Source organism: Misgurnus anguillicaudatus, chromosome 2, assembly GCF_027580225.2.
Source record: "Misgurnus anguillicaudatus chromosome 2, ASM2758022v2, whole genome shotgun sequence".
Classification (NCBI taxonomy): Eukaryota; Metazoa; Chordata; class Actinopteri; order Cypriniformes; family Cobitidae; genus Misgurnus; species Misgurnus anguillicaudatus.
The window spans coordinates 5,740,387-5,812,475 of NC_073338.2; the positions used below are offsets into that span (position 1 = coordinate 5,740,387).

At 38.7% G+C, this 72,089-nt stretch overlaps 1 protein-coding gene and 1 long non-coding RNA gene across 4 annotated transcripts; both read right to left on the reverse strand.

The window, feature by feature from the left end:
• Positions 1-11,888: 11,888 nt before the first annotated feature.
• Positions 11,889-26,774, reverse strand: LOC129455596 (uncharacterized). Its single transcript, XM_073871699.1, has 2 exons — positions 26,702-26,774; positions 11,889-15,430 (listed from the first exon to the last, which is right to left on the reverse strand). Exons 1-2 carry the CDS (start codon positions 26,772-26,774, stop codon positions 11,889-11,891), a joined length of 3,615 nt encoding a protein of 1,204 aa, XP_073727800.1.
• Positions 26,775-51,400: 24,626 nt separating this feature from the next.
• LOC129441558 (uncharacterized) lies at positions 51,401-63,487 on the reverse strand. 3 transcript variants are annotated; one of them, XR_012371507.1, is made up of 5 exons: positions 62,477-63,487; positions 57,736-57,850; positions 57,363-57,454; positions 53,051-53,162; positions 51,401-52,138 (listed from the first exon to the last, which is right to left on the reverse strand). It is a non-coding gene; the product is annotated as an uncharacterized lncRNA (long non-coding RNA). The 3 variants fall into 3 exon arrangements; XR_012371509.1 differs by lacking the exon at positions 62,477-63,487 and adding an exon at positions 61,191-61,456; XR_012371506.1 differs by lacking the exon at positions 62,477-63,487 and having other exon boundaries at positions 57,736-58,376.
• Between the last annotated feature and the right edge of the window lie 8,602 nt (positions 63,488-72,089).

A 72,089-nucleotide genomic window follows, 5' to 3' on the forward strand; every position in this document is an offset into this window, starting at 1 on the left:
CCACCAAACTAACCACCGAATGCACTGTGCCATATTAGCAGCGGAAGTCGGTTGACAAAATGCGGAAGAGCGAAGAATTAAAAAGGGGCGTGGCGGAATAAGGTGAATATCATCAAATGCATTTTGACCTGATGTTAACACTAACACACATACAGCAGGGTCACACAATCTGACGGACAGTAACAACAGCCTACCGAAATCTGTGACCTCTCTCTGTTTCATTCAGAATTGCAATAATTATACACAAATTCACGCAGGTGAGTTATAATCTCATCTGTAATAAATCATCAAATGCATTTTGACCTGATGTTAACACTTACACACATACAGCAGGGTCACACAATCTGACAGACAGTAAAAACAGCTTACCAAAATCTGTGACCTGCCTCTGTTTCATTCAGAATTGCAATAATGTTACTCAAATTCAGTTTGGTGATGTCTAATCTCATCTGTAATATATCATCAAATGCATGTTGACCTGATGTTAACAGTAGCACACATACAGCAGGGTCACACAATCTGACGGACAGTAACAAAGGCCTACCGAAATCTGTGACCTCTCTCTGTTTCATTCAGAATTGCAATAATGTTACTCAAATTCAGTCAGGTGATGTCTAATCTCATCTGTAATATATCATCAAATGCATTTTGACCTGATGTTAACACTTATACACATACAGCAGGGTCACACAATCTGACAGACAGTAACAACAGCCTACCGAAATCTGTGACCTCTCTCTGTTTCATCCAGAATTGGAATAATGTTACACAAATTCAGTCAGGTGATGTCTAATCTTATCTGTAATATATCATCAAATTAGTCAGGGAGCCAATTCTGAAAAGGGCTTCCGTTAAGACTTTTGCGGACATGTTTTGGTGCAAGCTGTCACCCTATTTTTTTTGTTAGAAGACACCTATAGGTAAGAGATTAGGGTGGTTGTCAAGCTGAATTATTATTTTTTTTACTTGTGCAAGCGATTTCAGGACAATTTTTTTGGTTTCCAGCTCAACTTGACAATCCAACAATAAATGTTAAAATCTCCACAACCACAAGGCCCATATACATAAAAATGGTATCAAATGAAAGCAAACACTCATGGGATGTCTGCTGAAGTGTCAGAATGAACATTTATTGTACAATGTAAGAGAAAACAGAACTAGAACATGAAAAAAAAACAATCTCCGCCTAAAGAGAACCAGTTTTCAAAGTGAATATCAGCTTGGAAACATAACATAGTATCCCAAAAGTTCTATTTATCAGTACCCCTATCTATGGGAATGAGTCAAGCCAAGTTTAAAGCTTGTAGGGAGAGACTATAAAACTTTAATGTCAAGCTGAAATGTAGAACTGTAGATGATGGTCTATGGTGCTATTTGACTTCATTAATGAACCAGGTTGTAACACATACTATATTTAATTGACATATCACTATAGTTCATAATTCTATCCTAACATAACTGCTCTCTCACTTCTTTGGGGTTAGGGGTTAGTAACTAGTTAGTAGTAATACATGGTAATGAAGAGCAGCTCGAACATTAAAAAGTAAAGTTTGATTTAAGTTCAGATTTAAAGACTTTACCGCATGTCTGGATTTTAAACTTTATACATACACACGTGAGGAAGATCTTCATTTATGTCTGGACATTGAGGAAGCATTTATCTTTATCGTTACCTAAGAAGAACAATGGAGGACGCACTGGAGGAGGATATTGGAAGTAAGTAACAGTTAATTTATACTATTTATATTTGCTATCATGTAATATGCTCATGGCTTGTGCAGTTCAGCCTACGCACAGTAAGCATCAGCAGACGGCACGCTTCGGATTGAAAAAGTTTTGCATTGTTTACAAACGAGGACGCGATCTCACGTAATGGCGGATTTCACTGTTGTAAGCTGTACAATGTTAAACACAGTTATTCACTTATATCCTTCATGGCAACTTTCAGTAAGCCTGCACTGCTGTATCTTTTAAGTGTGTGCTGTAATATGATTCCATGTTTACATGCTTATTTACAAACGAGTGCGCGTGACCTCCCATAATGGCGGATATCTGTTACATGTTGTACAGTGTTAGACACAGTTATTCACTTTCGTATCCTTCATGGCAACTTTGAGTAATGCTGCACTGCGGGATTTGCTGTAAAATGATTCCATATTGTTTACATGCAAGGCAATTCCATACATTGCGCTTTACACGCGACACCGTTTTTATGAGTGCCCCGTTACACGGAGACACGAGCCCGCGCACATGGCCGCCATATGCAATGTGTTTTTAAAGTTCATACGGGCTTACAGAAACACGTTTAAAACAGAAGCTAGACGATAAGGGGATGGGCGTCTGAAAACAGTCATCTGAAAACTATATAACTAATCGCTGCAGATGTTTATCTGAGATGTTCTGAATTTAGTTTGTGTACATGATAGTTTATATGAATGTACTATCAGTGATATTTACCCATCAGTTATATATGTAAGGGTATTTCTGTGGACAATTTATGCTAACAGCTGTCCATAACTCTCTTAGAGGTCTGCATCCCTCTCATCAGTACAGAAACTATGAAGTGGAAAAACACTTTTTGGACATAAAGTTATATGGTAACATTAGCCACATGACCAGCTCTGTTGTTTATCAGTTTCTTATACAAGTTAAGTTTTTGAATTGAGTTTGTTTCTAAATAAACTGAAAATGTCCTACTGACCTTCATCTCTATTTTTATTATATTGTTAACTTCTTAATAAACCTCAAACAAACATGTATACATTTGTCCTCACATTCTTTACTGTAGTTCCCAACATTCCTGCCTCATTATGCAGCTCATTATGCGAGCCTTTGTTTGCTAGCTGTAAATCAATCCTTTCTCGCATAGGGCCCCTGTAAACAAAAACTGTCTTACAATATCTTAAATCAATATATTGGTTTATGTGAATGAGTAAGCAGAATGATTTTCACATCATTTTAATGAGAAAACTCTTGACGATTAGATTCTGTTTAGAAAAGTCTTGTTAAAACATGTTTAGTATGGGTTTTGTGGACTTATATCAGTGACTTAAAAATTTTGCTTTTTTAAAAACCATGCATAAACATTTTCCCCTCAAAAATACAAACATGTACATACATGTAGCTCATATAATATTTTAGCCCAGTTTGTGCTGAACGCAGTGGTATGAGACACTTGCCATTAATATGTTTAAAGCAACTGAAAAAAGACCAAATGTAAGAGCATGTCAGAACCTCTGACAGTGTCCCAAAATGGTCGGACCCCAGAGGGTTAATGTCCTAATGATCAGCATACTTATTTGTATGTCCCACAGCTGACATGGAACGTTATTAACCTGTTCGGGAACTTCATTTTTTTTTGCTCTAACCGGTTCAGGAACGTCAGTTTTAGGGTAGAACCAAAAACCGGAAACGTTAAAATACTGCTTCTGTTCGGAACGAACCAATTGGGAAAAAACCTGTTCAAAGCCCTGGTTTGCAGACAAACTGTTCTTCATGTGCAGCCCGTATATGGGCAACATTAATCATCAATCCCAGCTGCCGTTGCCACTTTTTATATCATCATCGGGCGGCAGTGGCCTAGTGGTTCATGTAGGTTGTCTACAAACCGGAAGGTTGGTGGTTCAATCCCCGGCTCCACTAGACCAAGTGTCGAGGTGTCCTTGAGCAAGACACCTAACTCCAGCTGCTCCTGATGAGCTGGCTGGTGCCTTGCATGGCTGACACCGCCGTCGGTGTATGAATGTGTGAGTGAATGGGTGAATGTGAGGCTAATTGTAAAGCGCTTTGGATGGCCATAGGTCTGTTAAAAGCGCTATATAAATGCAGTCCATTTACAATCATGATTAGAAAGTTTGGTTCAGACTGTTGACTCTGCTGTGATCATCTTCTCTGGATCTGCTGCCTCATGCCAAATCACAGCTAGGCTGACACAATGTGGTGTGGTACTCTTGTGGTATTTATTGATTATTATTTTTTAATGATCATGCTTGCACATAAATTGGATTATATTGTACATTTGCTCAAAATTACTGTAGGACATAGAAAATGGAAGCACTTTGGGGGGGATCCGCTTTTACCACTTTTAAGAATATAATGTTAAAATGGTCAAAAAAACATTTACTAAGCTGACAACCTGGCTAGAACACATGTTGAGGGGTTAAATATTAATACTGGATAGGTTGTATGCTTGTACCAAAAAGTGTCCGACAAAGTTTTAATATCAGTTTTGGCCTCCTGACTAAATGCATTTTGACCTGATGTTAACACTTATACACATACAGCAGGGTCACACAATCTGACGGACAGTAACAACAGCTTACCGAAATCTGTGACCTCTCTCTGTTTCATTCAGAATTGCAATAATGTTACCCAAATTCAGTCAGGTGATGTATAATCTCATCTGTATTATATCATCAAATGCATTTTGACCTGATGTTAACATTTACACACATACAGCAGGGTCACACAATCTGACGGACAGTAACAACAGCCTACCAAAATCTGTGACCTCTTTCTGTTTCATTCAGAATTGCAATAATGTTACTCAAATTCAGTTTGGTGATGTATAATCTCATCTTTTATTTATCATCAAATGCATTTTGACCTGATGTTAACACTTACACACATACAGCAGGGTCACACAATCTGACGGACAGTAACAACAGCCTACCAAAATCTGTGACCTCTCTCTGTTTCATTCAGAATTACAATCTTTTTTAATAATAAATTAAATTTTAATTTGGTTAACATTATTGTAATTCTGAATGAAACAGAGGAGAGGTCACAGATTTCGGTAAGATGTTGTAACTGTCCGTCAAATTGTGTGACCCTGCTGTATGTGTGTAAGTGTTAACATCAGGTCAAAATGCTTTATCACAAGAAGATTTACAGACAATGTAATATATTTACACAATAGTACGAAGAATCATTAAATAACTATATAATACTAATTCAGACTAGCACAACATTAAATTGTATACTATGTGCAAGACTAAGATGATGATAGATTAAAAGGGTAGAGGTAAAAGTTAACGCAAGTTTAAATGCATTCTGGGCAAAGGAAGGTATTCACATTTCCAACACAGTCCTGATGAAACCATCTGCCGCAGTTTTCACACAATCTGTAAAAAAAAAGTAAATAACTGAAAGCCACAACATTTATGTTATTCAATTTCTATTGATATCACATCCAGTTGTGTTCAAAATATTAGCTGTGTACTAATAAAAGTGAATAAAGTGCAAACAAATAGTTTTTTTTTGTGTATTTTAAATCAAAGCATTAACACAGTTTATAAGTCTGTCTTGTTATTTTAAAGGGAAGCAAAGAAAACGAATATTAAACTGTTAAAAAAATAGCAGTGTCAACATTTTTCTGTGTAGACAGTTAAAACTGAAGAAATCTTTTAATAATTGGGAATTGAGCTAGGGTTGTTGTCTTGGTGAAATACCCATTTTAGGGTCATTTCCTCTTCTGCAAAGGGCAACAAAGGCCTTGTACACACTGCAAACTTTCGGGAGTAACAACCGCATTTAAATGTGGGAGTGCAGGGTTTCCTGCTGAAAATTTGTTAGTTAAGGTGGTAGGTTTGGGCGGGTGGGCGGGGCCGAGGGGATGCAATCAAAGGGGCGGGGCGTATGCGTAATGATGAAAATTTTAATATTTTTATATAAAACACTAAAATAAAACTTAATTTTGAAGAAACTATGACAAAAAATGAACACATACTAGATTATTAATGAATTAAATGTGTAATGTGTGTACGTGCTATTCTCAGAGATGCACTTGACGGCCTTTTGTGCAGCGATTTTTTTTTGGACGACTTAGTTAAGGTGGTAGGGTTTCCAAGCTTAGGCAGGCCGCCTTAACTGAAATCTGCTGCGGGAAACCCTGGACTGAATCCCCTAAATGTTCGTTACATGTCTATATGGAACAAGACTCACTCCCGAAAATTGATTGACACAGAGATAGCAATGTTCTGCCGTCTCGCGTACAGGTTAATTTTAAGACATGTATAGTGTAAATAACAACAAAATTATATATTATAAAATATACTTGTTTTTATTTAGTTTGTGTTTTTTTTTATTGTAGATAGAGTCATTTTTTTAAAGTACCCATTTTTGTCTACAGAACTGGAAAAAGACAATGTGTATCAGTGGTGAAAATAGATATTTTGTTTAAACAATTTGTCTGAAAAAAGGAAACTATTTAGACCCAAATTGCAGTCTTACCCAGTTGATAGTGGAGTCATGTTTGTTTGTAGAACTTTTAGGTGGTAATTCATCTTGCAAGCCGCAGTAGTGACACATCTTTGACAGATCATCTAAAAGAAATGCAGATATTTATAATAAGCATCAGATGAGACAACATGCATCGTTTAGATACTCTTTCACTTATACATAACAGTTATTTTATATTTTAAACACTTTTTTAAGGTATGTGTATTGTATTTCCTTTATTGATTAAATATATTGATAACAACAAGTGAGGAAAATTAGAATTTATTAGCATTTTTAACCTTATTTAAGAATATTCGTAGAGAAAACCAAAGTATAATACCCGACTCTTCAAGAACTGTGCGAGCTATCTCCTTCCTGTACTTTTCAATGTCATCTTGACTTGAAGGGAATTCAATTCGGTCAACTGTCTCATCACAAAGGATCTTTTCAGCAAACTAATAAAAAAGTAAATATATTTATTAACACAAACAAACATATTGAAATCTGTGTTGTCTAGCCGTCCATCTTTATTTACCTGTCTATGAGTCTGTCTCTGTTTTAATGTGTATCTGTCTGTCTGTTTCTGTTTATCTATATGATTGATTGCCTGCCTACATATCTTTCTGTCTGTCAGTCATTCTATCTATCAGTGGCGGCCGGTGACTTCTTTTTCGAGGGCGCACAATGCAAAGTTCATCACAACATGTGTTCGGCACGTTGAGTGAACCTATGTGCATTACGTGTTTTGTCAAAATGAGTGCCTGCTGCAGACACGTCTATGGTTTATGATAAAAATTGATGCTCGCGTTTGCCAGATACTGGCATGATCTCATGCGTAATCAAAGTTTACTGTTAAGGGAGAATCTTGCATGTATTTTGTGAACGTGAGCGTCTCTTTTATCATAAACGGTTTTGACACGTAAGCATCAGGCACTTATTTTGACAAAACACATGATGAACATGGTTCACATGGCGCAACAAACCCATATTTTGAAAACACGAGCAACACACATGACACTCTGAACACACATTTTGAATCTGTGCCCCTCGGAAGAGCAATCACCAGCCGCCACTGGTATCTATAAACAGTAACACATACTTTCAGGGAAAACACTCCACATGAAGTTGAATCTCTTTGCAATGGATGAGGAAGTGTTTTACAGGTCCACTTTTCTGGTGGATAACCTCTGTCCTGTATGAATGTCCTAATTAAAAAAAAAACATAAAAGCAATGTAATGAACATAGCACATAGTTAACAACATTTACTGCTAACTTGAGTTTTCTTTATTCGTTGGTAGAATTTTTACAAATTTTCAACAGTACCTTGTGGATTTAACACATCTTCTCAGCTTTGAAGGGGATGCTCTGAAAGGATCCAGCAGAATCGTCCTCTGCTGTTGTGGGAAAAGTATCTGAAATTTTAAGCCACAATATACACCTTTCAGATTACAATATATGGTCTATCATCACCTTCATGCTAAAATGTGCTGATAATGACAAAAACTTCAAGTCTCACCATTAGAATCCAATGATGGTGTTCATTCACAATACCCAAAAGAAGGTTAAACCTCATGGGATCAATCTGAAACAAACTTTACATGTTCTAATGCACTCAAAATAATAAGAGCATTTTTAGTTGTTTATTACAGCTATATAGAGTGATGTACATTTGTTTTCCTACCTTCAATTTGGACTTTTCATTTTTCCAGATTCTAGACATTTCAAATGAATCTATGGAGACTGCCTGCTCCAGATGGTTACTATTATATCTTCTCACGAGAATCAATACATATGAATTCACAACCTTGAAAAAAAGAACATGCAATGCACAGATAACATATAATGTATATGCTGAATGTTAAAACTGTATGGTCAGGTAAACAAAATTATGTAGTACTAGTTACAGCTTTTCTCAGTTGCTTTGGAGCATTTCTAGTTTGTACATTTTCAAAATATTTTGTTCAACCTCCACAAGTCATAACTTGACAATAAGCTACACAAGTTAACAAAGCAACTCTCAGTTTAAAAATATTATTAAGCTGTGTCATTTAACCTCTACAGGTCTGTTCTTACCGAATCCTCTAATTCCATATTTGGGGCAGTTCTTGCTAAAAAAAATGTATACGGTCCTATTCTTGAGAGTAGCAGGTGAAAAGACTTCCCATTCCAAGCATCTCTTATGTCTGCAGACAATAATACATAAAGATATCTGTTCTAAATAGGTAAATATTCATATAGCTTATTTAAAATAAAGATATGTACAATAAAGGACTTTTGTACTCTGAGAAACTTACAATTTTCAACTGAATTGGAGGATCCGGTGCTGGCAGTAATGGTGGCAGCAGAGGCGGTGGTGGTATTAGTGGAGCTAGTGACGGGGGCAGCAGAGGCGGTGGTGGTATTAGTGGAGCCAGTGACGGGGGCAGCAGAGGCGGTGGTGGTATTAGTGGAGCTAGTGACGGGGGCAGCAGAGGCAGTGGTGGTATTAGTGGAGCCACTGACGGGGGCAGCAGAGGCGGTGGTGGTATTAGTGGAGCCAGTGACGGGGGCAGCAGAGGCGGTGGTGGTATTAGTGGAGCCAGTGACAGTGGCAGCAGAGGCGGTGGTGGTATTAGTGGAGCCAGTGACGGTGGCAGCAGAGGCGGTGGTGGTATAAGTGGAGCCAGTGACGGTGGCAGCAGAGGCGGTGGTGGTATTAGTGGAGCCAGTGACGGTGGCAGCAGAGGCGGTGGTGGTATTAGTGGAGCCAGTGACGGTGGCAGCAGAGGCGGTGGTGGTATTAGTGGAGCTAGTGACGGGGGCAGCAGAGGCGGTGGTGGTATTAGTGGAGCCAGTGACGGGGGCAGCAGAGGCGGTGGTGGTATTAGTGGAGCCAGTGACGGGGGCAGCAGAGGCGGTGGTGGTATTAGTGGAGCCAGTGACGGTGGCAGCAGAGGCGGTGGTGGTATTAGTGGAGCCAGTGACGGGGGCAGCAGAGGCGGTGGTGGTATTAGTGGAGCTAGTGACGGGGGCAGCAGAGGCGGTGGTGGTATTAGTGGAGCCAGTGACGGGGGCAGCAGAGGCGGTGGTGGTATTAGTGGAGCCAGTGACGGTGGCAGCAGAGGCGGTGGTGGTTTAAGTGGAGCCAGTGACGGTGGCAGCAGAGGCGGTGGTGGTATTAGTGGAGCCAGTGACGGTGGCAGCAGAGGCGGTGGTGGTATTAGTGGAGCCAGTGACGGTGGCAGCAGAGGCGGTGGTGGTATTAGTGGAGCTAGTAACGGGGGCAGCAGAGGCGGTGGTGGTATTAGTGGAGCTAGTGACGGGGGCAGCAGAGGCAGTGGTGGTATTAGTGGAGCCACTGACGGGGGCAGCAGAGGCGGTGGTGGTATTAGTGGAGCCAGTGACGGGGGCAGCAGAGGCGTTGGTGGTATTAGTGGAGCCAGTGACAGTGGCAGCAGAGGCGGTGGTGGTATTAGTGGAGCCAGTGACGGTGGCAGCAGAGGCGGTGGTGGTATAAGTGGAGCCAGTGACGGTGGCAGCAGAGGCGGTGGTGGTATTAGTGGAGCCAGTGACGGTGGCAGCAGAGGCGGTGGTGGTATTAGTGGAGCCAGTGACGGTGGCAGCAGAGGCGGTGGTGGTATTAGTGGAGCTAGTAACGGGGGCAGCAGAGGCGGTGGTGGTATTAGTGGAGCTAGTGACGGGGGCAGCAGAGGCAGTGGTGGTATTAGTGGAGCCACTGACGGGGGCAGCAGAGGCGGTGGTGGTATTAGTGGAGCCAGTGACGGGGGCAGCAGAGGCGGTGGTGGTATTAGTGGAGCCAGTGACAGTGGCAGCAGAGGCGGTGGTGGTATTAGTGGAGCCAGTGACGGGGGCAGCAGAGGCGGTGGTGGTATTAGTGGAGCCAGTGACGGGGGCAGCAGAGGCGGTGGTGGTATTAGTGGAGCCAGTGACGGTGGCAGCAGAGGCGGTGGTGGTATTAGTGGAGCCAGTGACGGTGGCAGCAGAGGCGGTGGTGGTATTAGTGGAGCCAGTGACGGTGGCAGCAGAGGCGGTGGTGGTATTAGTGGAGCCAGTGATGGTGGCAGCAGAGGCGGTGGTGGTATTAGTGGAGCCAGTGACGGTGGCAGCAGAGGCGGTGGTGGTATTAGTGGAGCCAGTGACAGTGGCAGCAGAGGCGGTGGTGGTATTAGTGGAGCCAGTGATGAAAGTGGCAGCAGAAGTAGTGGAGTCAGTGATGGTGGTGGTGGAGGCAGTGGTGGTGTCTTGACCATTTTTCTTTGCCTTAATCTTATGAGGGATTCTTGGCATCTCCTCTAAATATGGCTTCAGATGGTCCATGCTGACCTTTGGGAGCACCTTGCCACAGCTATCCACAAGGTCAACAGATTTTCCCTCAACTCTGGAAACTGTAAAAGGCCCAAGAAAGTCAGGATCAAGCTTTCCTCCTTTTCGTTGCTGTGATCTAACATTCTGTCGCCATACTAGATCACCAGTGTTAAACAGTGGACCCTGGTTTTTTTCTCTGCTTTCTTGATTTTTTCTCTCTACTGCATCCAGATTTTGTTTTCGTAAAACCTGGAATATTTTTTCTTGCTGGTGTATTCCAGAGAACACATCCTCTTTTGCAACCACTTCCTCCACTGCCCTGTCAACCTGCACATGATTACCAAAAGTTTAACAATTCAAATATTGGATTAGAAATCTTGACTCAGAAACTGGAAAGATAATGGTGCTCATTTTTTTTCTCAAACCTGGTAGTGCTCAGGAATTTCTGAGGGGTAGCGTGCCTCTCTCCCAAACATAAGGAAATAAGGAGAGTGTTTGGTAGTTATCTGTTTTTTTTCCTGATTCCGAACATCACTGCATCCAAATACAGGTCCCAGGTGTTAGGCTTGTCCTTCGCCAGTTTTCCCAGAGCCCTAGGTTTAGACATCACATTGCATGTGAAAACAGTTCAATTGAATTTAAAGGGACACACAACTTAACTTTTATTAAAAATAGGCTCATTTTCCAGCTGCCTTAGACTTAAACATTTGCTTTTTACCATTTTGGAATCCATTCTGCCGATCTCCAGGTCTGCGGTACCACTTTTAGCATAGCTTAGTATAATCCATTGAATCCAATTAGACCATTAGCATCAGGCTCAAAAATAACCAAAGAGTTTGGATACTTTTCCTATTTAAAACTTGACTCTTCTGTAGTTACATCGTGTACTAAAACCGACGACAAATTAGATTTTGCAATTTTCTAGGCCGATAAGGGAAGGAACTATACTCTCATTCTGGAATAATAATTAAGTGAAGTGTATGGCTTAGTTAATTTTGTTTCATGGACCCTTAATATAAAGCATCACCAATATTATTTATATAGCGCTAGTCCTAGACTAAAAAAACGTTTGAGGTGTCTTATCTGAAAATAACTTGCACAGCACTGATTGATCTTAAAGCAACACTATGTAGTTTTTTTACCTTTAAATAATGTCTCTAAAATTATTTCAGTGATAGAACAACTTTTAACTGGACTATTGAATACATCTATCCTGATGCGATCTAACTCTGCCACTGACTGCAGTAAGTGACTGTAGCTTTCAGCCAGGAGAAGATGTCGTCAGGTGGAGTCCAACTTTCACAGGGTGTTTCGACCCTGAACCACAACACCCTCCAGTTGGCGGGTCTGCAGTGGTGGCCGGTCACTGCCCATCTCCTCCTGGCCCCCAGCTCAGCTCCTCCCTCCTACTCCAAAGCCAGCACGATGCTCTTTCTGCTGCCTCACCCAACCTACGGACAGCTGCCTTCCTCTCCCTTCCTGCTATGCCCAGAGCTGTGAGCGTCTTCCACACAGACTGTGCCGGGAAACCCCTACACCCGACCTCAACCGGGAATAGCCAGGTCTGCCACCCTTTGGCCCTGCACTGCTCAACAAGGTCCTGATACTTGGTGGCTTTCCGCTCATAGGCCTCGTCGCACCCGTCTTCCCATGGGACCGTCAGTTCAATCATGATTAACTTCCTTGCCTCTTCAGACCATAAGACCATGTCCGGCCTCAGCGGTGTTTGCACAACCTGGGGGAAGACTAGTCTCCTTCCCAGGTCCACCCTCATCTCCCAGGATTGTGCTGCTTGCAAGAGGCTCTTTTTAGTCTTCTTGGGTGCTGATGGTTTCTCCCCTTCCCTGATGAACTGAATGGATCTCGCCGGCCTTGTACTGGGCTGGCGCTTTTTCTGCCTCTCCCGCTCCAAGATCTCAGCCAGTGCACTAAGAACCTTATCATGGCGCCACCTGTATCTTCCTTGGCTAAGAGCTGTCTTGCATCCTGCCAGTATGTGCGCCATTGTTCCCCTCCCTCTGCATAACCTACACAATGGGTCCTCCCTCATTCCCCATCTGTGGAGGTTTGTTGGTGATGGAAGAGTGTCGTACACTGAACGGAGCAGAAAAGAAATGCGAAAGGGCTCCAGTCTCCAGATCTCAGGCCACGTGACCTTTCGCTTTGGCAGGTCCCACTTTGTCCAGGCACCTTGCGCTCCAAGCTCGACGGCCCTAGACCTGTGTTTTTCTTCCTCCAGGTATCGGACCTCGGCTTGGATCATGTCCCTCCTCTGCCTTGGGTCTGCTTTTCCCCACTGCTGGAAGTGGGTGGATCCGAGACCTTGCCTCCCTATGCATGGGTTCCCGATGATGTCCTTCAGCTTCAATGCACTCTCAGCTTGCGCCACTGATGTGTCAGCTGCCCATTTCCGTCCCGATCTCGTAGTGACGCCTGCTCTTCTGACTTTTTCATCAGTGGAGTCTTGGTACATCATCACAACCCGACACTTTGCCACCTTGAACTCTTCAACCACTGATGATAGGGGTAGTTGTACCTGTCCAGACCTGGTGTATAGTCCTACTGACGTGAAGCTCGGTGGGACTCCGAGCCACTTGCGAAGGTGTTTGTTCACTCGCCTCTCGACTCCTTCCACTGCTGTCATGGGTACTTCATAAATTGTCAGTAGCCACATGAGTCGTGGTAACAGACCGTGCTGAAAAAGCCATGCCTTGAACTTTCCTGGTAGTCCTGACCCCTCGATCTTCCTCAGCCATGCATCTGCCTGTATCTCCGTCCTGGAAACGTTGCATCTGTCGGTCAGGGATGCGTCATACCATTTCCCTAGGCACTTAATTGGGTTTTCCTCAATTGATGGTATCGTCTCCCCCTGTACTCGCAACTGGAACTTGCTGGTCACTTTCCCACTTCTGATCACCATGCTTCTTGATTTCCTTGGCTTAAACTTCATCCTGGCCCATGTTGCCACGTCGTCAAGAACCTTCAGAATCCATCTTGCTTGTACATGGGTTGAAGTTGTTATAGTAAGGTCATCCATAAAGCCTCTTATTGGAGGTTGGCGGATGCCAGACTCCATTAGTGGCCCTCTGGATTCCTTTCCTGCAGCTGTTATGAGCAGGTTCAGTCCCCTGACAAACAGGATGGGGGAGATGGTGCAGCCTGTCACAATTCCCTTTTCAAGGTCCTGCCACTGGGTTGTGAAGTGGGCAGTTTTGAATCTTAGTTTGAATCCTCCGAAGTAGCTGGTAATCATACCCTTAGTGTGGTGGGGGATATGGTAATGTTCCATAGCTGCGTTAATGAGGCCATGTGGGATTGAACCGTATGCGTTAGCCAAGTCGAGCCAGACAACCGTTAGGTTTCCTTTGCTCTCCTTGGCCTCCCGGATCAGCTGGTTGAGGATACCTGTATGTTCCAAGCACCCGGAGAAACCTGGAATACCGCCCTTCTGGACTGAAGTGTCGACATATTTGTTCTTCACCATGTAAGTAGTCATCCTTTTTGCCAGGACAGAAAAGAATACCTTGCACTCGACACTTAGGAGAGAGATGGTTCGGAATTGGGTGATGTTGGAGGAGTCCATTTCCTTAGGTACAAAGCACCCCTCTGCTCTTTTCCAGGATGCTGGAATGATACCTTTTGTCCATATCCTTCGCAACAGTTTCCATAACCTGCGGAGGAGCATCGGACATCTCTTGTATACCTTATAAGGTATACCACTTGGTCCCGGGGCAGATGCTGAACGGGCTTTCTGTACAATGTCTTGGACTTCTCTCCATGTTGGTTCACTGGTATCAAGCTCTTCCTCAGGAGTTTCAGCAGTTCTGCTGATCTTGGGGTGTGCACTGCAGGCTTGGTACCTGAGGTCGTCATTGTGGCTCTCCTTAAGGAACTCCTCTACAACTTCCTTAGGGCTGGTCAATCTTCCAGATCTGGCTTCCCCCAGCAGGGTTTTAGTAAACCTGTATGGATCCTTAATGAACTGAGCCCGCTTGGCCTCCTTCTCTTTTCTCAGTTTCAGAGACCTTTCTGCCCTTCTTAGTCTGCAAAGTTGCCCTCGAAGTCCACTGGTTAGATCTTTTATACCCTTCCTTTCTTCAGCACTTGCTGTTCTGAACTGCTTGTTGAGGGTCTTGATCTCCTTCCTCAATTGCAAGATCTCTCTTGCTCTCCTGTTTGGCTGGATTACCTGAGCTTCGCTGCTGCCTTTTCTCTCTTCTGTGCCAAAGCGCTCCCTGGCTATGGTGAGGATGATTGTTGTCATGCTGTCGATTTTCTTCTCTGCTGTTCCTGCTAATGTGGCCTCTAGAATTCGGTCCAGGTCCCCGTCTAGTTGGTTCCATGCAGCGTTGTTGTTTGCTTGGGGCCATCTCACTTTCTCTGTCATAGGTTGGGTGCCTGAGGTAGTGTTAGGAGAGTCCCTCCTGTGGCTTTGGGATGGAGCAGGTGCTAAGAGGTCTCCTGTACTGTGGGGTGCTTCCTGACTGGAGTCCTCCTGCGTCTCACTTAGTGTCTCCACTATGCGCTGCGTCTGCTTCTTCCCTCCTCCACACTGGGTCTTAGATTGGTGTATTTTTAGTCCCCTTGCACTCTTGCAAAGCTTTCCGCAGTGGCACTTTACTTCTAACACTTCCCCTGTAAGTGTGGTTTGGGTGAGCCGTCTCGTTGTCCGTGTGATATCCGTAGCCATAACCATTGTGTCCGTCCCGTTGAGTCTCTCATCCTCCCCCCCTCTCGGAAGACTCTGGGGGTATTGCTCATTGTTCCGTTTTGTAGCTTTGGTTGGTGCCCTCTTGCGAGTGCTGTGATTGAGGTTGCTGGCCTCGCACACCCACGCCAGTCTTTCCTGGAGGTCAACTGTCTTTCCAGTGTCACCAATCTTCCTTGGTTGCCATCCAGCCTTTCCTGGAAGTCACTGGTGTACCAGAGAAAATACTATTGAATACATCTATCCTGATGCGATCTAACTCTGCCACTGACTGCAGTAAGTGACTGTAGCTTTCAGCCAGGAGAAGATGTCGTCAAATTGTGCTGTTGCTGCAACCTGAGCAGCCTCCTAGATGATACAAGCACACTCTGAAAGTGGCGGTGGAGGGTAGGAAACACAGTCCCGCCCCTACCCCTGCCTGTAGAAGAGTGTCTGATACCAGGCACTGTTGCGCTTTTCAACCACATGGGGGAGCTGTAAGTCATTTTTACATGGAAACTACATAGTGTTGCTTTAAAATATCCCAGTGTCGTCGGTGCCAATAGCCCCATGGTTAGTGCATCGACATATAGCGCCAGTGCGCTCACGCCGACCCGAGTTGATTCCTGTCTCTGCACTCTGCCAATCCCGCTCCCCTATCTCCACCCAACACTTTCCTGTCAACTCTCTACTACAATACTTTCCAAATACAGGCATAAAAGGCCCTAAAAATATAACTTTAAAATATTCCAGTGTCAATGATTTGTCTTAAGATAATACCAGTAATGTCTTTTTCTAAGGCATGTTTATAAAAGATGATTTATGATCAGTGGCAAAATGATATGTAGAAGATATGAAATGGTAAAGTGGTTACTATTACAATGCTAATAGAATATATCATGGCTATTAGCCATTTAGATTCGAGAACCAGAAAAAACTTGTTACGTGTTATGTGTAATATATTTTGTTTAAAATATTACAAGACATTTTTTTTCGCAGCCTTCTCTCCCCATAAAAACTTTAAATTTTATGGTTATTAAATATGATATCAATAATAAATACAGTTTATTGTCTCTATAATGTATGGTTCATGCTGCCCAGAATAAGGAAAAAAGCATTTTAGATGCAAGAGAGATCTAGGAAAAGAACTAATAACAATTACCTCTGTATTGTCCCATTCATTCTCTCCACCAATCCGTTGGTTTGAGGTCAGTAGTTGTAACGGGCCACCTTTCGTCAAACTTTTATGACCCCCTCCCCCACCCGCTGACAGGTGCTGTCTGACAGCTCGTGTTTGACAGGGGGGCGGGACCATCAATCAAAAGCTGTTCAAGCTGTCAACTTTAGACAGTGAATGTTTAATCGTTTTATGACATGTCATTTAGTGGTTTGTTTTCCTGCGTGTGTGTTTTATGTCAAGCCTATGCTGTCATGTTTATTGCTGTCAAAAATAAAGTTTATAGTTTTAGACTGTCCAGTTTCTGGCAGGTTTTATGACCGGAGTTTCTCCGTCCTGTGTGCTCTCCTCTCCCGGGCGCGCTTCTCGACCCCCACTGCGTGTCTCACAGCGGGGTCGGTGTTCAGCGGACCTGTGTGGTTCTTTAGACGAAAACCTGTTTATTATAAACTAAATAAAAATTTAACCTCATCACAAGGTCCGTGAGTCTTTTCATCACCCGCTCTCTATGTTCACGCGCATTAAAACTCGCTCACCGGTGCACGCGCCGGGTGTATGGTCATATCTGCAGTTTTAAAATAAACTTAATAAATGTAATGCTGGCCACTCTGACAAAAAGTAAAGGTTTATTTTAGATTTAGGGATTTCTTTAATCAAGGGCGCACTCACATTATCCAAACCAAACCATGCCCCAGCGCGATTGTCACCCCTCCCTACTCCCCCAGGTGCACGCACTCACACTGTACTTTTTATCGATCCGAGTCCGGGCGCGCTATCGTCATTAAAATGCGATTGTTTTGAAAAAAGCAGGAAGTAAAGCTCTCTCTTAACACTGGAACCCACCGTAATGATAAGTCTGTGTTTTTTATTCGTAGTCGTTTGGTACGCGATTACAGACAGCCTTCTCACATGTCATCATATTGCTTAGTTGATCTGTCATGTGCGCAGCTTGGACATTCACATAACCCCGCTGCGCGCATCAAAAGTTTTTTACCGCGGCAGATGAAAGTGAGTGGTCGCGCAGCTGACGTCTTCACCTTTTGAATCGCGCTCAGGCGCGAATGTGCTCACACCACAGCCTTCCGCGCCTGAGCCCAAGTGAACCGCGCTCCGGCCCACCTCTGCAACCCGGCCGTGGCGCGATTAACCAGTGTGAGTGCGCCCCAAGTCTGTGATTAAAACATGTGAATGCGCGCACCGACGGCGACCTTACGCTGACGCGCACTTATATCTGACCTTAATAAACTTTTAAATGTTTTAAGACGTTTTCATCCCATCTTCAGGGTTTTTTATTATTGACTTCTTAAAACCATGTATGTATATTATTATACAACGAATCTTATCATGTATGCTCTGACAAAAGTATGATTTTAGATTTTAGGTGGAGCTGACACACATTTATGCCAAATACTGTTGAATATAAACGTTTGTTTTGTCAAAAGTTTCTTTAAAGTCAATAAGGAATCAAACATTATAGATGTATCTGGTTAAACTTAAATCTGATATTTTCTATCGATCTATTTCTTTAGTTTTCTGATCAGTCAACGTTCACAAGCTGCTCTCATGACCGTGTGTGTGTGTGTCCGTGAGATAATTCACAGCAGGGGTGGATTGTAAAGTAGTTAGAGTCTTTTAAAACCATGGTGGTAATAATGTAATACTGTCCACTCTGACAAAAAGTAAAAGGTTTATTTTAGATTTTATAGCAAACAATGCAGGATCTAAAAGTTTGTAACATCACAAATTTATTTAATGAAATATTCAGTACATGTATAGCAATGAATTGTACCAAAACCACCAGAGGCCGACAATTCTTTAGACCAAAGTCTATTTATTTTAAACTAAATAAAAGTTTAATCTCTTCACGAGATCCGTGTATCTGTTCATGTACAGCATACTGTTCATGCATTAAAGATCGAGTCCCCGGTGGGTACAACAGAGAACACCCGTGGATGCGCGTTCATATCTACCGTTTTAAAATAAACTTAATAAATATAATTCTGTCCGCTCTGACAAAATAAGGTTTTATTTTAGATTTAGGGGTTTCTTTAAACAAGTCTCTGATTAAAACATGCGAATACGTACAACAACGTAGCCAGAGGACGTACGCTGATGCGCTCTTATATCTATCGCTAACAACCTTTTAAAAGTTTAAGACATTTCAGCCCCTCTTGTGGTTTGAATTCATTAATGTCACCTAACATCCGAGTGTGTACATGTGTATTTCCGATAAATGTAACACGATACGCATTGTCAAAATAAAAGGTTTCCTGAACATGGTATTCCAGTGCGTGTTTTTTGTCTCGCGAGTGCTCGTCATATTTATTGATGTGAAAAAAGTTTGATGTCTTAGACCAGGGGTGTCCACTCCTGCTCCTGGAGGGCCGGTGTCTCTGCAGAGTTTTATTCCAACCCTAATCAAACACACCTGATCCAGCTAATCAAGGTCTTATAGGCAGACTGGATACTTTGAGGCAGGTGTGTTGAGGAAAGTTTTAGCTAAACTCTGCAGGACACAGGCCCTCCAGGACCGACTTTGGACACCCCTGTCTTAGACGTTCAGTTTCTGGACGGATGGTTTTTACCATCGGTCTCTCATTCTCACCACCCGTTATCACCCACCCAGTAGCCCCCAGTGTGTCTGAACACCGGTGTTGTTCAGCGGCCCGTATTGTTCCTAAAACTCCGTGTTGGTAAAATAAGTGTAATAAGTGCATTGACAAAAAGTAAAAGGTTTATTTTAGATTTAAGGTGGTCCACCAGCGTCTTTATGGCAAACACTTCAGGTTCTAAAAGTTTGTAACACCAAGAATTTGTTTAATGAAATATACAGTACATGTATAAGCAATGCCCCCGAGTCCATAATCTCCGGACGGGTCGTCAATACTCTTTTCTTTAGACTAAAGCAGGGCCGGCCCTGGGCATACGCGGAATAGGCAAATGCTAAGGGCGCCGCCGACCCCTTGGGGCGTCCGTGCGCCCAAATTATTATTTTTTTAATATATGTATATAAACATTTAACTATAAATATTTATATATTTATAATATAAATATTTTGCACAAGAAAACAGCAGTTAATAATGAATTATTAGTAGCATAGTATCTCGGAAGATCGTGCTTGTTAAATAGCTCTGTGGCTATACTGCACTGAAGCGGCAGTTTAAAATATAAACCCAGAATTCAGCAAACGTCAAGAACAAGAAAACGGAAACAACAATCAGACAGAGAGGCGGAATTTACATAATGTTACATAGACCATGTTTAAATTTCAATGTTTCTGCACAGAAATACCAACTTGTTCACTTTGTTTGTTATTAATAAGCTGCGCATTGGAGTGCTGGCCGCGGTGCTGAAGACGCGCTTGGACGGAGTACTGGTGGCAGCACAGATATTTACGTGCAACCTATTGGAAACTATTATTCGTTATTATATAATTATTATTCGTTATTTTACTTTATTACTTCCACTTAAGAAGAGTTCTGCACTTTTTTTTCAATATTTCTCTTTATATAAATACTATTTTGTACTTAAATCTAGAATTTCATTATTTTACTAACCCAACTAACTCATCTGCGCTTTCCGATAGGTTGCACGTAGGGGAAAAGTATAGCTTTCTTCCCCTTGAGAATAGTTGTACACTTTTAAACTTTTTAAAAATATATCTCTTTACAAAAAAAAACTTTTTTCTTTTATTTAAAAGCTGTAATTTCGTTATTTTACTTACCCAACTAATGACTCCTCCGCTTTCCAATAGATTGCACGTAGATATCTGTGTATATGTGCCATCACGCGTCTTCAGCACCGCGGGGAGCAGCCAGCACTCCAATGTGCAGCTTATTAATACCAGACAAAGTTGGTATTTCTGTCCAGAAACATTGAAATTTATACATGGTCCGTGTAACGTAATTTAAATCCCGCGTCTTGGCCTTATTGTTTTTTTTCTTGTTCTTGACGTTCGCTGAATTCTGGGTTTATATTTGAAACTGCCGCTTCAGTGCAGTATAGCCACGAAGCCATTCAACAATGAGCACACTCTCCCTAGACACTACAACATGCTACCAACAATTCACCAGTAAGAGCTGTTTTCTTGTACACAGTTAAATATTTTAAGTTAAATGTACAGTGTTAAAACATGTAAAATAGACAAGATTTTAACAATGTCAAGATCAAATGCCTGAGTAACAGGGTATTGTGTGTATCTGTTCGTGTGCGTGTGTTTGTGTGTGTTTCCAAAATATTTTCAAAATAAAGAAAAACAAGTCAAATCTGTGCAGTTTGTTTCTGTGTAAGTTTATGAACAAAATGATTGGAACACGATTGTGATTCTGTGATTCTAAAGGGCACCAGGTGAAATCTTGCCTAGGGCAGCAAATTGGCCAGGGCCGGCCCTGGACTAAAGGGTATTTATTTTAACCTAAATAAAAGTTTATTTGCATCAAGAATGCCGTGAAACTGTTCATGCACCGCAATCTATTGTTCACGCGCATTAAAGGTCGATCACCGGTGATGACCAGAGAACGAACCCGGTGTGTGTTCATATAAACTTAATAAATGTAATTCTGTCCGCTCTGGCAAAATAAAAGTTTATTTTAGATTTAGCCATTTCTTTAACCAAGTCTCTGATTAAAACAAGTTACATTTGCTTAGGGCAATAGGCACATGCACACACATATCTGTGGTATTAAAAATAAGGTTTTTAAAGTTTAAGAAATTAAACATTTGAAAAAAATCAAACATTTTAGAGGTGTCTGAGTAAACTTATATCTAATGTCATATGAGCCGTACCGTGTCGCGTTCGTGTCTGTGTGCGTGTCCGTGTCAGTTTATGTATGTGTGTGTTATGCAATCCTAGAGTAGGGCGGGGGATGTGAGAGACTGTGAGTGTGTGTGTGTGTGTGTGTGTGTGTGTGTGTGTGTGTGTGTGTGTGTGTGGTTATCACGTGGTGGGGGTCCCAAATGATCAATGGCAGGATTTTTATGTGACGGACAGGCCCTAGGTCAGCCTGTGGGGTTAGATACAACTTAGGTTAACATCTATCAACGCATAATAAGCAAACATGAAATTATATTATACCTATGCATTGTTACTGATGTTCCTAGTTTTGTGTATTTTTCTTAAACAAACTTTTGCTTTTCAAACTTAGTCAGTCTTCAGACTTTTGTCTCTTCACACATTTGTTCAAAGTTTTTCTTCGCTAGGGCCAAATCCTGTTTGAGATTTTTTTTGTAAACTCATGTACACACTTGTGTATTTTTCTTAAACTTTTGCTTTTCAAACTTAGACAGTCTTCATACTTTTGTCTCTTTATACATTTGTTCAAAGATTTCTTCGCTAGTGTCAAATCCTGTTTGAGATTTTTTTTTTTTGTAAACTCATGTACACACTTGCATATTTTTCTTAAACAAACCTTTGCTTTTCAAACTTAGTCAGTCTTCAGACTTTTGTCTCTTCACACATTTGTTCAAAGTTTTTCTTCGCTAGTGTCAAATCCTGTTTGAGATTTTTTTTTGTAAACTCATGTACACACTTGTGTATTTTCCTTAAACTTTTGCTTTTCAAACTTAGACAGTCTTCATACTTTTGTCTCTTCACACATTTGTTCAAAGATTTCTTCGCTAGTGTCAACCCGTGTCTGAGATTTTGTAAACTCATGTACACGCTTGTGTATTTTTCTTAAACTTTTGCTTTTCAAACTTAGTCAGTCTTCATACTTTTGTCTCTTCATACATTTGTTCAAAGTTTTTCTTCGCTAGTGTCAAATCCTGTTTGAGATTTTTTTTTGTAAACTCATGTACACACTTGTGTATTTTTCTTAAACTTTTGCTTTTCAAACTTAGTCAGTCTTCATACTTTTGTCTCTTCACACATTTGTTCAAAGATTTCTTCGCTAGTGTCAACCCGTGTCTGAGATTTTGTAAACTCATGTACACGCTTGTGTATTTTTCTTAAACAAACTTTTGCTTTTCAAACTTAGTCAGTCTTCAGACTTTTGTCTCTTCACACATTATTCAAAGTTTTTCTTCGCTAGTGTCAAATCCTGTCTGAAATTTTGTAAACTCATGTACATACTTGTGTATTTTTCTTAAACAAACTTTTGCTTTTCAAACTTAGTCAGTCTTCAGACTTTTGTTTCTTCACACATTTGTTCAAAGTTTTTCTTCGCTAGGGCCAAATCCTGTTTGAGATTTTTTGTAAACTCATGTACATACTTGTGTATTTTTCTTAAACAAACTTTTGCTTTTCAAACTTAGTCAGTCTTCAGACTTTTGTCTCTTCATACATTTGTTCAAAGTTTTTCTTCGCTAGGGCCAAATCCTGTTTGAGATTTTTTTGTAAACTCATGTACACACTTGTGTATTTTTCTTAAACAAACTTTTGCTTTTCAAACTTAGTCAGTCTTCAGACTTTTGTCTCTTCACACATTTGTTCAAAGTTTTTCTTCGCTAGGGCCAAATCCTGTTTGAGATTTTTTTTGTAAACTCATGTACACACTTGTGTATTTTTCTTAAACTTTTGCTTTTCAAACTTAGACAGTCTTCATACTTTTGTCTCTTTATACATTTGTTCAAAGATTTCTTCGCTAGTGTCAAAATCTGTTTGAGATTTTTTTTGTAAACTCATGTACACGCTTGCATATTTTTCTTAAACAAACTTTTGCTTTTCAAACTTAGTCAGTCTTCAGACTTTTGTCTCTTCACACATTGTTCAAAGTTTTTCTTCGCTAGTGTCAAATCCTGTTTGAGATTTTTTTTTGTAAACTCATGTACACACTTGCATATTTTTCTTAAACTTTTGCTTTGCAAACTTAGTCAGTCTTCAGACTTTTGTCTCTTCACACATTTGTTCAAAGTTTTTCTTCGCTAGTGTCAACCCGTGTCTGAGATTTTGTAAACTCATGTACACGCTTGTGTATTTTTCTTAAACTTTTGCTTTTCAAACTTAGTCAGTCTTCATACTTTTGTCTCTTCTTACATTTGTTCAAAGTTTTTCTTCGCTAGTGTCAAATCCTGTTTGAGATTTTTTTTGTAAACTCATGTACACGCTTGTGTATTTTTCTTAAACTTTTGCTTTTCAAACTTAGTCAGTCTTCAGACTTTTGTCTCTTCACACATTTGTTCAAAGTTTTTCTTCGCTAGTGTCAAATCCTGTTTGAGATTTTTTTTTGTAAACTCATGTACACACTTGCATATTTTTCTTAAACTTTTGCTTTGCAAACTTAGTCAGTCTTCAGACTTTTGTCTCTTCACACATTGTTCAAAGTTTTTCTTCGCTAGTGTCAAATCCTGTTTGAGATTTTTTTTTGTAAACTCATGTACACACTTGCATATTTTTCTTAAACTTTTGCTTTGCAAACTTAGTCAGTCTTCAGACTTTTGTCTCTTCACACATTTGTTCAAAGTTTTTCTTCGCTAGTGTCAACCCGTGTCTGAGATTTTGTAAACTCATGTACACGCTTGTGTATTTTTCTTAAACTTTTGCTTTTCAAACTTAGTCAGTCTTCATACTTTTGTCTCTTCTTACATTTGTTCAAAGTTTTTCTTCGCTAGTGTCAAATCCTGTTTGAGATTTTTTTTGTAAACTCATGTGCATGCTTGTGTATTTTTCTTAAACTTTTGCTTTTCAAACTTAGTCAGTCTTCATACTTTTGTCTCTTCATACATTTGTTCAAAGTTTTTCTTCGCTAGTGTCAAATCCTGTTTGAGATTTTTTTTTGTAAACTCATGTACACACTTGTGTATTTTTCTTAAACTTTTGCTTTTCAAACTTAGTCAGTCTTCATACTTTTGTCTCTTCACACATTTGTTCAAAGATTTCTTCGCTAGTGTCAACCCGTGTCTGAGATTTTGTAAACTCATGTACACGCTTGTGTATTTTTCTTAAACAAACTTTTGCTTTGCAAACTTAGTCAGTCTTCAGACTTTTGTCTCTTCACACATTTGTTCAAAGTTTTTCTTCGCTAGTGTCAAATCCTGTTTGAGATTTTGTAAACTCATGTACACGCTTGTGTATTTTTCTTAAACTTTTGCATTTCAAACCTAGTCAGTCTTCAGACTTTTGTCTCTTCACACATTTGTTCAAAGTTTTTCTTCGCTAGTGTCAACCCGTGTCTGAGATTTTGTAAACTCATGTACACGCTTGTGTATTTTTCTTAAACTTTTGCTTTTCAAACTTAGTCAGTCTTCATACTTATGCATACATTTGTTCAAAGTTTTTCCTCGCTAGTGTCAAATCCTGTTTGAGATTTTTTTGTAAACTCATGTACACGCTTGTGTATTTTTCTTAAACTTTTGCTTTTCAAACTTAGTCAGTCTTCAGACTTTTGTCTCTTCATACATTTGTTCGAAGTTTTTCTTCGCTAGTGTCAACCCGTGTCTGAGATTTTGTAAACTCATGTACATACTTGTGTATTTTTCTTAAACAAACTTTTGCTTTTCAAACTTAGACAGTCTTCAGACTTTTGTCTCTTCATACATTTGTTCAAAGTTTTTCTTCGCTAGTGTCAAATCCTGTTTGAGATTTTTTTGTAAACTCATGTACACGCTTGTGTATTTTTCTTAAACTTTTGCTTTTCAAACTTAGTCAGTCTTCATACTTTTGTCTCTTCTTACATTTGTTCAAAGTTTTTCTTCGCTAGTGTCAAATCCTGTTTGAGATTTTTTTTGTAAACTCATGTACACGCTTGTGTATTTTTCTTAAACTTTTGCTTTTCAAACTTAGTCAGTCTTCAGACTTTTGTCTCTTCACACATTTGTTCAAAGTTTTTCTTCGCTAGTGTCAAATCCTGTTTGAGATTTTTTTTGTAAACTCATGTACACACTTGCATATTTTTCTTAAACTTTTGCTTTGCAAACTTAGTCAGTCTTCAGACTTTTGTCTCTTCACACATTGTTCAAAGTTTTTCTTCGCTAGTGTCAAATCCTGTTTGAGATTTTTTTTTGTAAACTCATGTACACACTTGCATATTTTTCTTAAACTTTTGCTTTGCAAACTTAGTCAGTCTTCAGACTTTTGTCTCTTCACACATTTGTTCAAAGTTTTTCTTCGCTAGTGTCAACCCGTGTCTGAGATTTTGTAAACTCATGTACACGCTTGTGTATTTTTCTTAAACTTTTGCTTTTCAAACTTAGTCAGTCTTCATACTTTTGTCTCTTCTTACATTTGTTCAAAGTTTTTCTTCGCTAGTGTCAAATCCTGTTTGAGATTTTTTTTGTAAACTCATGTACACGCTTGTGTATTTTTCTTAAACTTTTGCTTTTCAAACTTAGTCAGTCTTCAGACTTTTGTCTCTTCACACATTTGTTCAAAGTTTTTCTTCGCTAGTGTCAAATCCTGTTTGAGATTTTTTTTTGTAAACTCATGTACACACTTGCATATTTTTCTTAAACTTTTGCTTTGCAAACTTAGTCAGTCTTCAGACTTTTGTCTCTTCACACATTTGTTCAAAGTTTTTCTTTGCTAGTGTCAAATCCTGTTTGAGATTTTTTTTTGTAAACTCATGTACACACTTGCATATTTTTCTTAAACTTTTGCTTTGCAAACTTAGTCAGTCTTCAGACTTTTGTCTCTTCACACATTTGTTCAAAGTTTTTCTTCGCTAGTGCCAACCCGTGTCTGAGATTTTGTAAACTCATGTACACGCTTGTGTATTTTTCTTAAACTTTTGCTTTTCAAACTTAGTCAGTCTTCATACTTTTGTCTCTTCTTACATTTGTTCAAAGTTTTTCTTCGCTAGTGTCAAATCCTGTTTGAGATTTTTTTTGTAAACTCATGTACACGCTTGTGTATTTTTCTTAAACTTTTGCTTTTCAAACTTAGTCAGTCTTCAGACTTTTGTCTCTTCACACATTTGTTCAAAGTTTTTCTTCGCTAGTGTCAAATCCTGTTTGAGATTTTGTAAACTCATGTACACGCTTGTGTATTTTTCTTAAACTTTTGCATTTCAAACCTAGTCAGTCTTCAGACTTTTGTCTCTTCACACATTTGTTCAAAGTTTTTCTTCGCTAGTGTCAACCCGTGTCTGAGATTTTGTAAACTCATGTACACGCTTGTGTATTTTTCTTAAACTTTTGCTTTTCAAACTTAGTCAGTCTTCATACTTATGCATACATTTGTTCAAAGTTTTTCCTCGCTAGTGTCAAATCCTGTTTGAGATTTTTTTGTAAACTCATGTACACGCTTGTGTATTTTTCTTAAACTTTTGCTTTTCAAACTTAGTCAGTCTTCAGACTTTTGTCTCTTCATACATTTGTTCAAAGTTTTTCTTCGCTAGTGTCAACCCGTGTCTGAGATTTTGTAAACTCATGTGCATACTTGTGTATTTTTCTTGGACGGGCTTTTGCTTTTCGGACTTGGACGGTCTTCGGGCTTTTGTCTCTTCGTGCATTTGTTCGGGGTTTTTTCTTCGCTGGTGTCGGGTCCTGTTTGAGATTTTTTTGTAAACTCATGTACACGGTTGTTTTTTTTTCTTGGAATTTTGCTTTTCGGACTTGGGGGGTCTTCGGACTTGTTCTTGGTTCTGTCTGCTCGGACGGTGTTTTGCTTTCATCAATCGACTTGCTTTCTTTGTAAGCGACATCATATATCTGTGATTGTTTTTGTGAATACAGATTGTTTCATTTCTATAGTTTATGCAACATTTTGGCAAACTCTTAAAATTAGTGCTAGATGATTAAAACAACAACGCAAAGTATGTTTTAGATTTACTAAATCTTTCACAACGAAACAACGATGATAGCATTATGTCTGAATCTGTAAACTTGTAACACCACCAATAGCTCGATGTACATAACGAAGACTGCAAAATAATAAAGAGTGATTACCGTAAATCCTCTAATATAGGCCCGGGCCTTTATTTTACTCAAGCACATCGCGACCCAGGCCTTTATTGGAAGGAGGCCAGAATTAGAGACAGGCCTTTATTTCTATTTGAGCAAAACGGACTACCAGTAGAATTAATAAAAACTAGATTTTGTGTCAATTTGAACCTATAAAATACTAGGTTTCATTTATTGAAAACGTACAGTTACCATATAACATTATGGTATGCATACAGAACATTTACAAAAAATAACGGTAATTCAGGCTACTGGCAAAAACATAGCAAACATAACGGTGGTGCATTTTAAACATTTAACCATACACTGTGATAATTAGGCTACCGGTATTCATAACAAAAGGCAACTTACTGGTTTAACGTTAGACACCGTCCTTACCACTCCAAAGTTTAACCATCCTCAGATTGTTCAATTATAGTCCTATGTCATGTTGTTGTGTGTCCGGTTTCGTGTGGTTTGAAGTAAAAAAAAAATCCCCCAATTTTGTTTAATCCTCCTCAGTTTCCTCCTCTTCCTCTTTGGCTCCGCAGCTGCCATGGTAAACAATGGTGACTGAAGTCTCACGTGCGAGTCAAAAGCGAAGTGATTGATTGAGATGACCAGGCTACCGTAGCGATGGCTTGGATTCGTGAGCAAACATTGCCCCCCTGTGGTATTTGCATGTATGACAAGCATAATGTTGTGGCCTCCCCAGAAAAATGTTACTTCTAATAATAGCCCCGGCCACAATTAGAGACCGGCCTTTATTTACGTCCGCCGACAACGAGACCGGCCAATGTTAGAGACCCGGCCGCTAATGGAATACAGGCCAATATTAGAGGATTTACGGTAATTTAAGATGCAAGCATCTATAAATTGGCAATGTTTTTAATCTATTGGTACCATTTTAAGGCTACATGTCCAAACTATTTCAAACATTGCCAATTTGTAGATGCTTGCAAACAGCTGTTGGAATGCGTATTTTGCAGCGATTTTTGTGTGAGCATACCAGTGAACACCCCTGACCACTCTGTGACTTTCACGTCTTTGTAAACGAAAGTTTAATGCATTTTAGGAAGGATTGTTCCAGTGCACCATTAAACCCATTGTAGAGGTGTGAGGTAAAACACAAACACCCTAAAATTCTCGGGGCAGCCGCATATGTCGAAATTTCAGTCAAAACCGTTCTATTTCATCATAAACAATCTGAAAACAGGACTTTAAGTGTAAAATACCGAACTTGTCCTTTCAGTAAACCAACTTTGCTTAAGCGCAAGCAGTAGACTGAGCCGTTGGTTGCAATTCTTAAACTTAATCATGAGATGCCACTAAATCTGCAGTACTTCACACAGCACCTTAAATTTATCAACTGTAAACTTACAATCCACTTCGTTCCACCAACGCACTGACTCCTATTGTATCTTAACAAGGAGTTTTCTTGACGTCTCTGAAAGCATTCCTGAAGCTTCATAATCCGTCAGTATACTTGGACCTTTGCTTTCAATAAGTGCTCGCAGGGTGTCTACATCAATTCTATTACGTTGATGCTGGAAATATAAAAAGCAAAAGTAATTCTAATCAGATGAGTTGATTCAGTTACTCAAAGTCAGTCACTTTTGAATAAACTGGTTGAATAATTTTCACTCATTTACCATAATCTACTGGCAAAATATACAAATGTACAAGCGTCTTTCTGGAATGGGCAAACAAAGTCAAACAAGTTGACACAAATAGTGAAAAGAGTGCTATTATGCAACACTCAGTTGTGTATACAAACCTTCTGTTGACTACTAGGACCAGATTCATGTACGTTCTTTGGTGCAACCTTAAAAAGCAAAACAAATAAACAGTTAAAATATGGTCATTCATACCACAGGCCTGTTGAATGCTTTATTCTGGTTGGTTGAGAAATGTTCCATGGGTGTTATTTTTCTGTAACACCTGACCTCTCAAATGTCTTAAAGGATTACTCCACAAAAAAAAATCCTGATAATTTACTCACCCCCATGTCAACCAAAATTGGTAGAAGTGCATATCTCTTATTTTTCTTGCCAAAAATGACAATCGTTGTGCTAGATAAGACCCTTATGCCTCGGTTGGGACCGTTTAGAGCCCTTTGAAGCTGCGTTGAAAAGGCAATTTGAAACTGTATTGAAACTGTAAACTGTTGGGGTCCAATAAAGTCCACTATATGGAGAAAAATCTTGGAAAGTTTTCCTCAAAACAATTTATTTCTTCTCGACTGTACTAAGAAAGACATAAACATCTTGGATGACATGGGGGTGAGTAAATTATCAGGATTTTTTTTAAGGAAGTGGACTAATCCTTTAAAATAACCACCAGAGCAATGTTTGTGCTAACCATCGTGCCGCAACATACATTTTGTTGATGACTTGGACCAGCCACATCTACATCCAATGTTTCATCCTTAAAAGACAACAAATTTAATAAGATGAAAAGGTTATATGAAAGCAGACTTACAATGTATGTGACACAGTGTGCATAATACTGAATCAGATACTGTATGCATATACCGATCATATAATATATACGAAGTTAAAAATTCCCAAACTAGTAAAGTGTGTTTGTGACATGTTTATTTATGAGGTTTAATTAACTACCATTATTTACTAATGTGGGTAAAATAAACTGTACTTCAGTGGTTCCAAACCAGGGGGTCGAGGCCCACAGGGGGGACAAAACAAGACTTAAAATAAGCTACAACAAGCAAAAATCAAGATGTTTCTTATATTTTTGGCCATTTTAGTAGCGAATATACAGTACATCTGTCTAGTCATTCCAAATTCTATTTAATTTTATGTGGAAAAAATTGAGTGAGAGGGGTCCTTTAAATATTGTTGTGGGCAACTAGGGGGCCTTGGCTTGAAGTGAAAAAGGTTGGGAACCACTGCTGTACCACATTTTCATTATCATTTGTAATCACGCCATGCCATGTTCAAGTCAGTGGAAATGCAACCTGAACCGTTTTTTACTATGATTAAAATTAAAAAAGCACTATTAAAGGCGGAGTCCATGATGTTTGAAAGCCAATGTTGATATTTGAAATCACCAAAACAAACACGCCCCTACCCCAATAGAATCTGGACCTTCTGTTGATAGACCCGCCCCACACATACGCAACCCGGCATTTGATTTGATTTGATTGGCTATAAGTGTGTTTTGGTAGTCGGCCCGTCTCCTTTTCCAACGCGTTTTTCAAACATCGTGGACTCCGCCTTTAATATTTAATGCTTAAAGAAAGTATAATAATACTGGAATCTGTATGCATTACAGGTCAGTAGTTACTGAAAAGGAAAATTACATACCAATGCCTGTGATCCACTTCTCTTAACCGACTTAAAAAAAACTTGAAACTTGTCCAAGTTTTCCACTTTCTCATTAAGATCTGTGTCAATAAATTCAAACTTCTTCCACCCTGAAGCTATTTTGGGGATTTTCGCCTGGATTTGGCCTACCCAATTTCAAAAGCTTCCCATACCCACATGCAGAGGTTTACATACAAATGTTTGGTATCATTTTACAGGAAACCCTTTGAAATTACATAAAACACTGTTGAAAGTGCTAAACATGGTTGTATGTGATGTCAGTCCTCTAATAAACACAAAAATAAATAGGCGCTTTTTGATGTTTTTTTTCTAAAGTTTTTATTTAAAAGTGTATAACTCTGGCCCTGAGTGCCTCAGCTCCCTGCAGACAGTTTTGTTTGATTCCAGCAATTGCCAGCTTACAGAGGAAAAAAGATTTTTTTCTCTATCATAATCTATGCAAAAGTTATTTTACTCCAACTGATGGGAGGAATAATACCCTTTTTGTATACAATTTCTGCCTAAAAACATTTGAAGTGCTCCCATAACCACATACAGTGGAATAAATGCAATTGCTTTATATCATTTTAAAGAAAACCCTTTGAAGTTACATAAAAAGCTGCTGTTTGTGACAAATAGTGTTATTTATGTTGTTTTTCATATGATGAAACACCAAATTTTCTTTATATGTTGTAAATACTGCATCTGATAGTGTATAACTCTGGTTCTGTGTGCTCTAGCAGACTGCAAACAGTTCTGGTTGTTAGCAGCAGCAGACAGTAAACACCCAAAAAAAGAATGATCTCTTTAGCATGTCGCATTCAAAAGTTATTTTCATTTTACTGAAGGGTGTGAAAATACATTTTTCATATAAATATTAATTTTTTGTTTTGGACATATAATAAATAACAAGGGATTATTCATGCACACAACCTAAGAAAATGCTGTGAATGGACTCATTTTTTAGAGTAGGACCTAAGAGAAAAGATGGTGTATCATTTGTGGCTATATGTGCTATCTGAGGCAGTCCACACTCAATTTTCCCATATGTTTACAAAAGACGATTTTTTACCTTATTATTCATTCAACTATTGTTGGATATGTGTTGATAATAGAACAAAAATAACGCTGTTGCCTTATTCCCGAGAATGAGAGCTTTCATTTGATATAAGACTTGCCCATGTTTGTCATACTTGAAAAATATGAAATATGTGAATATTAAATCATATAAAAAATTATGGGGGGGGTGATAGTGTAAATTAAGTGTAAATAACTTTCTTACAGTAAAAGATTTCTCAAAGTGATGCATATCTGGAGAAAGTAGAGAGTCTAAGCTTTCAAACAGTATCTCATATGTGTTACTGGGGTCCATGATGGACCATTAAAGATTAAAAGAATATTTTATTTGAGTCAAAATACGAAATTTTGTACCCGGGACTGGGTCCTCAGGGTTTAAGAGGTTAAAATCAACATTAAATTTCAAAATTCTGTGGTACTCTGCGGCACAGGGTAGGAGACTTTTGCAAGCATTCATTATTTCTGCAACACTCTTGAAACGCTGAAGTTTTTTGCATATCTCCTTTTCATCTAGAAGAACTGCAACTAGTGTTTTTGGAATGTCTTCCATTTGAAGCAGCAAAGGGGCAAAAAGAAAACAATCTGTTATTATACACACATACTGATTAAGCAAAGTATTAACATACATAATGTAAAAAGTAGTTAACAAGCAGTATTAGAATAAACACTATTTATTTACGAAAACAACAAGTTAACATAAGCTAGATAAACCTCAAAGTTTAATCCTACTGTATCTTCATTTGTTTTATAAGATGGTAAGAGCAAGGAAGTGTTTTGAGTTAAAGGCGGAGTCCATGATGTTTGAAAGCCAATGTTGATATTTGAAATCACCTAAACAAACACGCCCCTACCCCAATAGAATCTGGACCTTCTGTTGATAGACCCGCACCACACATACGAAAAGCGGCATTTTTTTTGTTTTGTTTGGCTACATGTTTTTTTTGGTTGTCGGCCCGTCTCCTTTTCCAAGGCGTTTTTAAAACATCGTGGACTCCGCCTTTAAGGCTATGCATCACACCGCCAAAATCTCATACCGGCTTATGCCTACACTCTTAAAATGAATGTGTTAAATTAACACATCTTGTGTCTAGTTAAGGACAACACATCTAGTGTGTTGTCCTTAATTTAACACATCTCTGTGTTATTTTTGGAACAACACACTTTGTGTTGTTTTAACACATCTTGTGTTGTCCCTTTTATTTTTTATGAACTTAAATGACACTTAATGTGTTAAAAACAACACATAATGTGTTAAATAATTTAACACAAAGCAATGTGTTAAAATTAACACATCCAGGGTGTGTTAATTTTAACACATTGCTTTGTGTTAAACTATTTAACACATTATGTGTTAATTTTAACACATTATGTGTCATTTCGTGCTGATTTAGAGTTCATATAAATAAAAGGGACAACACAAGATGTGTTAAAACAACACAAAGTGTGTTGTTCTAAAAACAACACAGAGATGTGTTAATTTAAGGACAACACACTAGATGTGTTGTCCTTAACTAGACAAAAGATGTGTTAATTTAACACATTCGTTTTAAGAGTGTAACGTTATATTTACACAAAACTCAAACTCACTGAAGATAAATAAACAGTGATGTAAGGATAAGTAATTAATTACAAGGCAAAGGACTAAAACTACAATGAATGACAAAAGTAACAAACATATATAGTGTAAATGTATTTTCACTCACAATTTTCTCTCACTGCTGTTTAATTGACAGGACAGAGAGGAGAAACATCAACTTCCCCTTTAAAACCAAAGTCCGGATCCAATTACTGTTACACATGCATTATCTTTATCAGCTGTTTACTTTCTCTTAAGACCTAAATTGACCGTGTTTATGATGATTCTTGTAAAGACGGAAATTTTTTATAACACACGGTAATTCGTGTGTATTTTACGACCAATAACGCCGCAAAAATGCTCAGGAGCTTAATGAGCAGCTGATGCACTATGTTACTCTCACATAGAAACAACGCGTTTGTGTTTGTGTTTCAACAGTTTGAAATCACTTGTTTTAAAACTGCGGGGCTTAAAACCTGTGTAAATGTTAAGTTTTCGCGACCACGCGCACAGCAACGTGACGTGGGCGCGTAACCGCGATAGACATAACAGTCCAAAATCTCTTCACTTAACATTAATGTTACTAGTTTAATATAACGTTAACGGTATATCACCCACCCCAACTCAAACTAAGACAAACATAAAACTCTTTTAAAATAAGTTATCTCCAGAAACTAAGGGACAAACTTACCACGCGGCTGCAGTCCTGTTCAACAGGGGCTCTTATGTCTACCGAAAATACCTGTACACAGGAAAGGGCGCTAACTAAACGCACATTTGACCGTAAAATATACACTAAAAATACATTTAAAATAAAAAATAAATCAAAATACCTGACATGGGTGCATCCAAGTCATCCGTAGATGGAAAAAGAAGCGCGAACTTGCTTAATGGCGTTCGGAGTGACGTAGCAGCAATGTGATTGGATGATATTTAACACATGTTGTGTTAAACACACTGTGTTGTTTCTCTCTCTCTCTCTCTCTCTCTCTTTCTTTTTACACAATTAACTTTTTTTAACACAAGATGTGTTAAAATAGCCTTAACACATTAAATGTGTTATTTATTAACACATCCTTTTTAAGAGTGTAAACATTGTATAATGTTAGATCTTTTAAAGGAGTACATGTAAAACAGTATAAAAATGAACAAAAGTAAATATTTAACATTTAACAGCATGTGTACTAAGAATGCAAGATAATGATTTTAAAACTATAAATACATAGACCAAATTAACCTTTTTACTGTGTCCGACGGTGTTGACAAAAAAACAAAGTAATAACAAAAAAAAAAACGCCAATTTTATGAAAAACGTACAAAATGAGGTTGCACAGGTAAATTGCTGAACAGCCAAGATCTTGGTCTATAATGATATACCATCAGATTTTGTAATTTAACTAACTTTTATTTTCAAAATTAAAACCTGTTTTATCTAAATTCCCAAGAATCACTGAATTTCAACTTGTTTTCATAAGTTATGTCAAATTGTCATAGGTCAAAACTAAAAATTGTAGGTTGAATTGACTTGCAAAACAGTTGCTTTAACTTCGTGCTGCATTTTATTTATAGTGTAGTCCATATGGAGAGGGTGTCTCCTGGTGATGGGTTGAATGGGTACATTTCCGTTCATTACACACTTATATTGAACTTACATCAAAAGTATTTGCTTAAACATTCATCCCAGGAAAATACTGGTTAAGTGTAGCAATTATGTATCATCGCAATAATAATATTAAATACTTACAATCAAAAACCATTGGCAATTTTCATTGGCAACACCCAAAATGATATTGTAATTGACTGGGTCCCACTAAAAGAAAGAAAATATATATCATTTACACATGACACTTCTTTATAACAACATTTTTAAACAATTATTATTATTATTATTATTATAACAATTCTCATTTTCTAAAATATCTAGAAAAACATGCAACAGTTGTTTTACAAAGAAATGCTGAAATTTGTTTATCCGCTGATAGACCCAAAAGAATATAGTGAATTTCTAAAGTGTTTTGTGAAACATACATTTGTAAATGTGTGCTGCAGCTAATTCAGATGCTGACAGAGCTGGTGCCAAAGCAGGGGATGATACTGGGGGGAAAGCTGTCACTGTTGGTGATGACTGAGAGATAGTCGAAGATGAGATAGCAGAGAAGGCAGCAGTGAAGGTTTGTGTTGGAGGTGATGCAGGAGTTGGTGTTGAGACATGAATAGGAGAGGAGGCAGGAGTGAAGGTTTGTGTCGGAGGTGAGGCAGGAGTTGGTGTTGAGACACGAATGGGAGAGGAGGCAGGAGTGAAGGTTTGTGTTGGAGGTGAGGCAGGAGTTGGTGTTGGGACACGAATAGGAGAGGAGGCAGGAGTGAGGGTTTGTGTTGGAGGTGAGGCAGGAGTTGGTGATGATACACGAATGGAAGTGGAAGCAGGAGTGAGGGTTTGTGTTGGAGGTGAGGCAGGAGTGAGTACTGGTGTGGAAGCTGAAGACAGTGTTGGGTCATTGGCTTTAGGGGCAAAAGTCTGTTGGGGCTTTATTTTGTTTGGAAGGCGTGGCTGTTGTTTTTTAAATGGTTTAAGGTGGCCAGTGTTAATTTTAGGGAAAATTTGCTTGTCTGACTGTAGGTCAGCACTTTTTCCCTCAACTGCAACAATAATGTAGGGTCCAACCCAATTTGGCTCAAGTTTTCCTCCCTTTCTTTGTTTGCTCCTGACATTCAGACGGAGGACTTTGTCTCCTATTTTGAACTGCTCATGTTTTGATTTTGGAGTCTTTGGTGTTGTGTATTTTTTCTGGGCCTTTTTAAGATTTTCTTTGACAATTCTAAAAATCTCATCCTGCCGCTGAATTCCTTCTGACACCACCTCTTCTTCTACAGCATCCTCAATGTTTTTGTCAATATGTTGGACACAACACAGTTGTGAAATTTTGGTTCAAATAATTTTTTTGACTAAATAAGTTTAAGAACATTAGGTTGTGTATTTTGTGTAATGCAATGTGTTTACGTGTTTAATGGCTCAAAAAACACATTATTTTCAACATAACATACATTATTGTTGCTCCTCCATGCTTGCCTTTCTGAAACATGTAGATATCTACAAAGCTCATTGTACAATGAAAAGCGCGGCGTGCCCTGATTGGCTAGCTATCCAGTGCATTCCCAGATAGCAATTACATTTGGCCTGGATCCGTTTAAGCCCCTTGCCTCCGTTTCTATCTTAGAGACGTTTTCTGATTGTGAACCAGATCCGTGCCAGATAGAGGTTTCAGCTTAAACATCTAACTGCCATTAGTTCAGTATTTATACCATTTTACAGATCTGGCCCAGATCACTTTTACCATAGGTAACCGAAAGACGTTAGCTGTGTCTGACACTGATTTGGTCCAGATCTGCAATACGAGCCAATACTGATGATCAGGCGGTGCTGGATCGGCGCTGGCACATATCCGCAAACACAGGTGGAAAATCCATGTGCCATGAGTAAAAGTCCTTTCCAGTATTTTCTTCCAATCACCTGGATCTGCTAATTAGCACAATTTTTCAGCAGGAGGTGACCTCCTGTCTCATTGGTGTTTTAAGCCCTCAACGAAGCCCTCAAGGCTGCGCTGCCTGAAAGGCACTCCCCGTGCCCCGAGCGTTTCAGCCAATCACTGCACTGGTGCTAGATATCGAGCCTTCCGCCAGCTTCTGGCAGTTCGAGCTCACCATTGGTCAGGTGAGTAGCGCAAATATGGTAAGATAGGAATGTGACTGTTTTTGAATTCAGCTCGAAATGTTTTGTGCGTTCAAGTTACGTGTTTCTGCGTTTTCACATGTTCGCAGCGCCACTTTCTTTTTCGTGCCAGTTTCATGCTTCATCGCCTACTACCATACTAAATAGTATGCAAAAAGCACTACTTTGTCTACTATATAGTAGGGAAGTAGGCGGTTTCGGACGCAGCGTCAGTATTGGTTCCTCATTTTTTCCCCCTTTTTCAAGCCATTGTTGCATGGGATTGGGGTTAGATTTGTGGTTTTCGTCTGATTTTTAAACAATTTTCGCGTGAGGATAAAATTAGGTTTGGCACAATGCGGACATCATTTTAAGCATTGGTTATATGTTTTTTGTCAGAATTTTAAACTGTTTTCGCTTGGGGTTATTAGAGATGGGTTAGGGTGAGGATGCCATTTTATGTAACAGAAAGTTTTTCTAATCCCAAGCGACAATTGTAAGATAATAAAAAAAAGAGTAACCAATAAGTGAAACTGGCACAAAAAAGAAAGTCGTGCCACGGACACATGAAAACGCAGAAACACGTCACCCCAACGCCCGAAACACTTCGAGCTGAATTCAAATACCGTCACATTCCTATCTTACCATATCCGCGTTACTCACCTGACCAACGGTGAGCTCGAACTTCCAGAAGCTGGCGGAAGGCTCGATATGCAGCACCAGTGCTGTGATTGCCTGAAACGCTCGGGGCACCGGGAGTGCCTTCCAGGCAGCGCTGCCTTGAAGGCTTCGTTGAGGGCTTAAAAAACCAACGAGTCAGGAGGTCACCTCCTGCTGAAAAACTGTGCTAATTAGCAGATCCAGGTGATTGAAACAAAATACTGGAGAGGACTTTTACTCATGCACATTTTACACCTCTGTCCGCAACAACCCCGAAAAATAGACCAGAAACGGCTTCGGCCCGATGTGCATTTGGACTCAGGAACGAGTCTGGCTCTATCGTTTTGCGGTTGCGGTCCTGTTCCCTTACACCATCCAGTGGCTATCAGGGTGATTGTCCGAATACTTCAAGTGTGTAATGGAAATGTTATGCTAATAGTATTCAAAAGTTTAACAGGCTACCATTTAAACCTTCCAGTGAATTAAGAAAGAAAAAAGTCCAGATAAATCCTTCATACAGCAGAAAAAAACATTTGTAAATATTTAATTTTAATAAAAGTAATCTGTAAGTTTAACTGTCACTTGGCAATGTACAGTATATTAATTACAATAATCAGAAACCAAACAGTCATCAGTACTAATTTTAGTAACCAGCATATCTATAAATATAAACTAGGACATTTAGCCTCTTTATGACTTTAAATGCATGTGTTTCTGTATAATCTATAATTGTTTTTTTTTTGGTGGATCAGAAGAACATACTAAATGTTGAATTTAAATATTGGTTTTATTGTCTCTTTAAGTAAAACCACTTAGTGACCCCAAACTGACCAAACTACCTGCAGTTTTTTACATAGCTAATAGTCCACATTGACATGTGATCCCATTTACAACACTAGTAATCCAGATTTACTAATCTGAAAAAGTGTGTATCTGGATCAGGGTGATACAATTTAATTTTGCTTTGAAAACCAGGACAAACGTGAGCTGGTTTAGCTGATCCTGAATAGCACAAGACGGGTTTTTAAAATTTGGATAAACATTGTCATCAGGGACCTCACAAGGATAGCGTGCCTCAGTGCCAAACATCAGAAAAAAAGGTGAGAACTTCGTTGTAACTTGTTTTTTTGTTCTCATGCCAAACATCACTGAATCCAGGTACTTGTCCCAAGTGTCTGGCTTCTCACCGACCAGCTTGCAGAGTGCTCTAAAAGTTAGACAGATATTATAAGTAAATATAAAAGAAGCACTTTATCCCATATTCTTTCTTTTCCTTTAACTAAAATACTGCATAATTGTAATCATTCCATCCATTAACATTTCACCATGTGAATTGTCACTTCGAGGGACAGTCCAACCAAAAATTAAAATACAGTCATTATTTACTTCTGATGTCATTTCAAATCTGTATGACTTTAATTTTTCTATGGAACAAAAGAGAAAACACTTTGAAGAATGAAGAAACAATTTCGGTCCATCAGTACACACATTATTTAACCCTGTACTGGGGATCGCACACTGGCTGCGCCACTCAGAGCCGCAGCGCCGCGCCATTCTAAAAAATCGAACACATTGTTTTCTATGAGTATACGCACACCGGCGCTGCCCAGCTGTGACTCAGGAAGTTGTTCAAATCCCTGTTGTGCCACACACATAGTTTAACATTAAATAACAACATATTTGTCCCAAATCATTAACGATTAACAGTGGCTGCTAACGTATATTTTTGCATTTTGAAGTAGACGCTATCTGACGAAGCTTGCGCTATTTAATGTGCACTTCTGGTTTACGATACCTCCGAGTTGGCCTAGACGCGACTCGACATGGCGCAACACTGAGCTGCGCGGCCGGTGTGTGATCCCCTTAAGACCCAAATATATTAAAAAAATCTGCCCTACAAAGTTTTTAGTAAGGCATGTTGGTTAAAACTAGTTATGTGTCCTAATTAAACTAAGGCCTAGTCCTGGCTTAAGCTAATCTATGTCCAGGAAACCACCCCATACAGGTATATTTTATTACACCATAAACCAGAGGTTCTCAACTCTGGCCCTTGAGATCCATTTTCCTGCCAAGTTAAGCTCCAGCCTTAATCAAACTCACCTGTCTGCAATTTTTTGGTATTCCTGAAGATCTTGACCTTGCTCAGGTGTGTTTGAGTAGAGCTGGAGCTAAACTCTGCACGAAAGTGGATCTCGAGGGCCAGAGTTGAGAACCTCTGCCGTAAACTGATGTTCTAATATTACAAAAGCGGGATTTACAGGGTTAAATATCTTCTTTAGTGTTTCACATAAAATAAGTCATACAGGTTTGGCACGACATTAGAGTGAGCAAATGGTGACCTTTTTATTCAAATTTGTTGTTTTTTAATATTATTTTATTATTTATAATTATTGTATTTCTTACTTCTGGATTGTTCCATTTAATCTCTCCACAAGACCATTCGTCTGTGGATGATAAGGTGCACAAAGACTTCTTTCGATCCCCAACATAGCACACACATCTTTGTTGATCTGTAATGCACAACATTTACTCTTACAATTGTTTTACATTATTGTATTGCAATTAATTGTATTTTTTTGAAATGACTGAAATGTCAGAGATTCACTGGGGAAGCATACTTTGGGACATATTTTAAATACTATATTTATGTTTTGGGGCTATAAAAGACAGAAATCCTCAACATTTTGAACTGGAACTCAGCTCCCCTTAAGATTCACCTGATCCAACTTCACATAGAAATGTGTGATTTTTACCTGATTGACAAATTCTCGCCCCGGTCAGTCAAAATGCGCTTTGGGGCACCAAATTGGTAAAAAAACTTCATTATGCAATTTGCTACATTTTCTGCTGTCTTGGAGGGTATTGGATATGCTTCACTCCATTTTGTGAAGTAATCCACAAGGACACAAATTTACTGATTCCCACCAGTGATCAAGGCAACTTTACCGATGAGGTCCATTCCTAGCAGCTCAAATGGTTGATGTACCTTAATAAATAAAAAAACAGCAGTTTAACATCTTTCAATTCTTTTTTCCACAGGACACAGAATTGGCTTGAAGCCCTCATAAATTTAAAAACTACAAGTTTAAATAAAACAGCTTGCATTGTCTAAAAAATGTTCACATACTTTAATAGGGATGTAGTTGGCTTCCTGCTTTATAGTCCCAGCACTGGCCTGGCATTGGGCACACTCAGCAACCTAAATCATCAAGCAAGCTGTTAATAATATGAACATCTTAGATAGGTAAATAGTTTTACTGCAGTGTTAGTGTGGAGCTAGCCATCATTAATCAATGAGGCTGCACAATTCATTTCAACCTAATATTTTAAATCTTTAATTTACAGATTAAGTAATTTTTCAAAATTATAGCTTCTCAACATGAATTAAGATTAAAAATCATAAATTGGAATGACTTGTGCAGCCAAGCAGATTAAAATTTAATGTAAAGGCAGCAATTTAAGGCAGAAAAAAGTATTCTCAGTGTACTGTACTCACCCATTTATCAATATCAACGGTCATCCCAGGCCAGTAAAAACGCTTACAAATTGCATCCCGGGTTTTAACAGTACCACAATGGGCACCAAAGGCACTGACATGAAATTCTTTGTATATAGCATCAGCTTCCTCTGGCCCACAAACAACTTTCCTCTTCGTGGAAGTCTTGTCTTTGACATGATAGAGAGATCCTTCTAGTGAAGAGCAAAAAGGGTAATAATAATTTCTGGTTTAATTGCTTAAATATTATTGTTGTTACGATCTTATTATTTTTTCACATGGTTATAAATTGCTACACCTTTTTCTCTGCTAGATTAAAATAATAAATCTGAAAGATCAGACATAACCTAAATTGGGTCTATCAATTGATACAGTTAAGCAGGGTATATTTAGTTTGAGTACTTTCTGAACAAACACCCTCCTCAGACAGTGAGAATAAGGAAATGCTGACCAACTATTTAAGAGAGAGAATTGTTCAGTTCACAGAATGTGAGTTAGTCTTGTTTAAGATCGAAGGGGGGAAAAAATGTCTTACCATGAAAGGCAAAATCTGCTGCCCTTCGCCGAATTAAATATTTTCCCTTTTTTGTGGCAGCAACAGGATAGGTGCCACTGGTTTTGTATGTTACAATTTCTTTGTAAATGTTTGAATCCATCACCTATATTGTAGGAAAAGTACATACACAGTAAGCCATACATACAGACTCAGCATCAGAATAGCAAATGTTACACAGAGGTAAAATAGCAAATTATCAAAACAAACACTGGGTTATTTTTTAAACATAATGGGTAAATATTGGATAGAACACATTGGGTTGAAATTGACCCAATGTTGGGTTGTTCTTATGCAACCATGGGGTATAATAATATTAATAATAAGTATATATAATAACCCAGCAGTTGGGTTAAACAACCCAGCATTGGGTCAGTTTTAAACCAGCAATGTGTTTGTCCAATATTTACCCATTATGGGTCAAAATAAGCATTTTAGTGTGATTTTTTTGTTAAGAGTTTCTCAGGTTCTGTTGTAATCTTTTAACTGCTTTGAATTGTTGCTTTAAATTAAGTTGTTTGGAAATAAAGTGGTCTGTCCATTTCATCCAGGTGAAAAAGTACACTGCCATAAAGCACTTAAAGTGCTCTATTTATGTGCACATATTTTACTTACTAAAATTCCTGTATAGTACTTTTTAAGATAATCTTACATGTAAGAAATGATTGACGATGGGTCATTGAATAACAGAAAGTAATGTACACCCAAGGTGGAAATGTGGCCAGACGCGAAGCAGAGTGCATTACTTTCAAATAATTCAAAGGACCGGAGTCAATTATTCCTAGGGTTATAAATTCTTATGAGTAAAATATCTCTGAAGTATATTCCCATTCATATTCACAATTTTGAGCACTCCATGATTATAAACATAAAATCATTCAGGTCTGGCTTCCTGTTTCACTGAAATATAAAGGGGAGGAAACAAAAGCCCAAATTCCCTTAATCATCCATCACAATGAGAAAAAACAAAGAATATTTTTCTGATGTGCAGCAAATTAGAAAATTAGTTCAGTGAAAATTCCCATTTCCATCATCAGAGCAATTATTAAGAATTTCTAACCAACAGAAAATGTTACCAAACTGCCTGAAAGAGGACGTGTCCCTACATCATCCTAATGTGCAGTGAGAGGGAGTGTTTGAGTAGCTAAAGACTCTAGGGTCACAGCTAGAATTGCAGAAAATAGTTGAGTCTCTGGTTCAGAAAACCTTTGAAAAAAAATGTCAAACAGAACCTACACATGTTGTTTGGAAGTGTTACAAGAAAAGTTCTGCTAGCTCATTCAAAAACAAAGCATATTCAGTTATTAGCCATTACTTGAACTTTAAAGGGGACATACCATGAAAATGTTACTTTTTCCATGTTTAAGTGGTATAATTGGGTACCCAGTGCTTTTATCAACCTAGAAAATGTGAAAAAGATTAACCCAGTAACTTTTTTGTTAAGCATGTGAAAAATAGGTAATTGAAATTTGTCTCCCCTTGTGATGTAAGAAGGGGATTACACCCCCCCCTTAATCTGCACTATCCAACCATGACACTGCCATTTAGTACAGAGATCAGTTCATTTGCATGTTAAATGACACACCGAAAACGGCACATTTTTCCTCACACCTACAAAGTGACAGTTTTAACATGTTATAATAAATTATCTATATGGTATTTTGACCTAAAACTTCACATATGTACTCCAAAGATTTATTTGACATCTTAAAAAAGTCTTATGAAATGTCCCCTTTAAATGGAAATGGCTTCTACGATCAGACAAAACTAAAAAATGAGTTTTTTTTTAGCAGCAAACACTCAAAAGAGGTTTGGTGAACACGGAGAAAAAAGTACCCCATGTGTACAATGAAATATACTGCTGTATTTTTGATGTTGTGGGTTTTTATTTCTGTAGTGATTCTGGATGAAGGAATTGTCTCTGATCTCTTGTCACGTGTTTTCTAACCTCATCAGGCATTATAGGAGAAAATTTAGACATAAAGAGTTTCGTTGCAAAACGAGATAAATCCATTTTTTAACATTTTTGTCAAAACATGTTTATTATTATGTTATCATGATATTATTTTGTTTTATGGTGCTACTTAGCTGTATTTTTTAAGTTATGAAGGTTTAAATCAAAACAAACCAACTGCAGTTGCATTGAAATCAACTGGAATGCACAACCTAAAAACGAGATTTCTGAACAATTAAAAAAACGGTGGTTATCTCGTTTTGCAACAAAACTCTTCACATGTTAAGCTGAAAAATTGAGGTTTCAAAATGTATTGAATAAAAGGGTGCCAATAATTGTGGCCAATGTGTATTAAAGAAAAACATTTATTTCATAACGATCTTTCCCCCATATAAAATTCTTATTATTCAATGAAAGGATACATTTTTGTGATTTTTTAAAATAAAAAAATCAACAGGATTAACAATGCAGATGAATTTTAACGTCCTTATTTGGTCATATTTGCCAAGGGGGGCAATAAAAACAAATTATACAAAGAAACACTGCTTATAGACTTATAAGACCAAAGATTGCCCATTAAATTTACCCGAAATGAATTTTATCCACAGTTTAAACACTACATTGACGTCACAGCCAGCGGTGATTTTCAGCAAGACTGGCCGAGGTGAGGCGACGTTGTCCGGTATATATGAGCGCTGAGCCCCCGCTGATTATCTGGAGCTCCCATCGCCAAAAACTCGAAGGAAATGTTTAAATAGGCGATATCTTTATGAACCTACTGCAGATTCTTGTTTAAAAACCATACATTCTCAACTGAAATGCTTTCAAAACTTTGAATTTTTGCACAATAACAGAAATATTTCCTAAATCCGTCTGCTCAGCACTCACTCACTGCATATCAACCTGAAATGGTTTTTAATTTAAAACAGCTGATTTGTATTACGTTGAATTTATTCGGGATTCGCTACATTCGCAGATACACAATAAGAATAGCTAAATCCTTCACAAAAACAATAAATTGTTTTTATTCCACTCATTTTTAAAGAATTTTAACACAAAGAAATTACCAAACTACATGAAATTAATTTTTTAAATAAAGTTTACATATTCAATTTCATCAAATCTGCAAGCCTGCAGAATGACTTTTTACAGTGTACTAGTAAACGTGTACTCATCTTAGTATGAAAGATGGGTTCAAGTTTACTACAAGTTTTTAAATTTTTAAAACAGAGATTGTATGTTAAAAGTACATTTTAGTTCATATTCAAGGTGTCTCAAAATAGAACAGATAAGTACATATTTAAGATTATCTCAAGAAGTACTAAAAAAAATCCTTTTTAAAAATGTAAAATGTGTGAAACTAGAGCACTTTAAGTACATCATGTAAGTGTAGTTTGGGTATGATATAAGTACAATATAGTTTTTTCCCTTACAAAAAATCCCTTACAATATTTGAATTTTTTGTATTTTTTAAATATAGTTGTATTGCTTGCATTGTTGTTCATTTTCAATCCTTAAGCACTGTTCATTTGGCTTAGCAGACACTGAAGATGTTAAGGTCTTCCCAGACAATGCAATTTGAAATTACAATGTTGGATTTACTTTACTTTTTTCTGTTAACAGGTTCCATCAACTGGGTTAATTTGCATTCAAGTAACGAGATTTATTTCAATAAATAAAGTTTTGGAGTAAACTACTCTTTAATAAACTAAAGTGCCAAAATATCAGAGTGACCACAGAAATCCAATGCTTTATTCACTTGCTTTATTTAATCCATAATTTTAATGTAAAATTAAAATTAAAGTTAATGTACAGACTTGGCATGATGTAGTTAGTGCACATAGTGTATAAAATCTTTACACTGTAAAATTCTGCCTTCACATTTCAAATTACAAATGTGTAGGAAACATACTAATACAAACATTCTCAAGTAAAACTTTTTAAGTTCAACTTAAGAAAATGAGAAAAAGAAGGAACCCTGTCATTGTGTTACAGGTTAGAAAGATTACAAACAAGTTATTTGACGAATTGTTAGCATCTAGGTCTATAAAAATATTTTGCATTACTTGTGTATTTCGATTTATCTTGAATATTCTGCGTAAAAATAAAGATTGGGACTTTATTGTGTGTAATATCCTTAAAAAGTCAAGTAAAAGTAAAAATAACAGGTGCAACCTGTGGAAGAATTTAGGGGTATTTGTATTTGTTCAGGTGTTATGATAAACAGACCCAGACAATGGATAAGAATCAACAGGTGAAATTTTACTGACAATGTTATAAAGTAAATGCTAGTACGTTGAACTTGGAGTAACGGATTGATTTGTCCTTATAGGTGAAAGCTCATGGACTATTGAGTGTGAGGAGTAGTGATTAGTGAATGTAGACTGGTAAATTCTATCAGCAGGTGGATATCAGTTTGACAACATGAATGCAAGAGTACAATGATGATGATTTTGTGGGAGCAACAAAGAGATGCTATTTGTGCACAAGTGATGGTGTTGGTACCAGCTGTATGGGTATATTTGTCCTGGCTTGCTTGTCCTGTCTTCTGGTTGTCCTCTCCATGTCCAGCATATGAGTCCGATCTCTACATAGCTGGCACCAGATGGTACGGTCAGCAGCAAAATTCTCCAAGTCCTCGGGTCTGATCTTACAATTCCTTAGGGTGTTCTTTATCTCATCCTTATAGCACTACTTGATTCCTCCGAGTGTCAAGCATGATGTAGCTGGCTGTAACACTTTGTGTGGCAGCTGACATGGATGCATCCTTATTACATGCCCCAACCACTGCACCTGGCACTGGGTGATCATGACCTCGATACCTCTGAAGTTGGCCTTTTTAAAAATTTCAGTGTGAGGCACAGAATTACACCAGGTAATTCTCAGCATGCGCTGAAGGCAGCTTATGTGGAAGAGCTCTAAGGACTTAATGTGACGGCTGTAGGTTACTCAAGCTTAACAGCTATAGAGAAGGGTGGTGACCCAGACCACTTGAGATGACCCTTGTAGAGGAATGAAGGTTTCTGTTGTGAAAGAAAGACTCCACGCAAAGTCTCCCAAAGGCAGCTGATGGCTGTTTAACGTGGCTCTGAAAATTGTTGTCTGTGCCACTATGTTTGGGGAGAAAACTCCCCAGATATTAAACTACTGCTTGGATAGCTGCCCACAGCCCTAGGTGTGTGTGTTCACCATTAAAGGGAGTGCAGAGTTAAATGCAGAGGTTACATTTTAAGCATGCATTGCATACTTGACAAGCATGTCACTTTGTCTTATCACATTTCTTGTCGACCAACCTCTGCGATGCCACATGTAAAGAACTTTAAAATTCTGTTAGGATAAAAATGAAGACATAATCAGCAACACAGAAAAATCCTAAAACTACCACACTACTGTTTAATTATACTTAATGGCCTAAACAACAATCTTGTATTACTTTATAAAGCAATCTTATTCAAGTGTCAACAAAGTTTATTGGCAGATGAGTTTGTTGTGGCTTCTGATGTAGAACTGTGATATTAAGAAATTTAAAATTATTTAAGGCAGTTTTTAAAATTGCAACTAAAACTTAGGCAACCATATTTGCAAACAACAATACATAAATTAACTCTTAGAAACTTGCTATAAAATACTGTTCAAGTTATTTGCCATTAAGATTGAACTCTTAACATTGTTCAGAAAGTAAAAATAGTGCACAACAACACATAAGCATCAATTTAAATGCTACCTAACAATAATGCAGCAACTTTAGAAAAATACAAAAAACACCAGATTAGCATTCGGTCTGTGTCAGGTAACATCACGCTCGGTGCAGTCCAGTCGATGACGGTAATGCACCTATAAGTATAATTAGTTACATTGAGACTAGTATGTCCCGTTCTTAATCTAGTAAATATAACATATTCTTACTTGGTTATGATAAATTTATATTACTTTCTTTGTTATATATAATCATCTTCCTTTATTTCTGCAACTTATCGTTACATGCTTGTTTGATAAGTGGTTTTCCTTCAACCTTGCTCAAACTTACTGTATGTTAATATTATTTATCTGAAGTGCTTTGGCCATTTTGTCTGCCTTTTAATACCTTGAATCCCAACATGGCTGGGACCAAAACAAAACTCATATTCTAGTCTATATGAAATAACATTATCTGTCAAAATGTCACTTCTAAATGATTGAAAGGTTTGAAGACTCAAGAGATGCCATTGGGTTTCGACAAATTAAAATTTTATTTACAGATTTTGCCCTTGTTTCTTCAACCCATTAAATGGCTACTAATTATGCAGTATAACGTTGCATCAGGGACATAAAATGCTGCACCAGTCAGGATTTTTTCAACCATCAAGTATATATTTTAACACATATAAATAATGAGCGGTAATGGTTATTTTAATATCACATCAATTCTCTTCTCTCCACTTATACTTTTTTTTCTATAGACCTTTTGCGAGTCGACGTCACAGTTACGTCCCGCGTGCATGTGGTGGCAGAAAAACAGTGGAAATGAATGAGACACGAGTGAAACGAGCAATATAACTCACTAGAAAATGACTTGTTGTGCTGTTGAGTGTCAGAATAGGAATGCCAAAATAGATGACCTTCATTTTTATAGTATACTTTTGAAGATAAACGTAGGTGTTTATGGTTGCAATAAAAGCCCTCAACCGGACAGAATGGAGTGATGAAATCATCTGAAAATCAAAATAATTTGAATAGAAAATAATTAGAGAGTCTGATCCCTCTATGTGTTTCTTATAGCTTTTTCATCACGTTACGTTTATAATTTATTTAGAAAGATTAAAGATTTGATCATAATATCAATAATATTACCATTTATTAAAGTTTTCGTATTTTTTTTCCGTTTTCTATTACTTCTTTTTACCTTATATCTTAGCCTATGTCTTCTTCCTGTTTGTTCTAAATTATGATGTTTACTAATAAATATATAAACATAGCACACACACACACACGATGTAAAGTGTTAATTATATATAAACAGGCCTATACAAATTAATTTGTATGTAAACATAATAGTTTTAGATCAAACACGTAGGCTAAAAATATAAGGAAGAAATTGAAAACAGGAAATAATGAAATATTTAATACATGATATTATACAGAATACCTGATAGTATTGCTCTTATTAGTACTTCAGCGATTCATACTGTAAAAATAATTGATTTACCAATATAGAACAAAATATACATTACATACATGCACACAATTAGTAGCCAAGCCATTTAAACTTTTAATTTATTTAAAAAATAAACGTAACTTGGTGAAAACGTTATAAGAAACATTACACTTAAGAGAAATATAGGGGACACAGACTTCTACAGAACACCGGATTCTTAAAAATCACAGTTTAATGCTAAAACACTTCACACAGCTATAGAGAAGCATTCACTTTCTGCCACCAGTTGGGCTCCGCCCACAAAAAACGTCATCTCTGTTTGCAAACACGCAAAAGGTCTATAGTTTTTAAAAACATTGCAGGGTGCGCGCGCATCCAGGAGGCAGAAAGCCCGATTGGTGAGCTGATCTGCTACTGCAACAACCTTAATTATTGAAGCGTTCTTTATTGTTTGTATATAAATAAGACTTGATTTTAGTTGTATCTGTTTTTCTGTCTTTATTTTTGCAGTGTTACTGTGATACATGTATGAATTATAATGTTAGGCTAGTAATGTAATAGTCGCAAATACTGGTATGTTAACATTAGGCACCCAGCACTGACTCTGTTGGTACTATTTTCCACGCAACAATTCCTTGGCATTTTGACTTACAGACACCGCTACTAGCATACAACACAATACACGTCTCTTGTTTCTGCCGTTGCGCGCGCAACCAGTAAGTGACGTCGCCGTGCAACCTCAAAAATGGCGGTTCGGTGACGTCACAGAGCAAAACCACGTGTCTGACAAAGACCGATTTCAATCTACTGACATCCACAATAATAATACAAAAAGTATCTTACCTGTGAATCCACATAATTCAAAAATATGGTTGTGTACTTCGACGAATTAGCAGTGCGTTTTAATTCACTACAACTTCCATTGGGCTTAAACATATAAGGCGCTGCAGTGATAGCTGCCCACTGCTCCGGGTGTTTGTATGTTCACGACTTGCAGTGCGTGTTCACTGGATGGGTTAAATGCAGAGGTCACATTCCAATTATGGGTTACTACAAATTGGCAAATCCTTCACTTCATGCTTTTCAGCGCCACTGGCTGACCAACTGGCAGTACCAAAAGCAACATTTCATTCATAAACTGATTCCGCGTATCTGACAGCTTAATTCCCAATGTTCTTCAAACAACAGCCATTCTTTTTTTGTGTCTCTTGGCATACAAATCTTGTAAGTTAAAAAAAATATTCTGTCAGTTTAATATTAAGCATGTTAAAATTCCATCAAGAATGACAAATATCTGCGAGACCATCACTTTTAAGTGCAGTTAGTGGTTGCTGTAGTCCATGGGAAGTTAAATTTGGCCTTTTAGAAAATTATTATTCAGCTATTTGTATAATAAACAAACTAATTTTATAACAGTAATAGCAATAATGTGCCTACCTTGGATTGTAAAGGCTTGGAGCACGGTCCTTCTTAGAGTGCTGATCCCACCTAAACTTGAGTATTAATTATTCAAGAAGGACTTGATTTGATAGGATGTCCCATTAAAAAAAATAAACAAACGTAAAATTACTTTTTTTTCTTTTAATGAACATAGGTTATTTTTAGACTTTGTCAAAATCTACCCTTAATTTACATTTTAACAGAGTCCATTTACATTTTAACTGATATTTATTTCTTTACAATTAAAATAATGGTATATTAAAATGAACAAAGCACCGCCCATTCTTTATTCACCCTGTAAGTAAAACAATATTAATTTAAAAATAAACTTCCATGAATTGCTGATGCTCAAATATTGGAATCTCTTCCTTGCTTGTCTGCAGCCTCCCCGCATAGCCTCCTTGTCCAAGAAAGACTGGGGAACAGAGTCTGATGGCATGTTGTCGAAACCCGTTCCCCCAGCCCTATTATGACAGACGTTAATGTAGCTTAAAAGTCACTGATTCTATCCTGTATGCGATAAAGTCAACTTGTTCAATATCAAAGCCTTCTTATAAGAGAAGCATGGGGAAACAGATTTTGATGCTGAGCAATACAGCTGTTGAAACCAGTTCCCCCCGCCCTATTATGACAGATGTTAATGCAGTAGCTTAAAAATGAGAGAGGCTCCTCTTACACGTCACGTCCAGCGGAGAGGTGCTGACTTACTATTATTACTATTTAAAGAGCGGTTTATGAACACACCATTTATTCATATCACACATTTTAACGGAAGTTATATAATCGCACAGTGCCAACCCAGCAAAATCTGGTTGAAAAGACGTCGAAACAACGACTTCTCCAGACGTCTTAATGGCGTGAATTTCTGGTTCAAAAGTGAAAAAACGTGTATAAATCGACGTCTATAAAGGGGCTAAATTTCCATATTATTTACCATGTCTTTCCAATGGTTTAAACTCATGTTAAGAATGTATTATATTATTATTATTATTAGGCTAATAATTATCTCAAAATAGGACAGCTAACAAAAAGGTAATACGAATGTATATGTCAAATACACATATGACATAAATATTTCATTAATTGGTTTGTTGTTTTTCAGCCATAATATATCCCTCACCTGGCATGGTCAAGGTTCTTACCTTCATGATCAGTTATCCTTATTGTCCCACTTTTTGACTGCATTTTTAATGACACAGAAAACTTTTTGTGTTCTGCTATTTATACCACAAAATCCCCTTCAAATGCATATGATCTGAGATAGGCATACATACATACATGGAATTGTTTTAAAATTCAAAATACTATCACAAATTCACAGATATCAAAAATACTAAATACAGTGTGGAAAAATGTATTCAAATACAAATACGTGGGAAAAATGTGGGCACAATGGACAAAGTGTGGGCATACTGCGGGTAAATTGTGGGACCACAGGGCATTCTATTGGCAAACTGTGAGTACATATCTGGGTCTTAAAACCCATAAAAGCTGTTCATTTCTTTAAGTACAAAATAAGCTTGGCTGAATAATTAGTCTTGTTGAAAGTAGCAGTAACAAAAAAAGACAAACTAAAAGTGTTTAACATACATTTCTTTTTCCCCTGGGTATAAAAATGTTAAAGGTGTAGTTCACCCAAAAATGAAAATTCTGTCATCATGTACACACGCATGTTGTTACAAACCCACATAAATATCTTTGTTCTGATAAACATGAAGGAAGATATTGTGAGAAATGTTTGTAGCCAAACTATTCGTGTAAATGACAGAATTTTCCTTTTTGGGTAAACTGCCCCTTTAAGAAAATGTAGGAAATTTAGCTTGTGGATTGAATATTAAATTACTTTTATTTAACCACATAAAACCACGTATTACTAAACAGAAAAAGCAGGCCCAAGAACAGTATGTCTCCTCATGGGCACCAGTTCATATTTTCTCGTCCGATTCTTTCTTCATCCTGCTCTCGGTCACTCCAGGTATGTTGTCCTGGTTGCTTTATGGTTACAGCATCTAAGTGAGAACATAAAAAATTAAATGTTAACATTAAAAACAGGGGTTGTCTTAAAAAAAGTAAAGCATGATCAATTCAAATAGGGACACTAATATTAAAAGGAATTTATATTTTATTTTACCTTTGTTATTTATTCCCAATTATGTATTGCTATACATTTAAATAATTAAAGTGATACTTCAGACAGATTTTAAAATTACCCCATGATGTACTAACACTCAGTAACTCGAGATAAACATGTTCAGACAAACACATTTTGAGTTATTTCAGTAAATGTCCTTGTTTTTCCGAGCTTAATATGGGAAAAAACATGGATCAGGGTACATTTTCTGACTTCCCAAAGAAGTGCAGCCTTTAAAGAAGTAATCCACAGCGCTCCAAGTGGTTAATAAAGGTCTTCTGTGGGTAATCGATGCTATATAGTAAGAAAAGATAATGTTTTAAACTTTATAAACTATAATAACTAGTTTCCAGTAACAATGTCTTGGACTCACACGATTCAATGCGCAATGACTTGCAATATTTGAGTATGGATTACCTCTGTGAAGGGTGAATGCACTTTATTGGGGTTTAAAGTCAGAAGTTGTTCCCTAATTATTGTTTTCTGCCATTATAAAGCTTGGAAGCACAAGTAAAAAGGGGCTATTTACACTTGGTATTAAGATGTGCTGTTGTCGATCGGATCACAAGTGGACGATGCTAAAGACAGGTGTAAATGATGTTCAAAACATCTTGAGCTCGTCCACTTTTGACCACATTCAGAAGTAGTTGAAAACACTTTTATTCGGATTGCTTTTGTATTGCAAGCGCGCATGTGGTAGAAAGTGTTTCAACAGCCACAAGAGAATATCAAAGAAATATCAAAGAAAGCTTTTACATATAAATGTACAAAACACAGCATGTTTACTTACAAGCAGCGGACTCAGGCATAATATTAGGTGCATCCATTTAAACCCGTCATTACTCCTGCTCATGTTTAAATGACAGCAGAAGGAATCGCCCACAGTCTCCACAGAACATCCCCTAAAAGTATTCAGGACAGAAGAGGTTAAAAGTGGATAAAACTGACAGATTTAAATACCAGCTGTATACAGAATGTGTCCCTCTCATCCACTTATGATACGATCGACAAAAAAAACCCCTTAATAACAAGTTTAAACAGCCCCCCAAAACACAATCACTTCACAATCACAAGTGTGTCTTTCTACTTATAAAAGAAATGTGCATGCAGTGAGCAAATACGTTTCTCATGAAAAAACGACTCACCTTTATGGATTCAGTCTTGCATAAGCCATGTTACACGGAACAGAATTTTGCAGAAATACTGATAGGAAAGGAAAAAAACTGAAGTTAGTTTCAAGTTGAACAACTGTTCCCATATTTATCAAGCTTCTGAAAGTGCCATTTTTGTCTTAAGTACTAAGAATTCATGAAATATACTCCTACTTTCAAACTCAAGTATAAAAGCAAGTTGTCAAATTTCTTAAAGCTAAGAATCACTCTTAGGGGCCAATCACACCAAACGCATTTATGGCAGTTGCAGACACCTTTTTTAAATGATGTTCTATGGGCAGGGCGCGTTTACCCGCTGTTTATGCACGCCAAACGCCTTGCGTTTTTTTGCCGCCAGCCGCAGCACACGCTTTTGAAGGAGCGCTGAGAGCGGAAAGCAGCCGACGTCATTCACATCTTTCCATTGTCCAATAAAATGGGGGGAGAGGCGGGCCTTACGGTGTGGTGAGGAAAGTTTAAACCAGATTCCACTCTCTCTTGCGTGTTTGTGCACCTCTCACCCTCAAACAAGGTCAGAGCAAGCGCCCTCTTTTTAAAGTTTCTGCTAATATGACAGTTAATAGCAAAATAATATCACGCTTCAATATGTGTTTGACAAGACAGCTGACTCGTTGGTTGCTAGCAATATGAAAAGCCGTGTCACACTGCTCTTTTTAAAAAAAAACGCAGTGCATCGCACCTTGCGTTTCAAGCATTTAAAGCACGTTTGGTGTGATTAGCCCCTTACTCTCCCAATTATTTAAAACAGCTCAAGAGGTCTCTCAAGTGGGAGTTGCCAGTAGGGGCTTGTGATGGCGCTGATGAGAGCGACATGCGCAAATCCACGAGCTGTTTTATTTGTATTTATTACTAATGTTATATCATAGATTATTTACTGACTTCATAACTAATATATTTACATTTAATACAGATGCCTGAAAAGTAAAACAAGATGAGTATAGTTATGATAAAAAAAAACTAAACATTTGGTTGCTTATCAGTAGGATGGTTGTAGTTCATTGCGGTTACTGTGACAGCCAAAATGCTTCATCCGATATGTAATATTAAATAAAACTTTCAATAAATTGATGTTCAATTGTATTGGTTTAATGTTTTCAGTTGATAACATATGCTTTTGATTACTGAAATTCAATTTAACTTTTAAAACCATAATCCAGAAAATTTTTGAGAATAATAAAACTGAATTTGGGACAAAATTAAGTGGATTTCATAGGGCCCTACTAGATACCGCTCCTCCATGGCTTTAAAGAATGATTCTACAGTCTAGAAATATGACATCAAACACGGAACAGAAAAGGAGATTCCTGTGGCAGACACCCTCTCCAGAAAGTCCATAGCAACAAAACATGACAATTTCAGCAAAGATATGGACATGTAGATTCATTTAATTATAAAACTTATCAGTCAGTGACACAAAGCTGCAACAGATCCATACCGAGGCAGTTTTCAGCAGCCCAGATAGATGATCTTGGATATATGGCCTGCAAAGGAGAGACAATTTCCCACATACATTATTGACTTCTAAGACAAACTTTCATTGACCAGTGAAGATGAGAAAAATAGTCATATCTGAGCTCACACAGAAAAGATATGCGCTCACGCAGATTGCACACCGGACGTGCAGTGCAGCTCAGCGCCGCTCTAAAAAAAAGAACGCATTGTTTTCTATGAGTATATGCACACCGGCGCCGCCAGGTGGTGCCTGTCTGCGCCGCCCAGCTGTGACTCAGGAAGTTGTTCAAATCCCTGTCGCGCCACTCACATAGTTTAACATTAAATAACATCATATTTGTCCCAAATCATTAACGATTAACATTGGCTGCTAACGTATATTTAGCATTTTGAAGTAGACGCCATCAGACGAAGCTTGTGCTATTTAACGTGCACTTCCGGTTTACAATACCTTCGAGTTGGCCTAGACGCGACTCGATGCGGTGCGACGCTGACACCAGATTTCCACCGACTGCGGAACGGCTGCAGATCCGCTGCGGAACGGCGGCGGAGTCAATCGGTTTCCATTCAAGTCAATGGGTCTCATTCATGAAACACGAGCAGAACAAATTTTTGTGTAAATCGTTCGTAAAGTCCTTTTGTATTTTCGTATTCATGAAAATGTTCGTATTTTCCAAATGTTAGTTGGTACGAAAGAAATCTACACCTGCTCCCAGCCACGCGTAAATTGTTCGTTTAACATCTGACCGTTTTGCTCATCAATAAGGCTGTATTTTATTTCACCGTAATCATGTACATATTACACAGCATTTTGAAAAAAATATTATACAGTAATTATATACGTTTTTCTTTTAACTTTTATGATAAGCTCCAGTAATAGCATCTGCAAACGGAACACTTTAATCAAATAAATTATTGATTTCAATAGGGCTGCATGGGCAAACGAAATTGTTAAGGAAATTGTTTCCTATAAAATGGCCAAAATCAGGCATAACACATTTACGATGGCTAATATATAGATTTGGCAGAGCGCTGCGCAAAAGGCATATTTTTTGAGATCGTGCAGACTTACTTGCCGAGAATGAAGACTGGTTAATTAGTCGTTTCAGGCTACCCAGACCAGTTCTTTTGTAAAAAGTTAAATCTGCTCAAATGTAAAATGCTTGTGTATTTCCTCTAAAATTATATATTTTTAATTTTGAATAAGATTTTTTCGAAGTTAACTAATTCGTTTTTTGCAGTCAAGCTTCATGTCGAACCATTTTCTTTTCACTTGTGGGACTGTTCGATTAACATATGAAATTTCATTAACAGCATCTGTAATGTGCTGCCAAGCTTCCTTTTTTTAGGACCCGAGACGCCACTATGTATGCTTGAAAATAAAATGTGGCTTTTTGAATTAACTTCTGATAATAAAACTTAAATTTCTGCATCTGATACATTTTTATTTTTCATTTGCTTTTAAGAAGACATGCTGAAATCCTTCGTTTGGTGTCATAATATGATGCCCATATATAGTTGTTAGTCGGATTTAATGGGCGGGATTTATGGTAATTGAAAATAAGCGTGCATGCGCGTCCCATGTACGACTGATTGGAATTCATTAACAAATACACACATTTAACTATCAAATCTGACGTTTACGAAGTGTTTGTAAATCAGGAGGAGAGTTTTCAGGAAGGTCTGTTTACGTGCAAATCACTAACATATTTACTCATATTTACGAATGTTTCATGAATGAGACCCACTGTGTGTATTTCCACTGACTGCGCTCCGAATCCGTCACATCTCCGGCCATCCGCAGCCCTCCGACACAAATATGCAGAGCTTCTATTTTTGACGGATGCCAGACAGCTCCGCAGGGCGGAGCCATGACTTTCTCGCGTGATAGTAGCTGAATTTGCGAGAACTCGTGTTTTTTTATTAAATCTTTGTAATACAAACATTACAAACACAAACAAATAAAGTCATTAATACAGAAACAACAATTAATAGACAGGAACAGAGACAGGGGGAGTTTCAAATAAATACATTAAAGATAGAGCATATAAATAAATGTTTTAGCAGCCTTCTTTTCTTTTGAATTTTGGATGGATTTGATGTACTGCTCTGTCTACACGAGATCTTGTGTTGTGATCTGGGGTGGTTTTTAAAAACGTCATAATTTAACTGCATAATGGGCAGAGACAGAACTAGGTATCGCGCGATCATCACATGAATTTGCGAGACCTCATGGGTCCTCGTCACTTCAGCACGCAGCCGCTCTGCAACTAATACGGAACTGGTGGGTATTGACGGACGGCGGAGTGCGGAGCCGTAACGCAGCGGAGCCAATCTGCAGCCGCTCCGCAGTCGATGGAAATCCGGGGTGAGCTGCGCGGCCGGTGTGCGACCCCCTTAAGCTAAGAGTATAAAATGTTATTCTGGCTAGGAATGTGTAAGCAGATAGAACACATGATCGAAAAATGCAGTACTTGCCTGGTGCAACATAATTCAAATACCATGGACCCCATGATTCCTCATGAAATACCAATCAGACCATGGCAGGTATTAGCTTCAGACCTCTTCACCTGGAACAATGAAGAATGTATGGTTACTGTAGATTACTATAACCATTTCTTCCAAATAGACAAACTCAACACAACAGCTGCCACTGTCATCAGCAAGCTTGGTCACTTTCGTGAGACATGGCACACCCGTGAAATTAGAAGGTCCACAAAATCAACACAAAGAGTTTGAAGACTTAGCAAAAACGTTAAGTTTCACACACATTGGCCCTCATGACTGATCCCAATCTCAGTTTTGGTAGAGTATAGGAAATAGTATATTTGGTAGAGTATAGAGTACACACCTGTTAACAACCTCTTCATGTCTCCAGCCCAGCTCATCATGGGTCGCAGATCGTGATCCATACTGCCAACCACAAACCAGCAGCAACCAGAGATTGTCAGTTTCACAGAGGCATGCTACAATGGAGTAAAGCAACAGCAGCATCAGAAAAAATATTATCGCTCAGCTTGTCCACCGTCACAACTACACACTGGACAGAACAGAACACCAATACCTCACCAATGCCTCAGGTACATGCTGAAGTACCAGCACAGCATTCAAAAGGCAATGAAATCCAGCCCATAAAATACCAGACTAGGTCATGCAGTGCGACCAAGAGTAATTCTTGATTTGTACATTATCTTGGGTTGCTAAACTAATTTGAACTTAAAATACGCATTATGTCCTATGTATAATTTACACCAGTTGCACTATCTAGGCACAGCATACGTCAGAGACTAAATCTTACATCTAGTAAAAGGTAGGCGAGAGTTAGATAAGTCCATACATACCTTTCTCGTCTCCGTGCATGCTATAACTCTAGGGATGGGCATTATAAACGATATGCAATATAACGATACAAAATCGGCATACAATAGAGATTTTAATTTTATTGCACTATCGCTATAATGCATGTTAATTACGCAATCTACCCGCAAAATTTAGAGAAAGCATCAGCGAAACAGAGGAGTTTGTGAAAAGACTGGTGCAACACCTACTATTTAGACTTGGTTTGGATTTAAGCTGTCCAACAAGCAGCAGGAAAATATCATTTGTAGAGCAGGGGTGTCCAATACGTTGATCGCGATTGACCAGTCGATCGCAAAGGCAATGACGGTAGATCGCACATAAGTTAACTGCTGCTCCAAGTGCGAAATTGGCATTATGGTCTTGTACTTATGGTGTGAAACACGCAAGTCTTTTTGAGTTGTTGCGCCTTTCATCTCAAATGTGTTTTTATAAATCTTATGCCAGGCCGCTGCAGCTCAGTTGTCTAACTTCCAAAATCACCAGGATGTGCATTCTTGGCTTCACGCAGGAGCTCCAGGAGATCCATGGCGTGTGTGTGTGCACGCATGCGTGAGCGAGAGCGAGAGGGGTGCTGATTTGTATGCTTCTGATACTGTGTCATTTTCTAGTAAAAGAGCCTGCGATGGATTGAAAATTACCAGGGCCATAACAGTTTACTTGTATAAAAAAATACATTTAGCAGTTTGGCTTTCCTGAGGGTCTATATAACCTGGTCTGGAACAAGTCTATTAAAATTAACATACTGCAATACATATCGCTATCGCAAGAGGCAGCAATGCATATCGGCACATGGATTTTAGGCCATATCGCCCATTCCTATGTAACTCTGTCTGACACAGCCCCCGCTAGCTTAGCTTAGCACAAAGACTAAGTGAATGGCTTCAGCTAGCATACTGCTCCAATAAGTGACAAAATAACGGAAATATTTTCCTATTTATATGTTGTGATTTGTATAGTCACTCCGTGTACAAATAACAAGGTCATATGAGGCACAGCGATCTTTTGACAGTATAAATACTGGGAACTATATTCTCAGAAGGCGAAGCACTGCTACTGCGGAGTGATTTGCTCACAGCACCCAAGAAGCCCCTGGTGAGGAGCAGAGAGTTCGCTCAGTTGTGCAAATCACTCCACCCAAGTAGCAGTGCTCCGCCTTCTGAGAATATAGTTCCCAGTATGTATACTGTTAAAAGATAGCTGAAGCCATTCACTTCCAGTCTTTGTGCTAAGCTAAGCTAGTGGGGCTGCGTCAGACAGAGTTACAGCACTCACGGAGATGAGAAAGGTATGTATGGACTTTTCTAACTCTGGGGGATACGGTGAACGAGCTAAATTCCCAAAATGTGGGCGTGTTCCTTTAAATTAAGGAGACATTGGTGCATATAATGCACAGGCAAACAGTGGGCTTTTCTTATATTCTTATATATCATATAATACTTAATATTTACAAAGACAGACTATAAAACTTATTAAAAGCTTAATTTTGAAACGCATAGAGGAGCTACGTTAGCCGCCACCGGACAAACATGTCATCGTGGGAGACAACTTAGTAAAAAAATTGTCCATTAAGGGCTTCTGTAGAAACATGGCGGCACAAAATGGCGACTTCCATGTAACGGGAGCCTCTGTGTATGTGTCACACGGTGACGATTGCATGGGGCGGAACCAAAATTCTGAAGATTGGTTCCGTCCGGAGATGGTTCCCACACGGAAGGATAAACGAAAACACCGGAACTTCAGGCTGAACGCCGCGAGTAAAATCAAGCGAATGAGATACAGGTGTGACAAATAAACGCACCGGTCTGTGATTGGAGGATGGAAGGAATCAAAGGAGGATAAAGAGGACCTGAAAACGGAAGGTTAGTGTTGAGTTTGGTTGCGTTGTGTGGCTGTGTAGTTGGGCTGTGTATTGTGGCAGTGCAGTCGGAACGTTGCATTGGAGTAGTGAAGTGGATGTTTGGACACGAAGACAAGAGAGAGGAACGAAACGGTGGCTGACAACAAAGACGGAGGATATTAGGCTTGGTTGAGTATATTTGGAAACTTCTGTTGTTTTGGAAATATTGACTCCCCTGTTCCGTAGATGTGTCTGTGCAACAGTTGATGAAAGCGATTGGATCTCGTGCTGCATGAAGGGAAACCAGCCAGTGGGGGAGCCGAAGGAACGAAGAGAGAAAGTGTGATCATCCATCGTGAGTACAGAGAGTGTAAAATGGGATGTGGAAATTAAGAGTACAATACTTAACATGTGTGTGAGTCCTCAGAAACTGTAATAGTGGCCCCATATCAGAGAGTCGAGTGGTGGGTGAGCCGGGAACATAGCACCATTAGAAGGAAGGGATATCGCAACAGCTGCATTTCAACCCCTGGCTTTCATCATTACAGCGCCCCGCAGAGTCTCCGGCCAACCCCACGAAGACCCTGGCCTGACCTTATTGTTCACTTAAAGTGTGTCGTGGGTGAGTCTGGACTTTACAGAGTGAGTGTGTACACGTGATTGTATTGGAGTGGAGTGCTGTGTACCTGTTGTCAGGAGCCATTATAGGTCGGAGTTGGCCGTGAAAGAAAGAAGAAGACGCCGTGTGGCGGGTGAAGTGCCTGTCTATTATATGCTATTTAGCGAGTTAGTGTGGAGATCGGCGAGACGTTAAAGAGCCCCAGGTTTAAACATTGTGGTGACACGGTGGAGACGGTGGTGAAGGGTACAGGAAATCCAGACCACACGTGAGTAAAGATCAGAGTGTTGGTTTATATATGAGTGAAGTTACAGTATTGCTGGAGTCTAGTTGTTTACTAACGTGCCTGTCACGGAGTCTCTTCAAAGGTGCGCCCCTGTCCAGAGTCCCGAAATTTCACGTACGGTAAGGAGAGGGCAGCGTTCGGATCGGCAGTGACAGCACCAAATTCCCCGGGCATAATCAAGGCCTTGGAAGGAAAACTACGTACCAACAACTCACGAACCCTCTAGAGGAGGAGACCACGAGCCAGTCATCTGGAGAGTCCTTACCGTATCCACTGCTACCAGCCACCTGTAAGGAAGAAAAGTCGCAGCTAACAGTGAAGTGTGAGGAGGAGACACGAGCCAGTTACTTGAAGAGCACTTACCGGATCCCCTGCTACCAGCTAACTGTAAGAGAGAGAGAGAAAAGTTGCAGTTATTTACAAAGTAACAATACTGTGTTGCAGAAGTGAACGAGACATCGAAGAGTACTGACCGTAGTTGCAGTCTGTTCCCCCTGAAGTTCTGCCTCCATGATAAACGGAGGGCGCCACGGATTCAAGGAGGAAACTCCAAAGAGTCCCATCCCCTCCCCTTTAAGAAAGCTTCACCTGGAGGCCAGAAGAGGCCTTTATTTTAAGTTCCCCTTTCCCCTCCCGGAATCAACTATTTTAAATAATTTAAATAAAGTTCCATTTAATTTTACTTGTACTTTGTGTGTCTGGTCATTGGGGTGGGATTGGGATCTCCTTGAGGTGGAAACTAGGAAGGGGCGTGACCCTTTAGCATCCCAGGTCTGCTCCGACCTGTGACATATGTAGATAAAAACGTCTAATTCTAAGGTAATAAAAACATAACGGTGCATTATGAAAGGTCTTTATACACAACTGATCATATAGTTTTGTATAATATTTTGCATTTATGTCAAGAGATTCTTCTAAAAATTACACACTGCACCTTTAACGTGCACATTTGATGTGTCTTTACGTTACACATGCATCTAGAAGGAGAGCGTAGCTGAGCTTGGTCGTAGTATTAGAAGCTGCAACGGGCGTAACATTTTTTCAAAAAGCCGTATGTAGTTAAGCCTGACGTAGTGCTTACACCCTACTTTTTATGTCTAGCTGGTGCAACCAGCTCCTGGGGTGTAAGCTGATTGCTGCCTCTATGAGAGAAATGTAATCCAAAATCTGGTTGTCTATGAATGGACATTCTGTTTTAAATATTGTTGCATATATATTGCTAGGATATGTTTGAGAAGTTCTGTGAATGCAGTAACTTCTGTTCATGCAAGATTTTTCAGTAATTTAAGTATTCATACCACTTTAATTCAAAGTGTCTGTTATTTCTTTCAAAAGAATGGCGATGTAATATTCACGTCAGTACTGAGTATTTGCGACACCAGTTTATGGCATATACATTAGAAAGTGGTCATAAGATGTGGTTTAGCACCAGTTGTATGTGACATGAATACTGCTGCAAGTTTATGAGTAAAAGCTCAATTTGTACTTACTCTAGTCTCCTTATTTAAACCTGCACGTCCTGTGAAAATTCACTACAAAAAAATTAAGAACAAGACAGAAGCCATAATAAGAGAAGTGCTTAAGATATCAATTCATATCTACCCTGTACTAGTTTTTGTTACCGCATCACAATATGTGTACTGCTATATCTGTAGATGTTTTACTGGCTTCAAAATAATTAGCGTATAGTTGTCTTTGCTTATATATATATATCACCTCGAGGAAACTGTACATCAAGTCAAAGTAAGATCTGACTATTATTACATTAGTTATAACTATTTTATTTATCATTGCGAAGAGACCAACATGCTTCCCTTTCGAGCACTTGACTTGAGTCTGATTCTGGTGGCTGTGAAAATATGAACAAAGTAATACTCACTCTTCAGCCAATAGAAAACATCAAGACACACCAAGAAAAGGATCTGAAAGAAGTAACAATATATAGGCCTACACAACAGTTATTTATTCAGAATGGCCTTTAACTCGTCTACTTTAAATGTTAAAGTGATTTTTATAGGCGAGAGCTGAACAAAGCACACATACATTGCAATGCTAGGAGAAAACTTGTATTTTAAAAAACATTTATAACGCATTTAAGAAAAAGCACAACACGTTTTTATTAAAGATATAAAACAAATAAAAGATCTCCACTAACGTTAACTGTTAGCTCACAGCTGTGCCACGAGCTCAATCAAGCTAGGCGTAAGCTGAAAAAAAGACCACACTACAATACTTGAAGTAAACTTGCATTATAATTAACTAAACAATTTAAAATACATTTAAAAACAATCATAACACGATTATATAGAAGATATAAAGACAAATTAAAGATTTCCATTAACTGATTAGTTCACACCTGCGCGACGAGCTCAGTCAAAATGTCAGCGCTCGAGCTAACATTACTAAACGATAAACATTCAAATTTATCATTTATTAGTCGCATCGACATATACTGACAACTGAATTAACATCCCTGTGAACTAATTTCAAAAAATAAATACGAATTTAAGGAAACTTACCCCAGAATCGACCACAAAACAGAAACACTTGTCTGAGGAGAAAATCGGTAAATCCAGAACGCGCGTTTATAATTACGTGATCACAAAGCACGAGACGGACGCGCGCCTCTGCCAATGATATCATAATAAAAGATATAAGATATTTGTTAAAAGATGAAAATGAAGTGCTTCTATCAGTGCTGTACAGACAAGAAGTGACCTGTTTAGAGCCCATTTAACATATTTCTTTAATTAAAATAAACAGAAATATTAATAGACTTTAAAGCACTATTTCATTATCGTTCAGTGTGCTCAGTATTTATTGTTTCTACGTATGCATTCATGCATATTTTATTAGGATTATTATTGAATGGACAGGCACTAGCTTTAATGAGCGATATGTGTACCCTAGCAATTTATACTGTACAAATAATTAGCAAAAAAGAATCTAAAAATACAATATAAATACATAATAAACGTAACGCAATGAAAACATGATACTCTTTCCCGCTGATTCGCCCCTAAAACGAGCACGCGCAGTGAAACGATCACACGCCCGCGCGCTGTACGCTGTTTGCGTGGAGAGCGCTACACTGAAGGGGGAACATAGAGGGAACAGACTTCGACACAACACCGGACCAGTATGGGGCGCTGTAATTCTGCCACAGATATACACTATACACGGAGAAGAAGACTTTGAGCATTGCAAAGGAAATCTAGTGATTTATGTTTTAAGTTTTTATTTTTATTTTTTAGGAAAACTGGTTTAATAAGGATCATTTAAGTGTACGAACAATAGTATTCAGATCCACACTCCATTTCAGAAGGTGGCAGTAATGCAACCAGACGTTGTTTGCCAACTGCCATAAAATAATAAGAAGAAGAAGAAGACGACTTTGAGCATGCGCATAACCAACGTATGGTGTTGTCCATTATCGCTTGTTGGTCACCACAATTGCATAGAAGCAATAGATTTTGCTGTAATAAAACTAGTAGGCTTTAGTAGCTTCTGTAGCACGAACACAATCACGTAGTCCGCCGTTATTGTTGTTGCTGTTTCGTGTGACGCTTCCGACACGTGATGTGATGACGTTTTCGCTTTACAAAATATACGGATTGGCTGTACAGACGAAACCGCAAGGGTGTCAGTTTCAGATTTATCCACTTTAGGACCCGGTTTCAAAAAATAGCTTATTCAGTCTCCCAAAAACCCGGATCCGTGTGGATGAAACGCCAATACGATAACAAATATATACGTATACAGTGATACGCGTCTCCGCGTGGACAGCCCCTCAGAGTCAACCTACTCAGAGTCGATTGAACTAACTCAGATCAGCTGTTCTGTAACCGAAAACTCAGAGTTTCCTATCTCAGAGTAAGTCAACTCAGAGTTCAAGTTTAAACTCTGAGTTGGTTGAACCTCCTTATTGAAACAGGCCCCTGGTCTCCACACCAGACAAAATAAAAAACGATCCAGCCCCGGACGCCATATCATGTCAGAAAATATAAATGTACTTGTTTAACAGACTTCTGTCAGTTAAGAGGTTAATCGATCGTTGCTAGAGAAGAACACAAGCAGGACATGAGACAAAGGTTTTGATGATAAAATAGAACAGAGTTTTTATTGATGAACAGTTTCAGTTGCATATGTCTCAATGACCGCGTTAACATGTACCCTAATAATGCGATTATAATGGGATTTTGTCAATACTGCGATTATACTTTACCTCATGTAAACGCAATAATTCGATAAAAATAATGCGATTACGCTCATAATCGCAGTAAGTATAATCGCATTAAAAGAGGTGGCGTACGCCGTTTATAATCGCAGTATGCGTCCATGTAAACGCTTTAATCGCATTTATACCGCACTAATTAAGTGCACGTGTGTTTTAGTCACGCACCTTGACCACAAATTCGTTTTAAACTTGACATTAGGAAGTTTTCCATGAACTCTGCCAACACGACTCGCTGTCAGCAGTCTGCCTTCATTCAGAAATAGCTCAAATAACTCGACAGCAGTGTATAAAAGCTTTAAGGGACATTATAACGATAATTATAACGATAAATATATTAGTGACCACATCATAATGATAACTTCATGCTAATTTGCTCAACGAGCGCGGCATTACCTAATACTGGATATTTCTTGTAATAAAAACTTTTTTAAAATTGTTTACATGTCACTGAATGTAGGCTATGCTGTTCTTGTTGCATTTACACAGCGGGAAACCAGCAGATGTCCTCAACTCGCTGCGTTTCGCGTAACTAAACAATGAATGTAGTAGGTTAATATCTTACCTTTTGGCGTAGTCAGTGTGGTAGAAAAATTTCACAGCAACAACTGCATCAGCTCTGGATACCTGAGGTAATTTTATGTTACTGTATAACCTCAGCAATGAATGAGCTTTCTACTGCATTTTAAGTGCGCGTGCACTTCAAGTTCAAATAGATTTGATTGGCTGTCAATGGTTTATCGTTCATCATGTGCCAAAATCGCTATCGTTATAGTTGTCTGCTATTATAAAACTATTTTTAAAACTATATTTTTATATCATGTGAACGCCCTTTACAGGCACTGTCATATTTATATCTTCATCACGGCACCGGATAATGAAATACATCTATAACAACATGTTTGTCATTTAACGCAAGTAAATTAAAACAGTGGACCATATATGTGAGTATACCATTTGTCGTCTGCATTGGGCTATGTGTGAATAATCTGAAAATAAAAAACTGCATGTAAACCGGAGTGAAGAGGTTAGCTCCAGTCATGTAAACATCTTACTGCGATTAAGACCTTGCTCGCATTATTGGAAATAATCGCATTATTGGTGTGCATGTGTAAGGTCTGGTGCTTTGAAGAAAGCGATGAAGTAGGTGAATCCATTTGCGAAAGGTGTTTATTGTGAAAATCCCAAAAAGGGCCAGCAAACATATCCAATAAGGGTGATCCAAAAACGTAATCAAAAACAGGCACAAGGTCAAGGCAGGCAGAGTCACAATCAAAATCCAAATATACAGGCACGGGTCAAACACAGGCAGGTAAACAGGCAGAATACAGATAACAAGATACAGGACACAGAATACAGGTAAACAGGTTGGTAGGCTAAGCATTAATCAGGCAGGAGCAGGTGAACAGGATGTGACTTATATACAGACAGACAGGAAGTGTGAACTGTGACATGGCATGATGAATATCAAAATAAAAGTCAGAACAGAGCAGGGTATCAAAATAAAAGTCCAAAATACAAAAATACACAGAACACAAGTAAACACAGAACAAAACCATTACAGAACCCCCCCTCTAAAGGGCGACTCCCGGAGCCCAACAAACAAAACATACAGTCCAATAGAGGGTGGGCGGGCGGGCCAGGACCTCTTGGCGAAGGCAGGGCAGTTCAGGAGAGGTCCTGGGTCATATGGCCAGGATGGTCCAGGAACATGGGGCAGATGCGGGCCTGGGTCATGGGGCAGATGCGGGCCTGGGTCATGGGGCAGGCTAGGACCTGGGTCATGGGGCAGGCTAGGACCTGGGTCATGGGGCAGGCTAGGACCTGGGTCATGGGGCAGGCTAGGACCTGGGTCATAGGGCAGGAATAGACCTGGCACACAAGGAGAGGAAGGGTCCGAGCACACTTCGGCCTCCGCCTTGGTGTCCTCTGCCTCCTCCCTGTGTCCGGGTACTACCCCCCCCCCCAAAAAAAACTTGGGAAAGCTCCCACTGTCCCAGGTGGCGATGTCTCAGATGGGGAATCAGGCCGGACAGACAAATCCGATGAGTCAGGCGGATCAGATGAGTCAGGCGGATCAGATGAGTCGGGCGGATCAGATGAGTCGGGCAGATCAGATGAGTCGGGCAGATCAGATGAGTCGGGCAGATCAGATGAGTCGGGCAGATCAGATGAGTCGGGCAGTTCAGATGAGTCGGGCAGATCAGATGAGTCGGGCAGATCAGATGAATCATAGGAGTCGATTGAATCAGAGTAGTCGGATGAATCAGATGAGTCGGATGAATCAGATGAATCGGATGAGTCGAATGAATCGGATGAGTCGGATGAATCGGATGGGTCGGATGAATCAGATGAGTCGGATGAATCAGAAGAATCAGAGGAGTCGGGCGGATCAGGTGAATCAGGCGGATCAGGTGAATCAGGCGGTTCAGTTGTATCAGGCGGATCAGGTGAATCAGGCGGATCAGGTGAATCAGGCAGATCAGGTGAATCAGGCAGATCAGGTGAGTCCAGGGGTTCGGGTTCAGGGCCTTGAGATACACAAGAGACAAACGAGCAGCAGGCAGACCAAACGCACCACAGGGCCATAGCAAATTCAAGAATGACACAGTCAATGAGGCATACCTCTGTGGCGGTGGGTTCAGGCAGGGCGGCCATCTTGACATACGGTGCTGGGTGACTAATAGTCCTCATGAGTGCAGGTGTGGTTGTGATGATGGCTCTCTGAAGTTCAGGTGCTGGGATGACGGTAGCTCTCTCACAAACAGGTGCAGGTGTAGAAACAGGCAGGATGGCGGCCATTTTGGGAACAGGCAGGGTGGCGGCCATTTTAGGGACAGGCAGGATGGCGGCCATTTTGGGAGCAAGCATGGTGGCGGCCATTTCAGGAACAGGCATGGTGTTTTTTTTTCTCAAACGCAGGTGCAGAAACAGACATGATGTGGTTTGGCGTGTTGTGAATATTCCCTGGTGGTGTATCCACAACACCCACAGTGAAGAGAGAGCCACACAAACAACAGGGCGTGATCAATATAGCGTTCCAAAGTCCAGTGTGGTGTATGGAGTGGCATAGCACGGGAAATGTTGCGATTTAATCCGCAGTAAAAAATGTCTTTCAGAAATGAATCCTTAAAATTCACCTTATCTGACAATTCACAGAACTCTTCGACATAATCCTCAATGGGCCGGTTACCTTGGCGCAGATAAACAAGTCGGTCAGCTGGAGTCATGGTGCTGGTGGGAATTTTCAAACCTCTGCTGGATTCCGGTTTCGGCTGATTAATCTGTAAGGTCTGGTGCTTTGAAGAAAGCGATGAAGTAGGTGAATCCATTTGCGAAAGGTGTTTATTGTGAAAATCCCAAAAAGGGCCAGCAAACATATCCAATAAGGGTGATCCAAAAACGTAATCAAAAACAGGCACAAGGTCAAGGCAGGCAGAGTCACAATCAAAATCCAAATATACAGGCACGGGTCAAACACAGGCAGGTAAACAGGCAGAATACAGATAACAAGATACAGGACACAGAATACAGGTAAACAGGTTGGTAGGCTAAGCATAATATTCAGCCGGGAACAGGTGAGCAGGAAGTGACTTATATACAGACAGACAGGAAGTGTGAACTGTGACATGGCATGATGAATATCAAAATAAAAGTCAGAACAGAGCAGGGTATCAAAATAAAAGTCCAAAATACAAAAATACACAGAACACAAGTAAACACAGAACAAAACCATTACAGCATGTAAACGTGGTCAATGTTCAAACCTCGTCCAACAAGCATGAATTCAACATGCACAGTTATACCCAAACTGCTTAATAGCAACATCCCACAAACCTTGAGCTTCCATTAACATTCTTTTTATCTATCTCTGTTTACACAGACAGGACAGCTCGTGAGACTTCACAAATGTGAGACTGAACAACCATGAAATTAATAAGACATATAAAATATAGAAATGTAAAAATGAATGAATGAATAAATATAATAAATAAATGAATAGACAATAATATAATGATAATAATGAAATGGATAATAATAACAATAATATTGAATAATCAAATAAACAATTATATTGATTACTAATGATTATAAAATTATTATGTAAATAAATTATTAGGAATAAACTAAAAAAAAAACCACAATAATAAAAACATTCTGCACGTGAGGATCTAAGGTAGGATCCTTCACTCCCCCCTCTTAATCCAACCCAGTCTCCTGCTTCTGCGTATCTATACAACGAGTTTGCATTTTCGTTTGGCGTAGTATTTACACGCCAAAGTCACATTTTGCATGCATATTACGCAAAACCACTCCCGTTAACTTCCATTGATGTAGAATGAGTATGAATTGCACGCAGAACTGTAAACTGTTCACAACGTCATCATCATCATTGTCCCGCCCATTCAATCTTACGAAGATTCACGATTATGCCGAAACAGAATATGCTACGTTTAGATCACTTTTATTACAACTAGCTGTTGTACATTACATACTGTGACGAATCTTGCTACATCTAACATTATACACTGAGCTGTATCGGACGATTGTTTTTACAGTTTAATTCTAAACAATCCGTTTCAGACGGGGAAACAAAAGCTTCCAGACGCTTTATTAATTCAAAGTTGAAACAGCTGTGCTGCTTGTAGTTAAATATGAAAGCTGTCTGGTTTGTTTAATTTGTTTACTGCTTTTTGGCTTGTGTTCTCTATAATATATTAATAAAAATATTTATATATATCCGTGCTGCTTCACTGATGTGATTGCTTTTGGAATATCTAAAGTATAAACTTTATTAAATAATAATAATAAATACATCATTTTAGTACTTCGCTGCTTCAGGAGCCGCCCACTCCCGCTTGGAAACCAATCAAATGTTAAAACATCTTTCGCGTCCTTATCATTGTCCCGCCCCCTCATTGGACGGTACACGCCACGGTAGTTCAGTACAACCTGGAGAGCACGTGCGTGGTTGAAGAAGCTGCCAATCATATTATCAGGATACAAAAGTAACGTTAAGTATTTAGCAAAATTAGTTCTTGTTCATACAAATTATTGTAAATGCAATACTAATAACGTCCGCCCTTGTTGTTTGCATCACAGATTATTGGCTGAAGTGAGCATGCGCAAGTATGCTTATAGTTGTCAGGCGATTTTGTCTTAAACAAATTATTTCTCAAAAAATCTATTAGGGTAAAAATTTGTTTAAAGGTCAGTTGTGCGTAAGGATTACGTTTTATTGATACATCATATGTTTGATTACGTTTTAATTAATCCCACTTATGTCCGTGCGAGGCATTACGTGTAGATCACAGATGTTTGGATTTTTATTGACACAATCATCATCACGTACTAAAACTGTGTTTATACTGGCAAACCTTTAAATCGTCTTGATGATAACAAAGTAGTTTTAAGTGGCTTGTAAGTTTTTCCGTTATGATATCAAGTTTAGTCATTTTGTGTTCTTTTTCTTGTAGTCAAAATGCCAGGTTCAACTATTCGGTAATGTCACCACTGCCAGAACAAAATGAATTGCAGAAACCGGTGTTGTGTCAAGGTGATTGTGTGTAATTCACACAGTTTGTTTACATTGTATTGCTTCTTTTAATATACAATGTATTTCTGTTTCTCTTTCTGTAGTGTGGAAAACTGCTTGATTTTAAAAACAGACAATCTGTGCGGTTGGCCAAATTTTCGAGCCCAAGCCAGTCAGTGGGCAAAAACAACTATTAAGTCTCGAAATCAGTCCAAAGTCCTTGACAATTTAGCTGTCATGGTAAGAAAATTTAGTACCTCACACTGTTGTTAACCAAAATCATTTATACAAGTGGCTATATTATTTAAAGGAACACGCCCATATTTTGAGATTTTAGCTTATTCACTGTATTCCCCTAGAGTTAGATAAGTCCATACATACCTTTTTCCTCTCCGTGCGTCCTGTAACTCTGTCTGACGCATCCACCGCAAGTTTAGCTTAGCACAAAGACTGGAAGTAATTGGCTCCAGCTAGCATACTGCTCCCAATAAGTGAAAAAATAACGCCAACATTTTCCTATAAATTTGTATAGTCACACTGGCCCTCATTTATCAAAAGTGCGTACACCAAATTTCCAGCGTACACCAATATTCAACAGTTTGTTCCTTGGAATTTATTATTATAATTTTTCGTAATTAGTATTACAATTATTATTACTTCAAATTAAGAATTAGCCTAGTAAAAGTTTTAAGTTTTAAGGTTAAGTTTTTTTTATTTACATACAGTTGTTTGTTAGCTAAGATCCAGTTTGATACTGAGCTCAGGATATAATTCAAATTAACAATTTGTTTCCACGACATCCACATGTTTTACTGTAAACAACTGTATGTAAATACAGAACAACACACTACAAAAGTTTCTACATCATTTTAAAATATTATTAAAAAAAAAACTTAACCGAACCATTAAGCAGACATATAATGTAGATGTTGACAACAGTAAATAATAATAATAATAATAATAATAAATAATAATTTTTATTCTAAATATCAATAAGCGTCATTAATAATAAAAATAATAATACAAATATTACAAATTGTCATGCAATTATTAATGTGTCTTTAATCCACTCTTTAAACTCCCAAATAAAACAATTTTGTGTCTTTCCACTTTCCTGGTTTCTCTTCTTTGCCGTCTTCTGTGTGTCAATGGCGTAAAATGAGGGCGTGGGGAAAGCGGAGACTTGAATTTATATGGGCGTGTTATTCTAATGACGATCGTTTTCAGCCGCAGCATTTATGAAGAGCAGGTATTGCTTACACCTGAATATCAAAGGTACGCACAGCTTCATAAATAAGGTGGCGAGAGGAGTGTAAGCATAATCTTACGCCAA

Coding starts and splice junctions, on each gene's coding strand:
- LOC129455596 (XM_073871699.1), bottom strand. CDS start 26,774: ATGCACGAAGAGACAAAAGCCCGAAGACCGTCCAAGTCCGAAAAGCAA. Junction 15,431..26,701: donor CGTCCAAGAAAAATACACAA/GTATGCACATGA, acceptor AGTGACTTCCAG/GAAAGGCTGGATGGCAACCA.